The 58,699-nt window shown below is 34.3% G+C and overlaps 7 protein-coding genes across 9 annotated transcripts; 2 read left to right on the top strand and 5 right to left on the bottom strand.

The window, feature by feature from the left end:
- The first annotated feature begins 769 nt into the window (after positions 1-769).
- Positions 770-2,956, top strand: LOC11417031 (annexin D5). Its single transcript, XM_003631098.4, has 5 exons — positions 770-1,022; positions 1,169-1,530; positions 1,607-1,822; positions 1,922-2,011; positions 2,474-2,956. Exons 1-5 carry the CDS (start codon positions 947-949, stop codon positions 2,675-2,677), a joined length of 948 nt encoding a protein of 315 aa, XP_003631146.1. The 5' UTR covers positions 770-946; the 3' UTR covers positions 2,678-2,956.
- Positions 2,957-6,883: 3,927 nt separating this feature from the next.
- On the top strand, positions 6,884-8,867 carry LOC11426514 (purple acid phosphatase 3). 2 transcript variants are annotated; one of them, XM_013591955.3, is made up of 7 exons: positions 6,884-7,312; positions 7,410-7,566; positions 7,656-7,763; positions 7,860-7,987; positions 8,074-8,202; positions 8,314-8,381; positions 8,468-8,631. In XM_013591955.3, exons 1-7 carry the CDS (start codon positions 7,091-7,093, stop codon positions 8,493-8,495), a joined length of 840 nt encoding a protein of 279 aa, XP_013447409.1. In that variant the 5' UTR covers positions 6,884-7,090; the 3' UTR covers positions 8,496-8,631. The 2 variants fall into 2 exon arrangements, with proteins under 2 accessions (XP_013447409.1, XP_003631143.1); XM_003631095.4 differs by having other exon boundaries at positions 6,888-7,312; positions 8,479-8,867.
- Positions 8,868-22,950: 14,083 nt separating this feature from the next.
- Positions 22,951-25,724, bottom strand: LOC120575813 (zinc finger MYM-type protein 1-like). The gene is made up of 2 exons (XM_039828448.1): positions 25,548-25,724; positions 22,951-25,343 (listed from the first exon to the last, which is right to left on the bottom strand). The coding sequence occupies exon 2, from the start codon at positions 25,340-25,342 to the stop codon at positions 23,585-23,587; it is 1,758 nt and encodes a 585-aa protein (XP_039684382.1). The 5' UTR covers position 25,343; positions 25,548-25,724; the 3' UTR covers positions 22,951-23,584.
- Positions 22,991-23,395, bottom strand: LOC112417462 (uncharacterized). Its single transcript, XM_024773171.2, has one exon. The coding sequence runs from the start codon at positions 23,393-23,395 to the stop codon at positions 22,991-22,993; it is 405 nt and encodes a 134-aa protein (XP_024628939.2).
- Positions 25,725-30,184: 4,460 nt separating the features above from the next.
- Positions 30,185-32,249, bottom strand: LOC112417478 (UV-B-induced protein At3g17800, chloroplastic). The gene is made up of 3 exons (XM_024773278.2): positions 32,001-32,249; positions 31,398-31,741; positions 30,185-31,303 (listed from the first exon to the last, which is right to left on the bottom strand). Exons 1-3 carry the CDS (start codon positions 32,100-32,102, stop codon positions 30,484-30,486), a joined length of 1,266 nt encoding a protein of 421 aa, XP_024629046.1. The 5' UTR covers positions 32,103-32,249; the 3' UTR covers positions 30,185-30,483.
- Positions 32,250-33,380: 1,131 nt separating this feature from the next.
- LOC112417477 (zinc finger MYM-type protein 1-like) lies at positions 33,381-35,961 on the bottom strand. Of its 2 annotated transcripts, none has more exons than XM_024773277.2 (2): positions 33,738-35,961; positions 33,381-33,656 (listed from the first exon to the last, which is right to left on the bottom strand). In XM_024773277.2, exon 1 carries the CDS (start codon positions 35,927-35,929, stop codon positions 33,740-33,742), a length of 2,190 nt encoding a protein of 729 aa, XP_024629045.1. In that variant the 5' UTR covers positions 35,930-35,961; the 3' UTR covers positions 33,381-33,656; positions 33,738-33,739. The 2 variants fall into 2 exon arrangements, with proteins under 2 accessions (XP_024629045.1, XP_039684705.1); XM_039828771.1 differs by having other exon boundaries at positions 33,381-33,637.
- An 11,248-nt stretch (positions 35,962-47,209) lies between these two features.
- On the bottom strand, positions 47,210-51,736 carry LOC11406577 (potassium transporter 25). Its single transcript, XM_024771645.2, has 10 exons — positions 51,308-51,736; positions 50,958-51,183; positions 50,618-50,866; positions 50,447-50,500; positions 50,169-50,219; positions 49,564-49,824; positions 49,408-49,460; positions 49,183-49,300; positions 48,837-49,091; positions 47,210-48,493 (listed from the first exon to the last, which is right to left on the bottom strand). Exons 1-10 carry the CDS (start codon positions 51,344-51,346, stop codon positions 47,400-47,402), a joined length of 2,400 nt encoding a protein of 799 aa, XP_024627413.1. The 5' UTR covers positions 51,347-51,736; the 3' UTR covers positions 47,210-47,399.
- Between the last annotated feature and the right edge of the window lie 6,963 nt (positions 51,737-58,699).

Below are 58,699 nucleotides of genomic sequence, written 5' to 3'. Positions count from 1 at the left end.
TCATCCACTATAAGTTAGCTTTTAAGGTTTATCAAACAGACCAGTTTAAGCATACAAATGTATTACTGAACAATGATATAACAAGAAGCATTAAAGGCGGCTTCAGGCGTATTTTAGAACAACATAACTCTTTGGTTCTATTAGAGAGTTTGAAGAGAGGGTATGAATCTTGAGGGAGTGGAAGAGAGGGAGGGAGGGGGAAATATTTTCTCTTTATTTAAGATAGTATATTTTGTAAAGAATGGTAAATAAATGCCGATGATTATGTATTTTTAATTTTAAAAGTGTTGTATACAAAATTTGAAAACCAATCATCTCTCTCATATTTGTATAAAACCAATAGTTACAAACTGATTTTTGATTTTGTAAGAGATTAAATAAAGTCACTAAAAAATGAATCATCACCAAAAAAATTCCTTCTTGAATTAGTAAACAGAAGTGATATTTGTATGAAACAACTTTTGGAACAATTATATCTTTCATTTGGAACAATCATCTCTCTCATACTTATATATGTTTTTATTCTCTATATGTTGTTTTTATCTGATAAGAAGAGAGGAAAATAGGAGTGTTATTTGAACAACAATTTAGTTGATAATTTATGGGACAACCATAATTTACAAAAAAAAAAAAATGTTGGTATTTGCACGAAAACCAAAATAATAAAAAGATAAAGTAAAAAAAGTATGAGAGCGAAAATTGTTACAAAAATTGTCTAAAATTGGTTGTGCAAATGTCATTCCTCCGAATAAAAAAAACTCCCATACCCTATTGTGTACACCCACCTATGAATTGTTCGGTTTTTCGACATTAAGAAACAGTCGTCATCTCATCGAAGTGTTAGTTGGCGATTTGGTGAACCATAATATAATTTTGGGTTGCGTTTAATTCACGCACGCATTTATTTTGTTGCCTTTGATTTCCGTCTGCATTTGGATCGAAGAAGATGTCTACCCTGAATGTACCCCCTATTCCTCCTTCCCCCAGAGACGATGCTATGCAACTTCACCGTGCTTTCAAAGGTTCCTTCTTCTTTGGTTTTCATCTCTTCTTCTTCTTCTTCTTCTTCTTTTTAACATCGTCTTTGTCAATCATCATCATATTAATTAATCAATTAACGCCATGCCTTCTAATTCTAATTCAAATTCATTCTGTCATCTTTTATCAGGATTTGGGTGTGATACCAGCGCTGTGATCAATATACTTGCTCATAGAGATGCCACTCAGCGTGCCTACCTCCAACAAGAATACAGAGCTACCTATTCTGAAGATCTTCTCAAACGCTTATCTTCTGAGCTTTCTGGCAAATTCGAGAATGCTATTCTTCTTTGGATGCATGATCCTGCCACCCGCGATGCGATCATCCTTAAACAGACTCTAACCGTCTCCAAAAATCTTGAAGCTACCACTGAAGTTATATGTTCTCGAACTCCATCCCAGCTCCAATATTTAAGGCAGATTTACCATACTAGATTCGGCGTTTATCTTGACCATGATATTGAAAGAAATGCCTCTGGGGATCATAAAAAGGTACAAATTCTTCTATGTTTACTTGTAATTTGTTTCTCATATTATATATTTATTTATTTGTCAAAACATTGTCCAGATTTTACTTGCATATGTAAGCACACCACGCCATGAAGGCCCTGAGGTTAATAGAGAAATGGCTGAGAACGATGCCAAGGTTCTTTATAAAGCAGGTGAGAAGAAACTGGGAACTGATGAGAAAACTTTTGTGCAAATATTCAGCCAACGGAGTGCCGCACAGTTGGCTGCCATAAATCATTTTTACCATGCCAACTATGGTCATTCATTGAAAAAGGTATTCTATTCTATTCTAACCACTTTAAATTTATACCCTTAACCATAGTCTGTCTCTCACTCTTTATCAACCGCCACTTATCCAAGTTGAATTCATCAGGCAATAAAGAATGAAACATCAGGGAATTTTGCTCATGCACTTTTGACAATTGTCCAATGTGCCGAGAGTCCTGCAAAGTATTTCGCGAAGGTATTCATTCCCTCCTACTTTATTTTTACTTGGATGGAGACTAAAACAATTTGCATTCTCTTATGATTCCTTATCTGTTAAGAATAAGTAAACTGTTGAAGCATAAGATGCTTATGTTAGACTTATTGTTAAAATAATTTTGGGAAGAAGGAGCAACTTGGTTGCTTTGAAACTAGTATACTTAGTTTGGTTGTGCGTTTTGCTGTGTATTACTGAAATAAAAATGAAACTTTATTTCTAAGTATGCTTTAATTTTCCTAAGCTTTACTGTATTTATTTTTATCTGTACAACAACGTGCTGGATATATACGTGACATTCCCCTCATCACTGAAAGAAAGGTTGGTAATGTTAAGTGTTAACGCTAAATTATGTGGTTGTTGGTTGTTTTTAAGGATAGAGGGAGCCTCTTAAAATTTCCTATTGCCAAGATAATTAAGTAACGTTTGCCACTATGTATGCAGGTCCTACGTAAGGCAATGAAAGGTCTCGGGACCGATGACACGAAACTTATGAGGGTGATTGTAACCAGGAGTGAGATAGATCTACATTATATAAAAGCTGAATATCTAAAGAAATACAAGAAGACGCTGAATGATGCAGTTCACTCGGAAACATCTGGCCACTACAGGGCTTTTCTTCTCTCACTTTTAGGTCCCAACCAGTAGCAGTGCAAATGCATGTTTTGTGTGGAGTACTTTCACCTATGTTGTTGAATAAATGAGCACTTCCAATCTTTTCTTTATTGATATTGTAAATTAAGCAGTGCTCTGTAAGTTATGTACACAAACTCACTCGGTATTATCTGCTTGTCAGTTACAGCATATTGCACATATATGATGGTCATTTTGTATACGTATGTATCTATATATGCATGGGTTTATATTTAGTATGTAGAGTGTTGTTTCCGTTGTCAAACATGGGCAATTCGATTCGATTTCTCTGCATTCTGTTTCTTTTATATTTTTATGGCTTAGACAGAATGTGCAGGTTCACTTGACTGAGTACTGATTATCAATTTCAGTTCCACAATTAGCATGGGAATTACGAATGAAGTGCGATCTTCTTTTTGTTCTTGGAAGTGTTATTTCAAATGCCTAAGAAATGGAACACTAGTAATCTACTGTTTTTTTTATTTTTTACATTACAAATATTAGTTGTTACGGTTGTTGTTAAGAGTATAGGGAGTTGAACTTATGACCTTATTATTACTCTAACTAGTCTTTAACTAAGCTACCTTATCATTTCTACTACTCAACCCCTGATACATGATTTTCTTGAGATGATTTGGTCCATGTAAATCATGTATAGGAAGTTGAACTTATGACCTTATCTTTAACTAAGCTAAATGATAGAAGACATTGGTGAGCTAAAGGACGTTGGAAGAAGAGGGTCTCAAGTTCATATTGGTTATGGGGCATTTCCTCTTCCCTGCCATAGATTATAACCTGAGTTTCTGGCAACTCCAACAAGGCCACAATTAACAATAATTTCTTCAAGAAAAAACATCCAACAGTAATAAAATCAATTGCATCAGCATGTTGTTTTCCAAGCAAGCTACGATCACAACTTGTGGTTTCAAATAGAGGATTGCAACTACGACTAATATTCAGACCATCATCAAATGTACGGCTACAACCTTATATATAGAACCAAATCACAAGAATTAAAATTAGTATTGCTATAATATTAATTAGAGCCATGCTATATAAAGTGAAAAAATAAATCACGAGATTCCACGAAAGGTGTATTTCAGTTAAACATTAATCCATTTTACTTCCGGTTTTTGTGGCATACATGCAGGCAGTGGTTTATGTGCAGCTAAATTACACCGGTCGAGATGAATTAGTGAAAAACATTTCGCTATACATAGCATTTCGCTATTAAATTTGTTAACAGTTTTAATTAATTTATCTTCTCTTTGATAAAATAATAAAAAACTATATTCTCTATTCATATATTTATTGCGTTATTACAATAGAGATTAAATAATTTGATGTAATTTAATAAATCGTAGTTACAAGTTTGAGAGATATCTTTAACTAAGCTAGCCCCTTCATACATGCTCCGAAGGACCAAACTGGAATCTGAACAGAAGGTGAGCGATATTGCACGTCAGCGTGCGCTACAACATTTTGAACCGGTGACTCCTCCCTACCACAAGCAGAGCACACCAGCTCATTAGAAATCTCTTGCACGTCATTGTTAGCTACCGGGGATGAACGCGTAGTAGTCGTATCGAGAACTTTGGGAACATCCATCACCTCCCTCGATTCCTAACTCATTTGCTCCACTACATCTTAATGCACGTCAACATGCCCTACTTTGGAAACCAATTCAAACACAGGACCTTGTGTATTCAATAAATAAGAAATCAAAATATTTGACTCTTTTAGAGAAAAATTACTTCTTTTTTTTACAAATAGAAAAAAAAAATCTAGTGTTTAAAGAGTGCCCTCGAGACACTAATTAACAAAACTCTTAAATTAATATTAGACACCCGTGTATCGCGTAATAATTTTGCACAACTTTTCACGAGAATCATTGATATGTGGAGAAAATTGAGGTGTGTTATTTGAACAACCACCTGGTTGACAAACTTATGGTACAACCATGAATTTACAAAGAAAAAGTAAAAATATAATGTGAGTATGATAGAGAAAATTTTCATAAAAATTATCCCAAAATGGTTTTAAAAATATCATTTCTCAAAAAGATTATTGTTGCGAGAGAATTGGAAGTAGTATGGTACATACTACATACATACATCAAGTAACTAACAGTCCGTCTCTTATTTACTACTCCATTTTATTTGTACTTTTGTTAGTATTAAGACAACAAGTTACGGTCACTTATTTGTCTGTTCCTAGCCAAGACAAGAAGACATCCCCCATCCATCCCGTGTATATCCAACTCTAAAGAGAGGAACTTGGTTAGAGACTTTAGAGTGGAATTTAAAGGTGATAAGTTGTGTAGTTTATGGTGTATTTAGTATTTAAATTTAATAAAATAAGTCGTTAACAAGTGTCTTAAAGATAATATTTAAGGATTCTTATTAAAGAAAATGTTTATAGAAAAGTTAAATAGTTCAATTTCTAATGCATTGAATGTGTTATGGATCGGTCAAAGACATGGACTTAACTACTTAGGCCCAATAACCAAACCAAGCTCAAATGATGCATTTGACAAATTACTCGCAACACACCCCTTCCTCGTGTGTGTGGGGGGGGGGGGGGGGGGGGGGGTGCTCGGAGCAACTGAGACCTGTTCAAACGAACAGCAACGTCTCCTTTTCCACTTTCCTGCCAATATCTCACCGGCGGTTACACTTCTTACGATTTCGTAACCGTCAGACACACGTGTGCCTTACAACGTGTAACCGTCAGACACACGGTTACACTTCTAATCTATTCTCATAGTCTTTAAATTTGATGTCATTAATATTAAACGAAGAACCGAAATGTGAAGTTTAATATTGATATCGAATCAAACTTCAAATATCAAACGATGAACCGAGAGACTAGACAAGTCTCTTCAAATATCAAACTTCAAATATCAATCAAACCTATATTGATATTGAAACAAATGAGATTAGACAAGTCTCTCAAAAAATCTACAAATATAGGTTTGATTGCTTTTGGAACAATAAAGTTGTGCTAAAAGGGTCTCAATGATAATCAACCACGATAATCGATTTGATTATTGTTGAGTGTAAAGGAAACATGATATACCAATTGATTGTCTAGTTCTTAGAAACATTTCATTATAGAATAGGGAAATAGATAAAGAATGCAATAGATTAAACATTGAGGTGAAAACCTCAATTTCAAACATTTGAATTTTAAACCAAACAAACCTATTCCTTTTCAGCTAATAAAAAATCAGAAATTAGATTTATAATCACTTAAAACTCTATAGATCGATACTCTTTTTACTACTCGATAGAACCGTGTACTTGCATAAATCTATCAAAAGGCATAACAAATAAATAAATAAATGAAGTAAATTAGAGGGGCATAAATGTTTTCTATGTTCAAGGCTAGCTTCCCGAAATTAGTAGATTTTAAACTATTTATTCATGTAACATGAAAAGACAGTCGTTGTTCTTCAATATTTGTTCCATTTGAATCAAATTCAATTTCTCTTAAACAATTCACATTTGTTGGAACTTATTAACCATTGAGTTCAATTGTTTAGTTTAATTTTGTTATAATGTATTGTGTACTTTTGATTACAACTGGGTGAACTTGGTTTGAAAAGATAAATGAATTTTTAGGTGGAATGAATTGAAAGTAAGTAATTTAACGTTAATTATGTTGGGAATACGTAATGTGTATGTAATGTGTATATAAGTATCAGTTTCTCCTCAGTTCACACATTGCTTCAGTTCAGTGTCGTATTGTATTGTGTTGGATACTTTGATTGAATAATGTTTTATGGACACCCTTTTTTCATATATATATTGTACCACTCTATGTGAGAGTGTCTAAGAGGCAATAAATATGAGTTTTTTTTTGTGTATGGAGACCACATGGACACATGTCACAATTGTATATGAATGTACAAGTGGTACATACCACTTAAGGTGGTTTATGTATAACCACTCACTTGGATTACGTAGCTTGCTAGGCATGTTGTATTGAAACTGAACTAGGTATATATAAGCCTGGTGATTAGGAAGTTTCAAGGAAGGTTCGCATTTGCGCCATAGATGGGATGGGACCCACTGACACGCCATTGTTTGTTTGCGTCCACGTGACGTACGTACAAAGCTAGATACTCATTTTGTTGGCTAAGCTTTGCTTGTCCATTATTGACTCCGCGGTGAATGATGCATTGCATGCCAATTGCCATATATCTCATCCCATTGGTTCATATTCTTGCTTGCCTTTTCCATCCATCTTGTTATCAATCCCTATTGGCTACAAGATTTTTCTTAATTTTCTAATACAAGAGAGCAGTTGCAAACACTTATCATCTTATCCCAACACAACTTCTTATATATACCTAGTGTAGTGTCTTTCTGGTTGGGGTCTATTATTTGTATTATTATTATTTTATTAAATACAACACAACATAACATGGGTGGTTTAGGACGAACAAGTAGCCTAAGCCCCCTGTGGCTATGGATTCCAATTTACATCTGCGTTGTTGTTGTTGTTGTGTGTGTAAGTGTAAATGTATCAGCTGAGCTCCAACGCATTGAGCACCCTGCTGTCAAAGCAGATGCCACTCTTAGCTTCCTCGTCATTGGAGACTGGGGAAGGAAAGGAACCTACAACCAGTCTCAAGTTGCTTTTCAGGTCTCTCTTTTTTAGTTTTGTTGTCCAAATTCCTTTTAAGACAAGTTTTTTTACAAACCATTTTTATCATTATTTATTAAAATAAAATAAAATTCAGATGGGAAGAGTGGCTGACAAGTTAAACATTGACTTTGTGGTATCAACCGGAGACAATTTCTATGACGATGGATTGACCGGTGTACATGACCCTGCTTTTCAATATTCCTTTTCAGATATCTACACCGCCAACAGCCTTCAAAAACAATGGTATAATGGTCAGTGTGTGACTTCTCTACTTTTGATTCTGATTCTGCCTTGCCATTCACTCTTCCAATAATTAATGTGATCGATCTGCTTGTTTTAGTTTTGGGCAACCATGACTACAGAGGAGATGTTGAAGCTCAATTAAGCCCATTCCTTCAAAATATTGATCATAGATGGTTTTGCCAAAGATCTTTTTTTGTTCACACTGGTAATCCATTCATTATTTTAAATTATCAATTCAACATATGCCCCTATCTCCGCATAATCATTCACGGTTTGTTTTTCTAATCTTAAAACTTGACAGAAATTGCCGAGTTCTTCTTCGTGGATACAACTCCTTTTGTGGACAAGTACTTTCTCAAGCCAAAGGATCACAAGTATGATTGGAGAGGTGTACTTCCCAGGAAGAAATATTTATCAAACCTCTTGAAGGTAGTTAAGTCTCCTCATCACAGATATTATTAAGATAAAAGGTGATTTAATAGTTCTTTTTTGCATGTGTGTGATTCTAAACGAAGGATCTGGAAACAGCACTGAGAGATTCAACTGCCAAGTGGAAGATTGTTGTGGGACATCATCCAGTGAGAAGCATAGGGCACCACGGCGACACCAAAGAGCTCTTAACACACCTCCTGCCAATTCTTGAGGTCACTCATTATATATAACTAGCACTCATACTGTCCTACTAGTTATAAAGATAAGGTGCATCGTCCTTTATTTACTGATAAACATCTCTCATTTTAAAATGAAATTTGCAGGCCAACAATGTTGATATGTACATGAATGGGCACGACCACTGCTTGGAACACATAAGTAGCACCGACAGGTAGGTCTATATATTACCTTGATTTAAATTGGACTTGTTTGATTGTTAGTTTACTGAATCATCAATATCACCTTAATGAAATTTAGTGGCTTTGCAGCCAAATGCAGTTCTTGACTAGTGGTGGAGGCTCAAAGGCATGGAAAGGAGACGTTGATAAAAATAGGAGAGATGGGGTCAAGTTTTACTATGACGGACAAGGATTTATGTCTGTTGAGCTTAAGCAAATGAATGCCAAAGTTGTCTATTACGATATTTTTGGCAATGTTTTGCATGTTCTGAATCTGTCCAAGGCGTTACATTATGCGATATAAGTATGGTTGTCAAATCCGCATCTAAATAAATTGGGGAAAATTGTGAAATCTGGCCTTTGTAATAATGATATCAACAACCTTAATTATGAATGTATTTATGTTTTGAAAACTTCCGGTCCAAAGAACGCTTCTGCGCTTATTGTCTATATATGACTCTGTGGACTTGCATTGCCAATTCCCATGATTGATGCAGCTGAAGAGTGAAGACTCTAGGATATTGGTACACATATAAATATATATAGGTTAAAGTGAGATTTTGGCCTTCTATTATATATAAGTATAATTTTTTTAGGCAACTACACTTGTACTTTTAATTAAAATCAAAATTTTATAAAAATAATTATACGCATTACACAACACCAACAAAAATTATACGCATTAGCATAACAAGAAAAAAAACAGAAAGAGGAACATAAAGTATTACTCTAAACACTAATGTTAAACACTAATGTGTTTGTGTATTTCCGTGGTTGAAGAAAGGGAAAATAAATATTCGGTGTCATTCATTGACAGCGTGAATACAAATATTTGCGTGGTTGTGATGATCAAAAGATATTGAAATTAATATATAAGTGATAAAAAGATAATAAAATTCCTTAAAAAAATAGATAATAAACTTAAATGGAACCTCATTAAAAAATTAAATGGACCGGTTAAAAAAATAAAATAAAATAAAATGGAAGAAAAAAGCATATTGAAAAAATAAAACAAAAGGTTGCCGGCGGGAGTTGAAGAGAGGTGCTTGTGAAATAAATTGGGGGAGAAATAGTTTTTTGAAGTAGCATTCAACAACTTTTGGTTAAAGCTCATTTCATTCAATTTTATGCATTCTAAAAAAAGTACTTTTTTTCGAAGGTACTTTATTGATATTGTGTTTGGCCTAACTTCTCCTTAAAAACGTAGAAAAGCTGAAAAAAAGCCGGGCCAAACGGTGTTGATATAAAATCTAAATCCCTATTTTTAGTTTTAAAGATAACAAACTAATTAAATTAAACTTTATTAATTCTGATTTTAATTGTTATATAACTTGTGCTCTTGAGTATCTCTTTTAAGTTAAAGGTATAAAAGCATTGTACAATTATCAAGGAAAGCACCAAGTTATGATGGAGAGATTGATCTCAAGCATTGGTCTCAAATATGGATTTAAGTTCAAATAAGGCCAAGCACGTACAGAGCAATGGAATGTTACATTTAAGGAAGCAATAAATATTTCAAGCATATACTATATCATGACAAGGAAATATTATTTGAAGCTTACTACAAATGAACATATGAACAAAAAGAACATATTTAATGTCATGTGCAAAAAAGGTTGGCATGAGAATGACCACTATAATTTCGACAACACATCAAGAGTGAAAGACAAATACAAAACTATGAACCTTTGGATATTCACTTTATGGTCACCTCACAACATGACAAGAAAGCTACCTAGTACAAGAAAAGCCTTTTCTTTGGGCTCAAGACTTAATGTTACAGCAACAAATGAAAAGGAAATGAGCTGTACAAAGCTCATGTCTCACGTAGCAAGCAACAAAGTACAAATGAAAGCTTCAGCAGATTTAGAGATCGATCTCAACTTTAAAAGGAACGGTTTCATCTCAACGGCTCCCATGATTCTTGCGCTGCAAGAAAGGAAGAATTTATCAAGAGTTTTTCTCCTATAAATAGAAGACTTCAGCAAGTGAGAAAAACAACTTTTGAGCAAAAGAGAAAAGACAATATTCATCAAAGAATTTCTTTGTTTACAAATCACTCAAGATCTATATCTTTGTTTTGAGCAAGCAGCTCTTTTGTATTAAATCTTTGAAGAAGTTTAATACTCTTAAATACTAGTGTAAAAGGATCTGCAAGTGTGCAGAGAGGTGGTAAAAATTCTTGCTCGTAACGGCAAGTGACTTGACCAAGTGAAGGTTGAAAGAAAGTGTTGTAAAGATCAGAAAGATCTAAAAAGAAAGAAGGAATTGAGATTAAGTCATAACTCAATTACCTAGTGGAAAATCTCACAAGCATTGTGGGGACTGGACTAACCCACGTTGGGTGAACCAGAATAACTTTTTTGTGTGATCTTTCTTCCTTATCTATTTTATATTTGCACTAGTCACACACCTTCACTATATCTATTTAAAATTCCATTTAAATCACTAACGTATTTGTTGAGAATTTTTAATAGGTAATTTTTATTACATCACAATTCAAACCCCCCTTTCTTGTGATAATTATTTATCTTCAATTGGTATCAGAGCAAGGCTCTAAGATCTTAGCACTTAACAGTGTACGGAGAAAAAAATCCAGGAAAAGAATACAAAATGTCTAAGGTAAAATTCATGTCTGAAGGAGGTTCTTCATCTAGACCACCTTTATTTGAAGGAGCTGATTACTACTACTGGAAAGATAAAATGCAACTATTTTTACAATCACAAGACAACCACATGTGGTCTGTAGTAGAAAATGGAAACTACGTTGCATATGATGAAGATCTAAACATAAAAAAAGAAGAAGATTGGTCGGAAGAGGAAGGTAAACGTGCTCTACTTAATTTTAAAGCAAAATTATTTCTAACCATGGCTTTAAGCAGGGAAGAATTTGATAGAGTACAAGAAAGCAAAACTGCCAAAGAAATTTGGGATGCTTTGAAAATACATCATGAAGGTACCAGTCACGTGAAAGAAACAAGAATTGACATCGGTGTACGAAAATATGAACTATTCGAAATGAAGGAAACCGAAACCATAGATGAAATGTATGGAAGGTTTACCATCATTATGAATGAGTTGCGTTCTCTTGAAAAGAATTTTTCTGTTCATGAAAGAGTAAGAAAAGTTCTAAGATGTCTTCCAAAATCCTGGAGACACATCGTGACTGCTATAACAGAAGCAAAAGATCTATCTAAACTCAGATTAGAAGATCTCATTGGATCTTTAAAAGCTCATGAAGTATTCTTACAAGAAGACAAATCTTCAAACAAAAAGATGATTGCATTCAAAACATCTCAAGAAATGCAAAATCAAGAAGAAGAAATGAATTATGAAAATCAACAGCTAGAACCTGATGAAGAAGAAGTACAAGCACAAATTGTTCTTCTTACCAGAAAACTTCAAAGAATAATTCAAAACAAAAGAAACTTCCCAGCAAGAAAAGAAAATGCAAAAACAGAAATTGACAAAAGTCAGATAACTTGTTATGGATGTTACAAAACAGGACACTACAAAAGTGAATGTCCACAATTCAAAAGAAAGCCTAGCAACTATCAATCAAATCAAAAATCCTTCTTGACTACATGGGATGAACCAGAAGAATCAACAAACGAAGATGAACAAGCAAACCTATGCCTAATGGCAAATACAGAAGAGGTAAATTATGAACCCTGTTCATCTTGTGAAAAAACTGAACATCTTTTTGACAATCTTTTTCATAGCTCACAGATTCTTGAACAAACTTGTGAAAAACTGAGAAATGAAAATGATAAACTGAAAAAGGAAAAAGAAGACTTGGAAAAACTACTTAAAGCTTTTCAAAATTCCCAGCCTCAAAAAACATGTGAAGAAAAAGAGACAAAGGAAGAAAATGAGGCTTTAAAGAAAAATGTTCATAAATTAGAAAATGATATTATTAAATTTGTAAAATCTACTGAAACCTTTCAGAATATCATAGGAGTTCAAAAGAATTATTCTGATAAAACTTGCATAGGTTTTAAAACTGATCACAAACAGAAAATATATGAAGATCTTTTTATTCCTAACAAAAAGACAGAAAGATATAAATGTACATACTGTAAAAAATATGGACATTTAGAAAAATTTTGTTTTAGAAAAGAAAAAGAATTAGCCATTCAAAAGAAAAGATACAGGTTTAAAACAAATCTCACCCAGTTCCATAAAGGAAATTTCGTAAATAACACTAACCATGAAGGACCCAAAAAAATATGGGTACCCAAGACTCTACTAACTTCTACTGCAGGAATGCCTCATAACAGTCAAGAAAAAGCCTTGGTACTTGGACAGTGGATGCTCAAGACATATGACTGGAGATAAACAAAGTTTTCTATCCTTCGTCGAAAAAGAAGGAGGATTAGTAACCTTTGGTAACAATGAACAGGCTCGAATCAAAGGTAAGGGAATTATTGGTAAGATAAATTCTGCAAAAATTGAAAATGTTCAATATGTAGAAGGTTTAAAACACAACTTAATTAGCATCAGTCAATTGTGTGACAGCGGTCTTGAAGTTACCTTCAAACCTCACACATGCGAAGTAAGACAAGTATCTTCAGGAAAAATCTTATTTACCGGATCTCGAAACAAAAATGTTTATGTTTTATACTTAGATGAACTCCCTGTTGAATCATGCTTTATATCCCTTGAAAAGGATAAATGGATTTGGCATAAAAGGGTTGGACATATAAGTATGTATACTATTTCCAAAATTTCAAAACTAGATCTAGTAAGAGGACTTCCTAAGATAAACTTTGAGAAAGATAAGATATGTGAAGCATGTATCAAGGGAAAACAAGTCAAAAGCAGTTTTTCTCCAAAAGAATTTATTTCAACAAAGAGGCCCCTTGAACTTCTACACATAGACTTATTTGGACCTATCTCAATAGAAAGTCTTGGTGGAAAAAGATATGGCTTTGTAATCGTTGACGATTTCTCCAGATTCACTTGGGTTTTATTTTTAAAACACAAATATGATTCTTTTGAAACTTTTAAAAACTTTTGCAAACAAGTTCAAAATGAGAAAGAAACTCATATCATTTCTGTAAGAACTGACCATGGTGGAGAATTTGAAAACTCCTCCTTTGAGCAATTCTTCAGTGAAAATGGGATTTCTCATAATTTCTCCTGTCCTAGAACACCTCAACAGAATGGTGTTGTAGAAAGGAAAAATAGAACACTACAAGAAATGGCAAGAACTATTTTAAATGAATCAAACGTAGAAAAATATTTTTGGGCAGAAGCCATAAATACCTCTTGCTATATCTTGAACAGAGTTTCAATTAGAAAAGTTTTAAACAAAACCCCGTATGAACTCTGGAAAGGAAGAAAACCAAACATTTCATATTTTCATATATTTGGCTGTTATTGCTACATCTTAAACAATAAAGATACCTTGGGGAAATTTGACTCAAAGTCAGACAAAGCAATATTTTTGGGATATTCTTCTACATCAAAAGCATATAGAATCTACAATCTAAGAACAAGAACTCTAGAAGAAAGTATGCATATCAAATTTGATGAGCTTGAGGAACTAGAAAAACAAAACAAGATCATTGAAGAAGAAGAAGATGAAGAAATTCAAAACAATCAAAATTCTGAGAATAATATTCAAAGACCATCAAACGAGGAACCACCTCAAAGTCCTCCAAGATCATGGAGAACAATTGACTATCATCCTCAAGAACAAATTATCGGAGATACTATTGATGGTGTAAGAACAAGAAGATCTTTTCAGAACAATGACATGGCAATGATCTCACAAATAGAACCCAAAAACATAAAGGATGCAATTATTGATGAATCATGGGTTGAAGCCATGAAAGAAGAGTTACTACAATTTGACAAAAATCAAGTATGGACCTTGGTACCTCAACCTCAAAATCAATCAGTTATTGGTACCAGATGGGTATTCAGAAACAAATTGGATGAAGAAGGAAAGGTAACTCGAAACAAGGCAAGACTAGTTGCACAAGGATACAATCAACAAGAAGGAATCGACTATGATGAAACTTATGCTCCAGTAGCAAGACTGGAAGCTATAAGAATTCTTCTTGCATATGCATCTCATAAATGCATAAAACTTTTTCAAATGGACGTAAAAAGTGCCTTTTTAAATGGTTTTTTAAATGAAGAAGTCTACGTTCATCAACCTCCTGGTTTTGAAGATTTACAAAAACCAAAACATGTGTTTAAACTAACCAAAGCTCTCTATGGACTAAAACAAGCCCCAAGAGCTTGGTATGAAAGATTAAGCACATTTTTATTGCAAAATGGCTTCTCAAGAGGAAAAATTGATAACACACTTTTTCGAAAAACAAATAAAAATGATTTATTGATTGTTCAAGTATATGTTGACGATATCATTTTTGGAGCTACAAATGAAAAAATGTGCGATGAATTCTCCAAACTCATGGAAAGTGAATTTGAAATGAGTATGATGGGAGAACTTAAATTCTTTTTGGGCTTACAAATCAAACAACTTAAAGATGGTATTTTTATTTGCCAAGAAAAATACATCAAAGACCTTCTCAAAAAATACCACATGAATGAAGCCAAAATCATGTCTACTCCTATGCATCCATCATCCTGTTTAGACAAAGATGAAAATGGAAAGGCATTTCCTGAAAAAGAATACAGGGGAATGATAGGATCTTTGCTATATTTAACCGCAAGTAGACCAGACATTGTATTTGCAGTAGGACTTTGTGCTAGATTTCAAACAGCTCCTAAAGAATCACATCATATAGCTGTCAAAAGAATCTTCAGATATCTGGTCGGAACAACAGACATAGGAATTTGGTACAAAAAGGGATCTCATTTTAATCTTATGGCCTATTGTGATGCTGACTATGCTGGAGACAAAATAGAAAGAAAAAGTACAAGTGGTACATGTCAATTTCTTGGAGAAGCTCTGATCAGCTGGTGCTGTCGAAAACAAAATACCATTGCACTTTCTACAACAGAAGCTGAATACATATCCGCTGCAAATTGTTGCTCTCAGGTATTATGGATTAGAAATCAACTAGAAGATTTCTCTCTCAGGTACGCAAATATTAAAATTCTATGTGATAATACCAGTGCTATTAATTTATCAAAAAATCCTATTCAGCATTCAAGATCAAAACACATAGAAATTAAGCATCATTTTATTCGTGATCATGTAAACAAAAAGGAAATTGAACTTATGTTTGTTGACAATGAAAATCAATTAGCTGATATTTTTACGAAACCTCTTGTGGAGGAAAGATTTATTTTTATCAAAGAAAAATTAAAAATTATTAGGAAACCCCTTTAATTTTTTCATAAAAAGGTCATCTCTCCTTTTTTTGTCTCACACGAATGGCATCTCCTTCTTTTCTTGAAAACTCCAACTGATTAAGTTCAGTTTTAACTTCTGGACAATGATTGTCATGATGTTTTTATACCTTTCAAGTACACTCTAGCCATCTCTCTCCTCCTTTCCAAGAAATTTTTCGGCTGAAGATGAAGAGTCAGTCACTTCACTTCTCCCTAGTCTACTCTACATCAATCATCACTCTTCTCACTCTCCCCAACCACTCTGCTCTTTCTTCTCTTTCTCAAACTCTTCTTCTTCTCAAGAAAAACGTATCACTTCTCTTCCTCTATAAAATCAAAACCCAGTTTCACTTCTCTTCCATTCACACCTTTCAACTGAGCTTCAAACAACTCATTCGAAAATGGCTAGAACAAAAGGGAATCACACTGATTTCTCCCTTTCTCCATCACCCTCTCCTGAACGCTCTCCATCTCCACCACCTCCTCCGTCGCCGCGTAACCCAAACTCCGATCCTTTCTCTTGCTCACCTCCAAAAAGTCGAACCAACTCTGCTCCTCTCAAAACCTACTCTCGAATCGTTAGACCTAGAATGGCAAAATCATCTGAAACCCTTAAGAAACCCGTTCGTAAATCCACTAGACTTTCAGCAAAAAGGAAAAGTGGTGACGTTATGTTCGTCGATTTGGATTCAGACGAGGATCGTCCCCTCAAAAATCTCAAGAAAAGTCCTACTGATTCCGAAAAGAATGCTGAAAGGATTGAAAAGATTAAGAAAGATTTCAAAGCTGCTGTTCAGAAAAGGAAATTGCTAAAGGAATGCTCTAGCCCTCAATCCAAGAACAAGAAATCGCTAAATGAAGGCTCTGCTTCTGAAATCAAGCACATGCGCATCCCCTTGCATGATCCCTCTCTGGATCGCAATTTCAAAAAATGGGTCGCAAGACCAATTGGTGTGGGAAGAGTTTACAACTTTGAGAAGCTACTAAAAGAAGGTGTTGACCTTCTCAAGTTTGTCAAACCACTAGGTTGGACGAATTTCTTTCAGATCAAAGAAACCCATTATCCAGAAGTGGTAAGAAATTTCTACTTCATGGCTGAAACTTTTCCAAAGGAAGATTTGATTGTCTCAAAAATTCAAGACAAAGTGATTGAGTTATCTGCTGAAAGACTGGCTGTGATTCTGGACATTCCTCAGAAAGGGCTGAAATGCTATGGAAGAACAGGATATGCAAATGCTGGGGTATCACGTTTTGACATCATTCGAGAAATGTTTGTTAAGTATGAATCTGATAATGATCTGATTTCTGCAAATCTCAAAAAGGAATACAAACTTCTCCATAACATGTGTCAATTTTCTATCACCCCTCGAAAAGGAAGCAAACACAAGGTATCTGAAACTGATATTCTTGTTATGTATCACATGTTTCATAGTATTGATATCAATCTGCCTGTCATAATCATTCGTCACATGATTCATGCCACCACTCTTAAGAAAACTAAATCTTGTGTCCCCTATGGAATGGTGCTTACTCGTGTTTTCAAGGATTTCAACATCAACCTTGACAAAGAGAAATTTGATACTGTCTGTTCAGAATTCTTGCCCAAAAACATTGCTCATATGAAGAAAACACCCCCAATCGAGATTCCTCAACCGAGCAATACTCCTGATGAAGCTGAAACATCTATGAAAGGCAACAGGGTAGACAAAGGAAAAGCTCCAATGGATGAGCTTTTGGATGCCATCTTGGAAGAAACTTGTGAAGGAAATCCCATACCTAGCACTGTGATGCCTACCACTCAAGTCTCTGAGAAGTTTAATCAAGCTTCAAACTCTGTCCTTGACTTAAACTCTCCTTTTTTATCTCACATTCCAGGAAACACTTGGTTCGAACAAGCTGAGAAAGCTTTCCCTTCTGCTGCTCATGGTGAACCCACTGTCGTATCTCCTCTTTTCAGCCATCAACATGGTAGCTCTCCTTCTATTTTCGGTTCAAGTTTCTTAGAAACTCTGCTCAGAACATCAAGTGGTTCAGGATCCTTCTCTGCCCCTGTCAAATCTTACTTTGGTAACATGTTTTCTGATCAATCACTTCCTTCCCTCCCATCTCACATTGGAACCTTTGAAAGCTCTGGCCAATATGGACCACCACCAGCTCCACCCAACACTCCTGACGCTTCAGCTGGCTCTCGCAATGTGCCGCCACCACCCCATCTGACAATGGCTGACCTCACTGCTGCTCTTCGTCCCATCCTTGAGAAACTTGATCTTGTCTACAACCTGCAATCCTTCATGGTTCTTGATGTTGCCAACTTTCGTGATTGGTTCATTGCTTATTACTGCAAAAGGTTTGGTGTGACCCCGCCTCGCTCTACCTTTGGTGCATCATCTTCTGGCCCTGCTACCTCCAAGCCTTAATCACTCGTGTGTCTTTTCCAGTCCTTCACAACCCCCTCTTTTTGAATCTGCCAAAGGGGGATAAATGAATTGATTCTACTTGGTGTATCAAAAAAACTGGAATCTTGCTGTTCATGCTTTTATGTTTATTTTTAAATTCTGTTATGTCTTTCAATTTCTAAGCTAGGAACATTTTTTTGTTGAACCATGGATTATGTACTGACAATATGATCAAAATCGTGTACAACATCTTTTGGAATTGAATGATATTTTGGTTCAAACAAAATTCATGTGTATCTCCTTGTTTACAAATTCATTTTTGCATGCATAAATTAAGGGGGAGCTTATTGAAATTGAATGCTTAAATTAAGGGGGAGCTTATTTGATAAATCACAGATTCTATAAAAAGCTCTTTGTAAATACATCAGAATTTTTAAATAAAGAATTAATTCAATAAGTTTGTCATCTTCAAAAAGGGGGAGATTGTTGATATAAAATCTAAATCCCTATTTTTAGTTTTAAAGATAACAAACTAATTAAATTAAACTTTATTAATTCTGATTTTAATTGTTATATAACTTGTGCTCTTGAGTATCTCTTTTAAGTTAAAGGTATAAAAGCATTGTACAATTATCAAGGAAAGCACCAAGTTATGATGGAGAGATTGATCTCAAGCATTGGTCTCAAATATGGATTTAAGTTCAAATAAGGTCAAGCACGTACAGAGCAATGGAATGTTACATTTAAGGAAGCAATAAATATTTCAAGCATATACTATATCATGACAAGGAAATATTATTTGAAGCTTACTACAAATGAACATATGAACAAAAAGAACATATTTAATGTCATGTGCAAAAAAGGTTGGCATGAGAATGACCACTATAATTTCGACAACACATCAAGAGTGAAAGACAAATACAAAACTATGAACCTTTGGATATTCACTTTATGGTCACCTCACAACATGACAAGAAAGCTACCTAGTACAAGAAAAGCCTTTTCTTTGGGCTCAAGACTTAATGTTACAGCAACAAATGAAAAGGAAATGAGTTGTACAAAGCTCATGTCTCACGTAGCAAGCAACAAAGTACAAATGAAAGCTTCAGCAGATTTAGAGATCGATCTCAACTTTAAAAGGAACAGTTTCATCTCAACGGCTCCCATGATTCTTGCGCTGCAAGAAAGGAAGAATTTATCAAGAGTTTTTCTCCTATAAATAGAAGACTTCAGCAAGTGAGAAAAACAACTTTTGAGCAAAAGAGAAAAGACAATATTCATCAAAGAATTTCTTTGTTTACAAATCACTCAAGATCTATATCTTTGTTTTGAGCAAGCAGCTCTTTTGTATTAAATCTTTGAAGAAGTTTAATACTCTTAAATACTAGTGTAAAAGGATCTGCAAGTGTGCAGAGAGGTGGTAAAAATTCTTGCTCGTAACGGCAAGTGACTTGACCAAGTGAAAGTTGAAAGAAAGTGTTGTAAAGATCAGAAAGATCTAAAAAGAAAGAAGGAATTGAGATTAAGTCATAACTCAATTACCTAGTGGAAAATCTCACAAGCATTGTGGGGACTGGACTAACCCACGTTGGGTGAACCAGGATAACTTTTTTGTGTGATCTTTCTTCCTTATCTATTTTATATTTGCACTAGTCACACACCTTCACTATATCTATTTAAAATTCCATTTAAATCACTAACGTATTTGTTGAGAATTTTTAATAGGTAATTTTTATTACATCACAATTCAAACCCCCCTTTCTTGTGATAATTATTTATCTTCAAACGGTACCTAAATTCTTCTCCATTTTTATTTTAAAATATATCCATCCAATTTTAATCAAAATATATTAGAAAATATTTCACTCTCCCCCTTAAGAGAAGCTTGAATTACATTCTTATCCCCTCTCATGTTAAAATATACGCTTTAGTCCCTCTATATTTTTTTTTAATTCTAACTCTTTCCGCTCTTGTTATTGCGCTAATATTTGAAATTATGAACGGTGTTTATTTATGAAATTTTAATTTTGATTAAAAAGTAAAAATATAAATGTTTTTTGTTTTCAAAATATAACAAATCAAACTAACCATGATTATCTATTTCAATGAAACCAACAATATAACAACAAAAAAATATAATCTAAATTTATTTTTTTTAATGACACCAACAACAATTTTTATTATAAAAAAGTTGTTGTTTAAGGGTATAATTGGGATGATGAAAAAGTAAGTATAGATACAATCATCTGGTTTGTTACACTTTTTAAATGATAAAAGAAAAGAAAAAGAAAAAACTTGACATTTGTGTTTGTTACAGTTTTATTTTAATATATTTAAATTTATTCTTATCTATTTGTTACATGTGTTATTTGTATTAAAAATCAAGGCCATTTTTGAAAAGAAAAATCCAACCCAAAAAAACTGAAAGGGGTAGTTTTCTTTATATATAGTATAGATAATCTAGCAAAAAATATAATCTAACACACTTCAAAGAAAAATAGTATTGTATTCAAAAAAAAAAACAAAGAAAAATAGTATTGCTGGTCCATTTTAATATAATCAAATTTTGAATTCATATTTTTTTCACTATTTTTTATTCACAATTTCATTAATATATCGTTTTAAACCCTATTATAAAATATGAAACAACCTAAAATAAAACTAAAATATGTGAAAATTACTAAAGTCAATTAAGTATGATTATTTAAAATTGAATATTTTATACTCTAAATTATAAAATTAATAACAAACTAATTAAATTGTATTGTTATTGATATTTAAATTATAAAAAAGGAATTTATTTTTTTAAATGGTGATTCGAAATTAGTATATATTATAAAAATATTTATTTATCTTAAAATAGATTAAAGTGCATTGTATATTTAATTATTAAGGGAATCAGTTTAATACAAGCATCTCAAAGGGAATGGGAGTAATAAATTTTGCTTTCCAAAGGATATGAGTGTATATTTTAACACAATAAGAGACTCGAGTGTAATTCAAGTTTCTCTTAGGGGAGGGGAGTGTAATTAACTTTAGGCTTAAATATGTGATTAGTCCTTACACTTTCACCCAATTTTGGCATTGGTCCCTGCACTTTTATTTGTCTGGCATTGGTCCCTGCACTTTGTAAAGTTTTTGGTTTTGGTCCTTCTGTTAAGTCTTAGTTAAAAAAAAACCAAAACTAAAGTGTGTCACGTGGACCAATCATACCACGCCACGTGGCACACTTAAAGAGAAGAAATCCAACTTTTTAATTATTATTTTATTCATGATTTTTTTAGTTAAAAATATCATTAGTCTCTACACTTTCAACATTTTTTTATATTAATTTATGCACTTTGATATTGGTCCCTGAAATTTTTTCTTTTTCTTTTTTAAAGAAATTTTCAATCAAATTATTATGTTTTATTATTATTTTGTTCAGTATAATTATTGACAATAATTTAAAAAAAATAAAATTAAGAAAATCTTCTTGAAAAAAATTAAGCTTTAATTGTTAGCACTTCATAGATTTGGATTTGGATTTTTTGTTAGTACTTCATAGATTTGGATTTGGGTTTTTACGTTTTTTCGCTTTTTGTGATCGCTATTTGACACAAAAATGAAAATAGAGATAATATTGTGTACTTTCTTCTAAATGAAAAGAGCAATGTTATTTGGTACGACATATTTGTCGCACCATATGCACGAAACAGTTACACTCGCCTTGTTACTTCATAGTTAATGGCCTTGTGCTTCTCTCCAATGCCACTCTTAGGTCTAACGTCCTGCATGTTGTATTTTCTCTCTTTCTTGACTTTGTGATTGGCTTTTTCCATGATTACTAGAATTTTCAAGTAAAATCAATAATTTATAGTATTTTGCTGTAACCAGAAATGGAAATTAAAAACATAGCAATCAAACTCGAGTACTTAATAAACTTCCCTTAATGTCAAAGTGTTTAGTAGAATTTGATTTCTAAGTGGAACAATTATTGATTTTTACCCACTTTTTATCCGAACTCCGGATTATTGATGCTATTTTTTAGAAATCGGAGGGTTAACAAAAAAATGGTCGGTCTTGAAATTCAAATCAATTCAAATTAAAATTACAAATCCATCTAGACTACTTGACAAAAAAAAAAACTACAGACAAAAAAATCAAATATTACTTGATATGTTTAGTTGTTCTTTCGTTACATTCAGTCGGTTCAAATAAACTCCGAGCGGAACTGCGGAGACTAATTCCTCAAGTATTGTGCGACTCAAATAGGTGGCAAACTCTGCTTAGAGTTTTAACGTTGCTCCATGTCAAGGTTAGATTCGAAGAAAAATGCTAACGTGCACGACACAAGGTGTCATACAAATCACACGAATCCCACTTTTTCTTTGTTTAGTTATATCGTCTTCCTCATGGTTATTGTAATTGCAACCGTTGCCGATAAAAGAGTGGTCTGACATTCAAACATGCAATTCCAAGGTTTTCGTTGCAACGTCGCGGTGAGATATTGGGACCGCCGCTTCAATAGCAAAATCCCAAATCATTGTAGGTGTATGTTTTCTGAAACAGGGGATCGATTTGAACCGATGGTTAAGGCTGGTGTTGCAGTGATGTTAGGCAGCTATAGTTGTGCAGCAAGAGCCGCATAAGTGAAGACAACGACGAAAACAACAGTGAAGGTGACAGTAGAGACAACAACAATACAAGGGATTAAGAGACAGTGACGAGACTCCAACAATTGGAGCTAGTATATATAAGTGGTGGAAGTTTCTATTCTCTAAACAAAAAATATGGTAACCATGCAGGGGCGGATCTAGACATTGCATATTAGTGTGGCAAAATTTTTAAAGAAACTATAATAAAATTATACTAAAAATAATATATAAACATTTAACCATACATTTGTTAAATTACAATGAAAATCGTCTGCCATCCATTTGTTGAAAATGAGCTAGAATAACATCAGTGCTAATTGTGAAAAGAACATCTCTTTCAATAAAAGTTACAAGCCGATCATTTAACCATTGATCACCCATTTTGTTACGTAAATGACTCTTCACAATCTTCATAGCTGAAAAAACACGTTCAACACTTGCAGTTGCAACCGGCAAGAGCAAAGCCAACTTCAAAAGCTTAAAAACCAAAGCAAATGTCTTGCACTTATTTGTTTCCACAAGTATTGCACAAAGATCCGAAAGCCCTTTCAACTTTGCAAATTTTGGATCAGATTTAACATTTCTAACATAATTATGAAGTTGTCTGCGCAACTCCACTTCCGACACATCTACAAAATCATTTGGATAAAGCTCAGCCATCCTCAATAATTTGTTCACATCAAAAGCAGAAAATGACTTTGCAGGACTCAAACATGAAACACATTGTAAAAGTTCGGTATTCTCTTCATCAAACCTAGCATTAAGCTCTTGCAATTGCAAATCTAAAACACTAAACAAACAATCATTCTTATAATGATGCAAATTAGAAACACTAGAAACCGGAGGGACTCACCTAGGTTTCTTTCCTTCCATATATGGTGCATCCATATCAGGTACATCAATCTCATGTTTAGTGCAAATTGTCACAACCCTAGATATAAGTTCTTCCCACCCCTCATTCCTCATTTCTTGTAATTGTTTTTTGGTATCATTGACAAGTGATATAGCATTTAAAAGATCTTGATCACGTCTTTGTAGTGCTAGGCTCAAATCATTTGTAATTCCCAAAATCTCAACCATCATATATAACATGAAGATAAAATCAAATGATTGAAGCACATCAAGCAAAAGCACAGTTTCACCAAATTTATCAAACGAGGGATCATTCCCCACTTCTACAATTACCTCAACAATGGCACCATACAAAGTCATCAAACTAGTGAGAGTCCTAAAGTGGGATCCCCAACGAGTGTCCCCTGCTCGAGCAATTGATGAATCTTGATTCAGTCCACTACCGGTCTCTATCTCGCCCTCCTCAATCAATTTAGCAAATTGAGCTAGTTGTTTGTCCCGGAGCATTTCTTGTCTCTTGTTAGAAGCTCGTATGAAATTAACAAGCATGTTGACCTTACCGAAAAAACCACTAACAGGTTTGTGAGTCTTAGCACAAGCAACAAGTGCCAATTGAAGTTGATGTGCGAAACAGTGCACATAATGCGCAGATGGATTCTCATTTTGAATTAAAGTTTTCAAACCACCAAATCTACCTCGCATATTGCTAGCTCCGTCATAACCTTGTCCCCTGATGCTAGAGAAACTCAATCCATTTATAGGCAACATCGTCTCAAGTGCATCTTTAAGTGACTTAGCACTTGTTTCTTTAACACTTGTAATACCAAGAAATCTCTCTTTTACCAAACCATCACCATCAACATAACGAAGAACAACAGCCATTTGTTCTCTACCAGAAACATCACCAGATTCATCGATCAAAACACAAAACACATCATCCGCAATATCACAAACAATTTCTCGAGTTATTTCACATGCACAAGCAGAAGCAAGATCCTTTTGAATCTTAGGGCAAGTCATTAAGCTATTTCCTGGCGCAGAATCTAATATAGTAGCTACATCTGAGTTGTTTTCCTTTAAAGTGTCCAACAACTCAAGAAATGGCCCCTTGTATAAAGAGTCATCAGCCTCGTCACTTCCTCTAAATGCCAATCCACACCTCAAAAGATACTTAGTAGCTAAAAGGGATGTCTTAACACGGACACAATATTCAACATTCATTTGCTTAGTTTGATTAACAAATGCAGCCTTAATACTTTGGTTTGGGTTCATGAGAGCATAACCCATATGCACACAATCAACATGAGAATTATTAGAAGTAGCATGATTAGCCAATTTTCGGGGATTCTTCCAATCACCAAAACCATCTCCCACAAAGTGATCCCCACCATAATTAGACACATTTTTAAACAAAAAACATGGCAAACAAAATGCTAGGTTCTTAGATTCACTATATTCAAGCCAATCATACAAATTAAACCAATTCTTGTTAAATCGACGTCTTGTTCCACGAAAATCAGACCAAGGATAAACAAAGTTGCTAGGAGGTTGATGACGACGAATTTTCAAGTAAGCTTTACGTACCTCATCTTGGATGTCAGGATGATAGCTTGAAATTGGAGGCCTAATTCCTGGATCTGTTTCCAACAATTTATAATCAACAACTTTAACACCCTCATTGGTCGAGTTGGGATCAATATCCGTAGTCGAAGAACTAGCTTTGTCTCTAGACAACACAGGGAAGAATTTCTTCATCCTATAATTTATAAACACCATTGTACAATAATTAATCAATTATCATAAACAAGCAATTTTTATCATAAACACCATTGCAGAATTTTAAAACCCCAATTCAAACCCTAAAAAAAACCCCAAATCCCCAATTCACAATTCTAAAACCCTAAAAAAGCAATTGTAGAATGAATGAGAAAGTAGAGAATCAATTGACTATTTCACTTACCTTGGCTTAGACTTAGAGTGAAGAGAGAAAATTATGTTGCTGACTGATGAGAGTGGAAGGAGAGGTTTGTTTGTTTGTTGTAAGAAGATATTTGATTCATTGATTGTGAATTGTGATTTTTGAGAAGAGGAGAAGAGGAGAGTAGAATGAATGAGAAGAGGAGAAGAGGAGGAGAAGAGGAGAATAGGAAAAGAAAAGTGTTTGTTTATGTTTTTCAATTTTCAATTTCTATCTTCCCCGTGCCAGGCCTTTCCCTTATGAATTATGCATATTAAAAAAAAAAAAAAAAAAAAGATTAGAAACTGGTGTGGCATATGCCACACCATGTTTCATGCTGCCTCCGCCCATGTAACCATGACAACGATCAGAACGTGGCTATTTTCTCTTGCATATTTTTATTTTAGTTTTTATTTATAGAAGAAACCCATAATGTATATTTTAGATATTTCAAAAGTTATTTATATTTATTTATTTTATTCTAATTGATTTAATTAATTTTATTTGGAAATTAAATTTGTTGACTTCTTCAATGTCATCACGTTTCTCTTTTGCAAAATTTGTGTAAACTTCTTTTGAAATAATCTACTATGGGTGGCATTTAGGGTGCACAAGGGGAAGATTTGTGCACCAAACACAAGTGAAAGATTTTTGAACAGGTGGCAGTTTTAGGAGGTGTGGTGACCTGCTGAAAATAAATAAATAATAAAAGGAAACATATTATAATGAAAAATATTGGTTTTATTGTTTTTTCTGGATACACCCCCAAAACTTAAACATTGAGAGTAGTAATTCACACCACCCTTAGAAACACGTGTGTTATCAGCTTGGTTCTCAGTCTCACCTTAATTTTCTTTCCCCCATCCTTCATGTTTTCATTCCGAGATTCAAAGTTTACCAGTTAGCAATTGAAGAAACATAAACGAGTGAGTAAGGGAGAGATTTACCAGTTCAGATTGTGAGTGAGATTGAACGAGAGTGACGGATTGAAGCCAAATCCTATTTCATGAAATCAAAATCATATTACTATGATTTCGATTGTGAGTGAGGGTCACAGATTTCATGGAACGATAGTTCTCGAAATTACTGTGTGAAAGGATCCACATTTTTTTTTGTTTCAAGAACCTTACAAAGATTAACTAAAAATATTTTAATTTCACTGTGTATTGAGATCCGGTCGGGTCAGATCATGGGTCGAAACGACCCGTTTTAAACTCGCGGGCGAAGAAGATGAGTAATAATAAAAAATTGGCAAAAAAACAAAATTGGACCACCCAAAGACCTGTAAGTATTACATAATTTAATATCACCAACTGTATGCACTTGTAAATTTTAAGGGTTTTAATTTTATTTAATTGTTGTTACCAATTTTGAATAGTGGACAATTAATCAATGATTTAGTTCATTCTATTATGGGTTGACACAAGCCTACCATTTTATTATTTAATCGACATAAACCTAAATAAAATTTATATTGACACATAATTAATTTGACCGTTGAATAAAATTTAAAACGGGTTAAGGATGAAATACAAACTCGATTTTCGGCGATCCAAAGTTTAGTTATAAACCAATCGCACAAACTATTCCTTCGTCAAAATTCAAAGTTTCTAGTTCATTCTATCTTCCATTAAGTCATATCCAACAATTAAAATGATTTTGTTTGATACCGTTTATCATTTGGGTAACCGTTTATCTTTAAGATTCTGATCACCGAAAGTTCGTGTTCCTAGTTAACTCTTATTTCAATTAGGTCATATTTCACGTTCGAAATGATTTTATTTGACAACGTTTGTCATTTGGATAAATTTCAATCGACTGACGATGTGAATTTTCTTTTTATAAGAACGGTTGAAAAAGTTGATGCTCGTTATATGCGCTCAACATATATACTTTTAATTAATTAAAAAGAACAATTAAGTATAACAAGCCCTATCACATTCCCTAAAATAAATAAATAAACGAGCCTTATCAGCTATCACATGGAGCAAAGCCAAAGCCAAAAGAATGAAACTAGGAGTGTTGTAGGTGCCTTATCAATTATCACATGCATTTTTTTTTTCCCATTATTTTTCTAAATACTGAAGATCAGTTCAAATTCAAATAACATAGCATATTCAAAATTTTCATAGAATTGCATAATATTCAATTTACATATTTTTATTTAATGCACAAAAAAAAAAAAGTAGTTTCAAAATATTCGATCTCATTGCTTCATTCTTTCTTGTTCATATCCTTTTCATCTCTATCCACTCATCTTGTTAATATCCTTCTTTTTTTCTTTTCTGAAACAACAAATATTATTAAAACCGGAACTCTAGCAAGGCGCAAAGCCACGGTGAAAAAGATACAACGATGCCGCAAACAGGCGTAAAATCCAAAAAACACCGCAAATAGTATAAAATCACCGCAAAACCATAGAAGGCAATGGCTGTGAAATCCCCAAAAACAAACACCAACCACGAGACAACAGTTATGACTCTGAAATTAAATTCACTTCATCAAATTTCTATTCCATAGCCCTGCTGAAGCTGCCTAAACACCAAACCGAAAGGGGACACGCCTACAGACAAAAAAGCAGCCACAACAGGGAAGAGAGAAACACAGCAGCAGCTGCTGCAAACTGCAAAAATCAGATAACATCACAAAAATTCAGTTCAAATTCATTTGAATATGCATTGTGATATAAATCTACATGGAAAAGTCATTTTATCCTATCATCAACGCCTGTTTTCCAAACAATAGATTATGAATAAAATTCATAAAACTCACCATTCTGCAATCAAATATACAACACCCATCAGCACATAGTAAGGTTGGAAATGTATCAAACACACACAAATATATTATTCACAACCAAAATCACTCATTTTCAGTCCATGGTTTAAATTAGATTGAGATACACACTCATCAAAAGCACTCATCGATACCAACTACAAAGAATCTAATAATATCAAATCGACCAAAACCAGGAGCTACTTGAAAACTCTTATTCACATCCTTACTTAACCCAAAATCATGTCTACATACACACACAATCAATAATGCTTAATTTCACCACACATGACAGACCCTTTCATCGCTTATTTGAGAAAATATATTGTCAATGTGAATCATATACCCCAACTAATAACTTCGAATTCACAGCCAATAATTCAAACATTACCCTTACCCCTTTATGCTCCTTATCACTTCTTCTTTGGTTTGTTTTTGCTTCCTATTTTTCCAATGGTTCTAGATTCACTATCGCTGCTTGTTTTTCAGTCCTGCATGATAATAATACAATGTTCTTTTAAAACGAGATTGATTAAAGTCACACGTTGCAGTACCAATTTGACTAGAATCATAACTTATTACTTTAATATTGGCTTAACTGTACTTTTGGACCCCTATCTTTCCAAAAGTTGCGGTTATGGACCCCTAACTAATTTAAATACAAAACAGCCCACTATGTTTTGTTTCTTTGGCAGTTTGGAAAGTGTCTGAGTTATCTGAGCATGTGTATTTTTTGTGTCCTGATAGCCTCGGTACGCTTACCGCCGAGAAGTCATAACAGTCAAAGGAAACAGGTTGGCTTGTCGTGCGATTCGCCACTTTAACATATTGTGCTATATAGCCGTCCTCTTTCTAAAAATAAAGGACCTGAATAGGATAAAAAAAAAAAAAAAAAAGATCTAAGTGTTACAACTTAAATAATTTTGCAAGTTTCTAAACAATACACATTTATATTTATAGATCATGCTCCAAACTCTATCAAAAAATTTCCAATGTGTGAGACTCATCCGTGAAGGGATAGGGAGGGAAAGAGCAGCAAGCAAATTGTGCTCACGTTTCCTTGAACCGAAAAAGCAAGAGGGAATTGCAAGCTGGGCCGCCTCAGTCACTTTCTACAATCTACCATGGACACCGTAGCTACTACCATTTGAAGTGCTTGGGATTTACATTTGTGTACTGCAATAATATTGATAGAGGGCGGAAAGAGTTGCTTCATTTTAATTAATTTATTTTTCTGATTTGGGTGCATGAACCTGTACTTGGTACTGGGTGCATGAATCTGTTTTCTTATTTTAATGTTCATTTTAATTGTTAACGGTCTAACCACGGCTTGACCTCAGTCGGACCTTTGACCTTTGAGCCAACCTACACCGGTTTGATGTTTAGTTCTGTTCTGAATAGCTTGGTTCAACCACAAATGTAGAGGTACATTTAATTTAACAATGCCCTTTCAAAAAATATAATTGAAATGTATAATTCATTGCCATGAAGCAACACTTAAAAATTAATAGATAAACCATTTGGATGGTATTAAACTGCTGGGAGAAGCTGCTCCGTTGAGCTCGCTGATAGTCTAAAGTTAATATATTTGTTGGTACATCTAACAGCCCTTTCAAAAAGTAAAATTGACGCGTATGCTTTTGATTGATACGACAAAACAATTGCACTGTAAGAAACTAAAAAATTTACCACGCTTTCCTTTCGAGCCATAACTTCGGTTTGAAATCATTTTTGGTGGCATATTTGGACTATTTTTTATCTCTAATTCTCTCTAATCTCATAAAAATATATAAATAATTGTGTGGTACTTAAATAGCAAAAATAAGCCATCAGATCCGGGTAAAAAAGGTGAGAGCGGTAGTAAATAGTAGTAACCACAGTAATAAGAAACTTTTACATACTAGGATCATCATAAAAGCTACAACCATGACTATAATGAGTTTTTGCTGGGAAAAAAAGAAAGGAGCAAAGAACTACACAACAATAAATTTTCTTTGATTAGTAAAATCTAGAGTCAAAATCACTAAATAGTAATAGTATATACACATAAATTAATTAACAATAATTGGACTATCTTTAACAGCAAACTACATTAACTTGTATTCTATTCAGCAGTACCAATGTACGAAAACAATGCCTTCGAACATGTGGGAGGATGCACAACTCAATTTAAGACGAAACGGTACCTCGAGTCCACGTAGCTCTCAACATCCCAGAGAAAACAACCAAAAGTCACAGCCTCTAAAACAAGTCTCCTTAAACCACCAAAGCTAATTTTGATGGTTTCATCCTCTGAATAATCAATTCCCCCCTCATGTGTGATAACCATTCCGGGTCTTCCAAACAATGCCTCTGTGTGCTTCTCAATAATGCTCACGGCCTCCTTAGATCTTATTGTTGCGTATCTCTGGAGGGTATCACCGTCAAAGGACATCACATAGTTACGCAACCTGGTCGGCTTTATACCATAGCCAAATCCACCAGGACTGACATCGCCGCCAGGCCAAGTAGATACTTCAGGATGAGATGTCACTTGGGAAGTGTCCACTTCACTACCAGGTCTTGCATCATCCACAATAGTTTGATGAATACTACTATCGTCTGATGCACTTGTAAGAACTTTCATCGACTTCTCCAGCTGGAACCTTTGGTCAACTCGCTTAAGAAAGTAACCATACATCACTGATGCTGCATAGACCTGCCCTACCCTCAGTTTGCTAATTTGAGCAACGGAGGATAGATCTCCTGCTCTGTTACCAAGAATGAGAGCCAAGTGGTTTTGGATCATCTCATATGCTTCGTTCGAGTGAAGCTGCTCAAGTTTCCCATCTTCATTTGACCATGAATCGACCCTACCAGATGCATCTGGTGTTATAGAGGGTATCAAAGAGATATTAGCATCCATGAACTTTTGCACAACCAATGTGTACAAGATCTCTTCCAGAGCTGTCCTCCTTTCATTTGCCTTGACCTCAGCGATTCTCCTGAAAAAGTTGAGAAGATAGTAAAATGGTTAACATGAACAAGTAAGAAATAGGACAATAGATTGATGAATTGAGGTGAAAGAATGGAAGAAACCTGTACAAAACAAGATCGGTGGATGTGGTAGGAGAAGGATCTTGGTTTTGTTGGTGATGAGCAACATCACGATCAGATTGGAGCTGGAGAAGTTGCTGGTCCACCGCAGCAGGCACAAGATGGGGGTGATTGATCAAAATCTGAGAAAGAAACTGACCGATTGGAGATTGAAACTGAAGAGGTGCAATCTTATGAGATGAGTCTGGGTCTGGCGAGGAGGAAGAGGATGTTGCTGCTCTAACTACAAAGCTTCTTCTTCTTCTTCTTCTTGTTATCGTATTTGCAGCAATTCCAACGGAGAGTCTCTCATGCTTATGCCTAGGGATGGGGACGGAAGCGCACACCTAGCAACCAAGGAATGGATCAATAATCAATAATAATAATAATAAGAAATTAATATAAGTATTTTGTTTGTGAATGCAAAATTAAACTGCAAGATTACTACATAGGGACTTTTGAATGATACTATTAACTTGAGAAGACAGCATAAACAAAGCATTAGTTTGGTTGTAATTCCAACAACTAGTGGTAATTATTATTATCCAGCAGCAGCAGCAACAATCAATGAATTAATCAATCAAATAAACAAAACAGAGATAGTACCTTATTATTAGAAGGAGGAAAGTGAAGAAGGCGGCAGGATCCGGTTGTAATTGAAGAAGGCGGCGGTGATAGGAGGAGGACGGCGGTGGCTGCCACGTCCATACGGCTAGGTTGGATTAGACGAACAGATGAACGGATCCTTGTTTGGGTTGGTTTGCTTCTTTTCTTTTCTTTTTTACAAGCGAAACGGGATATGTGCCTTCTATTTATCACTTCCCCTCCAATATTTATTTTAATATATAAATAAATAAATTCTCGCGCCTACTATTCATATATATTTACATTACATGTTTCATCCTCCATTTTATTGTACGACTAGGAAGAAAATAAATGTTCGCGAACGTGTTTCCGTGGGTCTGAATTCCTATTTTCTGAGGTAGAGATGCTTTTGTCCTGATTATGTGGTACCCGATTGGCCACCATTTTGGGGTCCACTGATGCCGCAATTTGTGACTTCATGTTTTTATGTGCCTAAGCTTCGTCCACATTTTCTACTTTCATGCCATTCATATTCAATGTTTGCAACAAGAGAGGAAGACGCCAGAGAGAGATATCGACAAGAGAAGTTGCCAAGAAATGCTTAATAATCATAAAATAAATAATTATTTTAGTCTCTTATTCTTCATCTCGCTGTTAGAAAAGTCACTGACTCATAATTAAAATAAGTCGCTGACTCTGCACTTCTCTTATCACTTTAGTCTCTGTCGTTAAAAAAATATGTTAAGTGATGATGTGGCGCATGTCTTATGCTGACAAGAAGTATGATGTGTCATATGGACCAAAGTAAAAGTAGAAAATGGTCACTTTAGTCCCTGAACCAAAAATCAATATTCCCAAATTAAATCTCAAATCTCTAAATCCCAAATTTAGGAATATTGATTTTTGGTTCAGGGACCAAAGTGACAATTTTCTACTTTCACTTTGGTCTCTGTGACACCTCTTAATCCTCGTCAGCATAACACATGCGCCACATCATCACTTAACAGATTTTTTTAACGGGAGAGACTAAAGTGATAACAGAAGTGCAGAGTCAGAGACTTATTTGTATTTAATTCTGAATCATGGACCTTTCTAACAGCGAGATGAAGAATCAGGCATCATGTGAGTACTTGGTTGTGATACAGGATCATAATGATAAATCCAATTATCACAACCAATCACTCACAACCACAAGTATATCAATTATTTTCACAATTAGGACTCATGCCACAATATGATATGCCCCTAGACACGACACATAAATGCATGCGGTACCGTCGTCACCAACGTCTAGGCAGGGCCATCCCTGAGAATTCGGAGGCTCGGCTCGGGGAATGAAAAGAGGCCAGTGATAAAATCAAAACGTATTTTTTTTAAAAGAGCAATGTTCTATTTATATTTTTTAAAAGATAAATACAAGGTGCCGTATATATGCGGTACACCCATAGGTGAAAATGACTACCGTATACATGAGGAACCCCCACCTAACACCAAAAGCAAGAGGAACTAATTCTAATAGGCCTAAAAGGCTAAAACAAGAGGACAGAAAATGAAACCTGCACAAAACCACCAAAAGCCATGCGCGCACAAAGCCGGCAGCACAACAACAACAAAAAACCCAAAAAGCTGGCAGCACAGAAGCCAAGCAATTACAGCAACTACAAAAAAATCGCAGCCCTATTTAAATTAAAAATGAAGTCTGTAAACAAAAGAAATAAATAATATAATAAATAATATAAAACGAGTTTAGGTGAATACCTTCAAAACGAGTCTTCATTCACACCAAAACGAGACTTCCTACGCGCATTTACTGAAGCAAATTCATCAATCAACTCTTCGTATTGTATATTTCGCAACATAGGATTCTCAATTGCTATCATTGCTAAGCCATTAAGTCTTTCTTGTAGCATGGTAGACCGCATGTAAGACTTCAACAACTTCAACTTTGAAAAACTTCTTTCTGCGGAGGCAACTGTCACGGGAATAGTCAATAAAATTCTATATGCAACAATTGTATTAGAAAAATAACTCATGCCTTTCAAAAATCTTAAAATCTCAATAGGTCCCATTTTTTCTTCAGGCAAGATATCTTTTAGTGACCTTAACTCCACATATAGTTCTCTCCCATCAATATCAGATTTCTCATTATGCTTCAATGCTTGTTCAAATTTACCACAACAAGACTCCAAAATCGCATTATCCAATGATTTTAACTTGTCAGAAGTAAACAAAAAACCAAAAACAGCTTCATATTGTTGGAATTGTTCAAATCTCTTATTAAGAGATACAATAGCTTGATCAACAAGGCAAAGAAAGTAATTAACTCTAAAAGATTCTTCTTCAGATTGCTCAACTGACGGGGTATTCAAATCCTCATCAAACTGCCTTTTTCTTCGAATTATGCGCCTTTGAGGAAATACCGGGTCAATATTCAATTCAATGGCAACTTCTGTAGCATCATCCAAGGCCTTCTTAAAACCAGTTTTTCTATATTCCTTAAAAAAAGAAATTAACTCTTTTATTTTTGACATAGCAACATCAATAAGCATATCATCTGACTGTAAGAGCTTGCTAACCAAATTAATTGCAGATAATATGTCAAACCATATAATTATAGATACTATAAACTCAAAATCACCAAGTTCATGTGTTGCTAAAGATTTAGCTTCACTTCTTATTTTAGAATCGTCATCCTTATCTGACACTTCAAGTAAAGCTTCAATAAAATCTGACATTCCTGCTCTTATAGCTTTGACACTTTCTACATGACTCTCCCAACGAGTGGATGACAATGATTTTGGAGTCAACCCTTTTAAATTATCTTTCAAAATTGTCCATCTCTTAGTAGAGTTGGAAAAAATAGTATAAATGCGTTGAACAACTCCAAAAAAATCTTTAGCTTTACCACATGAGTTAGCCATATCACACAATGTCAAGTTAAGACTATGGCAACTACAAGGAGTATAAAAGGCTCTTGGATTTATATTTAAAAACCTCTTTTGTACACCTCGATGTTTTCCTTTCATATTTGACCCATTATCATAACCTTGTCCTCGCACATCAAAGATGTCAAGATCAAGATTTTTCAATTCATCTTGTAAAACATCAAAAAGCCCTTGCCCAGTTGTATCATTCACATTCAAAAATCCTAAAAAAGACTCCTCAATGCTAACAGAATTTGAAGAAACATCTACATATCGTATTATCAAAGACATTTGTTCTTGGTGACTAATATCAGGAGTACAATCAAGTATCACTGAGAAATACTTTGCTTGCTTGATTTTTTTAATGATTTGATTTTTAATTTTAGAAGCAAGCAAAAGTATTAACTCATTTTGGATTTTAGGCCCAAGATAGTGAACATGAAGATTATCAACAGTAACACGTCTAACATGTTCTCGGACACATGGATCAAATTCATTTAACATTTCAATTAAGCCCAAAAAGTTTCCATTGCCATCTTCATCCAATTTGTCTACAGAACCACGGAAGGCCAAATTATGTTTAGCAAGGAATTTCACTATTGCAATGATTCTTTTTAAAACACTTTTCCAATGTTCCTTTTCTTTCTCAATCAATTTTTGAGTTGTTTTATCAATAGTTTGAAAACTATTCATCCTTTGACGCAACTCATACCAATTAGTCATGCTCTTAATGTGTTCCAAGCTTGCCTCGTGCTCTTTAAGTCTAACAAAAACATGTGACCAATCACTAAAACCCTCATTTACTAATTGACCTCTACCAATCCCTCTTTTAAAAACTTTACAACAAAAACAAAATAATCTATCAAGCTCTTTTGAATAAACAAGCCAATCTCTATCACACTTCTCTCCATTTGATAAAGTTCTAGTATACAAATTAGCCGTAAAGCGTCTAGAAGATTTATCTTTAGGACCCTTCACAATACTTAAATATCTTACAGGGCCTTTTGTAGCTAACAACTCAATCATTTTAGACTCAAGAGAATCCCAATTTCTTGGATCAAATACATCTACACTAATGTGAATGTCATTAACATTATCAACATTTTAATTATCATCTTCATTATCATTAAGATTTTCAACATCAACATCCACAGTAACATTATCATCGATAGGAATAGCATCAACAGGAATGTCATCAATAGGAATAGGCATAGCATCAACATTATCAACGGGAATAGCATCAACATGAATAGCATCAATAGGAATAGTATCAACAGGACTATCATCAATATGAATTTGTGTTTCTTTTACAATAAATTTATCCAGAGCTCCTGTTTGGGATTCAATTAACTCAGCAATTTTTTTCTTTTTCCTACGCTTCTCAGCGCCAGACTCAAACTTTCTAATCTTAGGCAGCAATCTAGGAGGAGCCAATTTAGGAGGCATAGAGGAAGATTAAATAAATAAAGAACCTGAAATTCTTCACTGTTCTTGAGCAAAATCCGCAATGTCGAAGTTGAACCACATCATTAGACATACAATGTTGAGATTGAACCATAACATAAAATTAAAACATAATTAGTAATTAACAACATATATTATATATAAATTCAATTAAACACAGAAATTTGAATAATTTTAACAAAAACTCCCAAAACAGTAAATATGCAGAAATCAGTGTTGTTCTCAAATCTCAACATTCAACAAATCTCTATCAATCTCTATTTTAGAGATTTCAACATTCAAATTAATGAAAGAGAGTTTCTTTACTTACCAAATAGTGTTGTTTTGGAAAGGGGAAAACCAATTGAAATACTTTGCTTGTTGAGAGACTGTCTACAAGTGAGTTTCTGATGAATGATGATGTGAATCAGTGTCAGTGATGAACTGATGATGGTTGTGATTCACTGATTTGTGAATCGGTGGTGATGGAATGGATGGAAGAAAATCGGTGACCGTGAGTGATGATGGTTGTGATTTGTTGTGAATCGGTGGTGATGGAAATTGGAATGGATGGAAGAAAAATGGGTGAGCCGTGAGCAACGAGCGTGAAAGAGGAATGAAATGAATTTTTTTTTTATTGGAGATAGTATACTAATGGGTATAAAAAAAAAATTGAGGCCCATCCTTGGGGGTGGCCCAGCTCGGTTGAGCTGTTTGCACCCCCTCAGGACCGGCCCTGCGTCTAGGTCGTCACCCTGTAATACCCCGTTTTTCCAACTTGAAATTTTTTGCATAAAATCAGAGTAATCAACTAAGCATGATGTCACACTTCCTTAAAAGATAAATAGGGTAGAATTACTATTTATTCAAAACATCACATGTCATCAATTCAAATCTCATTGCAGCGGAAAACATTAATTAAACAACGTAATGGCACAACGGTCTCAACATAAACAACTTATTAAACTCCATTCTGGGTGGTTTATCAACATAAAATATAGAAATACGTAACACATGGAAAACAAGCAAGATCTTCATCCCGTTACGTATCAGAGCGATCCTAAGATGACGCGTGAGAGAGTCAACTCACTTCAACAACTATTCCTGGTTATCTGCACGTTACCCACGTAGAGGCAACATTCAAACAGAAGGGTGAGATTTCACATTCAATAATAGTAAACATATAATTCATCAACAGAATTTAACAACATAACAACACATTAAATAATATTGATACTACACATAACTTCTCATTAACGACTCATTAGCAATCGACAACTTGACAACGACGACAACTTGACAACTTGACAACAACGACTTAATCATGCATGTGGTACCAATCAGGGCATCAAGCCCCCAACGTATAGAGCGAATAGGCTCAGAGGGCATCAAGCCCCCAACTTATAGAGCGAATAGGCTCACAGGGCATCAAGCCCTCAACTTATAGAGCAAATAGGCTCACAGGGCATCAAGCCCTCAACTTAAATGAGTATGCATGGACTCAGCAACCAACAACTTAAACAACTTAGACAGCTTCGACAACTTAGATGACTTCAACAACTTAATACAACAACTTACAACTTGGCGACTTTGACAACAACTTGCAACTTAACGATTATTCAACAACCAACAACAGTAATGACAGCAACAATAACAACTCGCAATATAGCAACATTAATCACAATAACTTGAATGATATGAACAACAATATTTCTATATCATACAATATTCACATAATATATGTATCTCAAATTATCCAACATCAATATTTATATTAATTCAGACTCACTACACAACAATATAATTATGAACAACTTTCATTCCTATCCCAAGGACCAACTCGGAACGTCACGTCCGAAAAAGATCGCAAGAAAACTAAACAAGGTTGACTGCCACTGAGTAACTCGCGAGGCGAGCCACTCTACTCGCTATGGCGAGTTCAGGAAAAAGGGTACTCGCTAAGGCGAACAAACTACTCGTCATGGCGAGCTAAAAATGATGGCTCTGGGGAGTTTTGACATTTTTCGCTCAAAATCCCATTTTTAACTTCCCTATGCCCAAATTTGATCCAAAAACTTGCCTAATCATTTCTAAACATGTTAAGGCACTCAAAACCATCTAAAACTTGACCCCAAACATTAATTTATAAAATCATATTTTTCTCACTGGGTAACTCACTATGGTGAGCGATTTACTCGCAATGGCGAGCGACAATTGGGTTTACTCACGAGGCGAAAGAGGTTACTCGCAATGGCGAGCGATGAAGATGATCACTCGCGAGTTGAGAACAGTTACTCGCTATGGCGAGCGATGAATGTCAGTTCTACGGGCAGAATGCATGTCGCGTCATTTTTCGGAGATCAAGGCTATTTGTTTAGCTTTTGACTCACTTTATTATTTCACGACTGAACATTTAATTTTTAAAAAAAACTAGTATACTTAGTTTGGTTGTGCGTTTTGCTGTGTATTACTGAAATAAAAATGAAACTTTATTTCTAAGTATGCTTTAATTTTCCTAAGCTTTACTGTATTTATTTTTATCTGTACAACAACGTGCTGGATATATACGTGACATTCCCCTCATCACTGAAAGAAAGGTTGGTAATGTTAAGTGTTAACGCTAAATTATGTGGTTGTTGGTTGTTTTTACACTACAAGAAATTTGCTTATTACTAGCGGAAATAAGCTCTCAATAATGCACAAAATCTGTCAGTAATGGATATTACTGAGGGATTGATGTCCCTCGGTAATACTGGCGTCAGTAATGTTACTGGCGGAATATTCCCTCAGTAGTGTTGGGGATGATTTGAGGAAACAATACTGAGGGATTTTTCCCTCAGTAATTATTGGCGGAATAATCGGCCAGTAATTACTGACGATTAAATCCGCCAATAATGTAATATAGGAAAAGTAACTAAATGATACTGGCCGATTAATTCCGCCAGTAATGCTACAACCAATAATACTATCCAACAAAATCCGTCAGTAATTTTGCTTCCAATTATTATTAAATTTAAAATCCGCCAGTAATACTCTTTTATTTTTTTTTAAAACGATTTAATTAATTAATTAAAAAGATAAATTAAATTTCCACTAATTTTGCTTCCAATTATTATTAAATTTAAAATCCGCAAGTAATACTCTTTTTTTTTTTAAAAAAAAAAGATTTAATTAATTAATTAAAAAGATAAATTAAATTTCCACTGTTTTTTTTAGAGCACTTCCTAATGAAATAAAATTAATTAGACAAATAAATTAAAGAATTAATTTTTTTGTTGGATCAACAAAAATCTTCATTAGGAAGGTATAAGAACTACCAACTCTAGCAAAGTAAGGAAATACATACAAACTTCTAACAGCAGCAGCAAGTTACATCGCCAAAAAAACTAAAGCAAAATAACAAGGGAAGCACACACAAAGTCAGTGAGGCCTTAGGTCAAAAATTGGGGTATGACAATGCAGTTTTCAACAAGACTCACCTAATTCCATAACTCTAACCTTAAAACTGATTCTAATCATTGTTCTATGAATAACCTAAGGTCTAGACACTATTTCTACATCAATTCATCAAATTTCTACTCTTAAATCAACCAATTACAACTTCTAAACATAATTCCCAAATTTACAAAACTATAACCTACAACTTGTTAAATTCGATTTTCAGAATTATACCACTTAGAATTAGAGAAAGTTAGTCTCACCCTTACCTTAGATTGATCGATTGAAAGGTTCTCTTCTCTGGTTCTCCTCTTCTCTTGATTTTTTCCCTTTTTCTCCAAAAACAGGTTTCACGTGAAAAACTATCTGACCCTAGTTTTTCCTATTTATTTCCTCAACCTACTTTATCTTATTTCCACTTAATCCACTAAACTCTTCTAAATTCCAAAATAGCCCCTCAACTTAATATTATTTTATTTTCAAATCTTATTATATTAAATAATAAAATAAAGCCACTTAATAAAACAACAACACGCTACATAACCATTTAAATCACATAAATCATATAAATAGACTCTAAACCCAATAAAATAATTAAATAATTAAATAGGACGTTACACACCCCATGATGCCAACAGAACACCATAATCACCTCAATTGGATATAAAATCCGTCACCATCAGTCATGAATGCATGAACATATGACTCGACAACAATGCATATGTTTACACACCATTCACCACATTGGATATAAAATCCGTCACCATCAGTCATGTATGTATAAACATATATTTCAGCAACAATACATATGTTCACACAAACAATTCACCACAATCTCACCAAACATTTAGCATATATGCATTCACCATCACATGTCATATATGCACTCACCAAAAATTCACCACAATCATTCAATATCCATACATGAATTTCCACATTCCAAGTAAAGATGAAATACAATAATCTTATGATGAACATCATTTCCAACACTTAACAAGTCACTCACATAACTTCATTCAACCATACAAAGCTATTCACCAAAGATTTACAAGTTAAACGGCTTTAAAGAATCATTGTCGACAAAGTCCGTATCAAGTGGCAAAACGGCCAACATTGATAATTTTTAAAGCTAGGTAACTTATTCAAGTTTTAAAACCTACAACTCCATCTTAATCAATCATGTAGTCATGAACTTAAGCCACTTACGAACTATTAAACATTAATTCAAAGATTAGCTTAAGTTCGTGTGAGAAAACCCAAAGTTCACATTTCCACATTCCCACCCGAAAAATGAATTTTGACATGATTAAGACATTAAACCACTATACAAGCCTTGCCTAAGTCCACATGGACTGTAGACTCAACTTGTAATCCATTTTAATTCAAAAAAGTCCATTTCCGGCAAAATCCGAAAATTACCAAAAGATCAAGTTTCAACCAAAATATAAAATCTCAAATTTGAATGATTAAATCATATTCCAGTAGGTTTAGGAGTACAAACAGAGATTAAACAAGTTGAAAGAAGCATTTTACAAAGTTTGGATTGGCCTCCTAAAGCCCGGAATGAAAATCAAAGGTTGCTGAAACTGGGAGTATCATTCCGACAGGGAGTTATTTAATTCAAGGCTTAATTACTCTTTTGGTCCCTTAACTTATTTTTTGGTTTTGTTTTGGTCCCTTAACTATTAAAAGTTTCGTTTTGGTCCCTTAACTTATTTTTTGGTTTTGTTTTGGTCCCTTAACTATTAAAAGTTTCGCTTTGGTCTCTTAACTTATTTTTTGATTTCGTTTTGGTCACTTAACTTATTTTTCGATTTCGTTTTGGTCCTTAACTCTAATACATTCATCCTAACATAAAGGACCAAAGTGGTTGACGAAGGAAGAGTTAAGGGACCAAAACGAAACCAAAAAATAAGTTAAGGGACCAAAACGAAACTTTTAATAGTTAAACGAAACCAAAAAAATAAGTTAAGGGACCAAAACGAAACTTTTAATAGTTAAGGGACCAAAACGAAACCAAAAAATAAGTTAAGGGACCAAAAGAGTAATTAAGCCTTAATTCAATTAACTTTTGTTGGTGATTAGAACAGAATCAAGATGTAAAGTTGGGGTCTTCAAACGGTTGAAAAGATAATATAATAAAGGGAGCCTTGGGATTATTGGTTCATCTTACTAACAAGTCATTCGCAAATCAAGTTATTAAACTTATAACCTTATGTTAGACCTAACTTCTAAAGACATTTTCTCTTTTGTTCCTCTAGCAACCAAGCCTATTTCGCTGACTTGATTACTATTAGATTTTGGTTCTAGGTTGCAACCAAGCCTATTTCGCTGACTTGATCACAATTAGAATCCTTGAAGTTCGAAACTATATGTCTCAAAGATTGTAAAGACTATTTCGCTGCCTTTACAATCTTTGTCTAAATTCACTTGTTCGAATATCAAAGCTCCACTTTCGTTTTATGAATTGATATTTGAGATGATGGATTAACAATTATCAAACCCTCCACTTTCGTTTCCACTGTTTGATAATGGTTAATTCATGTTAAAACGGTGAATTTAGATTAGAGATTAGGGTTACATAAGATTAAGGTTTAAAGCTTGGTTTGATTAGGATTATGTCATTTAGACTTATCCAACAATCCCAAGACAAGAAGAAGTCTACTCACTCATGTTCATCGTAGACATGGAGAAGAAGAGGGAAAGCATAATAGTAAATAACAAGAAAGTAAAGGAAAAGAAAAGAACTTTTATTAGAAAGACAATTGTCACTTATTGAATTCCAAAGAAAAGATGATTATTTGTGATGGCTAGCTACTCTATTTATAGTTTACACTCGACTTAGAATCTAAGCAATTACATCACTAGAATGTTCCACAAGCAAAGGGCTTTATGGTAAAACTAAATAGAGTAGCTTAAAATCTAAGCAAAAGCAGTTCTGGGAGGTGGCACGGCCGTGCCGAGCTTCTGACTTGAGGGAGATGTATTTTTGTCTCTGAATCTTCGTATTTTTGCACCGAATCAGCTCCAAAACCCCTTTCTTTTGCTCCAAGACTCAATCCATCAAATATTCATTCCTGAAATATAATAATATGCAATTGAAGTAAAATAGCTCAAAAAGGAAATAATATTAAAATAAAGGCTTAAATGCTCTTTTGGTCCCTTAACTATTTAATTGGTATCGCTTTGGTCACTTAACTAAAAAAAAGATTGTTTGAGGATTTTAAGTTTTTTTTTAGTCTCGTTTTGGTCCCTTCTGTTAGGGTTTTAAAAAAAAAAAGTTAACTCCTGGACACGTGTCATCTTGTCATTGGCTCTGAGTTTTTTTTTTTACAAAAAAAAAATGTATTTTTTTTTAAAATATATATATTTTAAAAAAAAAACCCAAAGTCAATGACAAAGTGACACGTGTCCCAGAGTTAACACGTGTCACCTTGTCATTGGTTCTAGGAATTTTTTACAAAAAAAAATAAAATATATATATATTAAAAAATAATTATTTATCTTTTTTTATAAAAAAAATAATAATTTTTTTTTTGTAAAAAAAAAACTCAGCCAATGACAAGGTGACACGTGTCCACACTTAACGTTTTTTATTAAAACTAACGGAAACCTAACAGAAGGGACCAAAACGAGACTAAAAAAAAACTTAAAATCCTCAAACAATCTTTTTTTTTTTAGTTAAGGGACCAAAGCGATACCAATTATAAAGTTAAGGGACCAAAAGAACATTTAGGCCTAAAATAAAATAAACTTAAATCTAATTAAAACGAAACTAAATATTAAGCTAAAACAGATAATTATTGACTCATCAGCGACCATTTGGTTCGCTTAAGCGATCGAGTTCCAGAACCTACTGTAATTGTTCGCTTACGCGTTCACTTAGCATTCGCTTAAGCGAACAGTCATCAGTTCTGCAGAAAAATTACGGGTTTCAACCCTTTTTCACCCAAAAATCACAATTTTGATGTCCCAAGGTTCAAATATGTTTCCAAAGTTTGTTTAGAGGTCATATTATTTAAAATGGCTCTCAAGAACACATCAAACATTACAACAAATGTCATTTAAACCCAATTCACCAAATCAACCCATTTCAACAACAACAACTCATTTCCCATCATCAATTCATGATTTATGAACACCCAAACTATGAATCATCAACAACAATATCTCTTAACAACAACAACATCAATTAAACATGATTCTCATCACAATTCAACAATAACATAGCTCAATTCAACATCTAGAGCATAATTCACAATATAACATTTTCACATACTATGAACATGCAATTTCACCAACAACAATTCAATTATCACCAATTTCATGTACTCAAACATAACATCATAACAGGAGCACGAATTTCAACAACTAAGCAAAATAATCACTTACTCAATTAAGCATTTAAGCATGCAATTAATGAAAAATTACAACTAATTGATTATGGTTGAACTCTAACCCCCTTACCTCAATTAGCAAATAATCCTAGCCAAAACTTCAATTTAGCTCCTAGAATCTCTATCACCTCTTGAGTCTTCAAGCTTTTCTCCCTTCTAACCCTTTTCTCTTCTCTTGAACTTTCTCTCTCTACCTCTCTCAAAATTCTTGTGAAATGAAATGAAGTCCTATTTTCTCTAAAGTCTAGAACTTATATAGGCTCTTCTCAAATGGGCTTAACCCTAATGCCTTAGTGGGCTCAACTCACTCATCCACAATTCTAAAATGTTTTTACTCACTTAACGTAAAATACTAACAACGATCACTCATCGACTCACAACTAATTACCACACTAGTAACTTAGTAAAATAATGGTTCTTGCTAAAACACTAAAAATAATCATCATGTGAATTTACTAAATTACCCTTACTCACAAAATGACCAAACTACCATTCTAACACGAAAACCCATAAAATGCACCCAGTGATAAATATTCACACACAAGTACATATAAACACATATTAAAACAATTAAAAATAAATCTAGCGAAAATTGGGCTGTTACAGAGATCATTGACAATTCTCTCAAGTTCGGATGTGGGATTTGTGTTCAAAGGGGCTGGCAACAAAACACCAACAAAAATGTTAGTATTACGATAACATGATTTATATTACAACAAGTATACAAAAATGCCAAACCTTAAACCTGTCAAAGCATGATAAGACAACAAAGCTTGTATGTCATTGTTGGTCATGCTTCTGTGAATGCGATGGGATTTAAAAGGATGTGATCCAAGCAAAGTGAATCAAGCATATATACACACACTCAGATACCTATCTCATAATAATCATTTAGCATCGGTAAAGTAACAGGCACATGGTAATGTATAACAGACTTGAATGTAATCAAGAAAGGTGAAAATCCAATCAAGAGTGCATTAAGTTTCATAAACGCGTGGGTGAAAAATTCGAATTTGCATTAAGCGTCATAAACGCATGAGAGGAAATGGGTATTTGAATTCCTTGATGTTATGTGTGCAAGTAAGATTAAAGATTAGATCAAGGGCTGATAATACATTCGCGCCAAAGATTAAAGATCCAACGGTTATCATAGTTTGGCGCCTAGCAATTAGCTTTAGGGTTTGATTAGGTCATTACAATCTTACTTATTTTTAATAGTGCGACGCACGGGTCCAATGAAAATGTGGATTGGTCTAATTGCAAAGCGGAATCCAAATTATATAGAGTTTAAAAAATCACTATTATTTGTCAAGCAATGATTGACTAATATAACTTTGATGTGATGATTGCAAATTCACTTTGAAATTATATATGACCCAAATGGACTAATTTACAATGAATTAATCCTACATTCAAAGTATATAGACGATATAATTTACTTATGTATAACAAACAATAGAGCTGGTTATGGAGGGGTTTTCCGAAATAGTGTTGGCTATTATTTATCAGGATTTTCTGGTTACATACATATAAGGATCATCTGATATCCTTCATGAAGAGCTATATGCTATTTATCAGGGTCTCTTATTGGCAAAAAATTTGGGGATTTTAGAGCTTGTTTGTTACTCTGATTCTTTACTTTGTGTTAACCTCCTCAAAGACCCAACTCTTAGGTTTCATGTTTACGCCGTTTTGATTCAAGACGTGAAGGACTTGATAGAACAAAGTAATATTATTGTTTGTCACACTCTCAGAGAGAAAAATCAATGTGCAGATTTCTTGGCCAACCTTGGAGCCTCCTCAGATCATGATTTGGTTCACCATACCTCCCCTCGAGATGGTTTCTTATTTTCCCTGAAGATGGCTGCAGCTGGAACTTTCTTTCTTAGAGAGTAGTTTGTAGTTGTTTTTCTTTTTTTTTTTCTTCCGTTCTTTTCTTTACTCTTTTGCATTGTAACCAAAAAAAAAAGTCTATTGGTAGAAATTTAAGAGCAACTATTGCTAAGGTAAGGGAAAGGGCGCTCCATTATTTATTTTATATATATATCTATTTATTGTTAACATGATAATGCTTTGAACATGTTTATTTGTTGTACTATGTGTATATATCATATGACCTTTAATTTTGTACTGCGTATAATTTTACATGCATGAATTGATGTCTTGCATATTTTTTATGATTTAAAATTACTATTGGTGTATGGTGTAATCTGTGTTTCTAACTGGTGGTTACGATAAGATTAGTTTAGTTGGACATTCATTGGGAGCGATCTATTTTGTGGAGTTAGTTAGCTTGGTGTCACACACATAAATTCATAGTTGTGTGGTGCCCATAATTGATTGAGACCCAAAGATTGTCGATAATTAGTTGGGACTTGTCGTTTTCTTTTTAGTGCTCATAATTGATTGAGAGACATTGTTTTCTTTTAGTGTCCATCATTGGTTGGACCTACGGTTGAATGTTCATGATTGGTTGAAGCCCATAACATGGAACTATGCATTTCTTGAGTCGACTTTGTGTTTTGGGTGTTGGTATTTTGTGTATTCCCTTCCTGATATATCTGGTAGACTTGAAATACATGTTATATACATGTGTAAGTTGTGTAATTTTTTTTTGTTTGGGAGTTGATCCTTTTCCATTTTTTGGAATCAGATATTGATCACGATTTACGGTTGGAGGCTTCGCGATATGTGGACCTTTGGTGCGCCTTGGTGAGATTGCAATGTTTTGGTTCGTGAGATATAGCACAACTCTTTCAATCAATTTTGGAAGTGAATTTTGGTGAGGCTTTGGGTTTATTACCATACCAGCCATAGAGTTGACGCGGGATATGGATTTTAAGCAAATCTTTTTCTCGTTCGATTCAAAAGGTGCCATGTATTCCATCAATCCATCTGGAGTTTTCTAAGAGAGTCTAACATGGCTGCTCATATATAATGTCAGTTCTCATCTTTATTTACATTTCGGCTTGCATCGATCCTTTGATTTTTAATGAAATAGACTAATTTTTTATCGTGAAAAAAAAAATTAAGCACAAATAAGAAGCACTTTGATTCATAGACAAGAAGTTATTTCTTTGGTTTGTATACAACTCTCACTTCTCCTTTGATTCTATCTATATCAATGTATGTATGCATCTGATTTTATCAACTTTAACCTCCTCCTAGAATTAATTAATGAGAGACAGACAGACAGCAAAGTGAAGAAATAGTTATAGTTATATAGTACATATCATACCAACTTCTACAAGAGCAGCATGAGGGATTTTGAGAGCAACCGGAGGTTCACGACCATTCTTTTCAAAGAAACGAAAAACCATGATTAAGAATCTCTTGAGATAGTTTGAGCCATCACGAACCACTAAATGTGACTGTCCCAAGAAATAGGCACTACCACTCTCCCTTGCATCAATTAGTTCCAACAGCTCCTTCCTCACAGATTCTCCCATTTTAGGACTACTACTAGCAGGAGGCAACATGAACCGTACTTTTTTTCTTTTGTTGCAAGAGCTACTACTCGCCAACAATGCATGATCATTTTCCTCAATTACTGCTGGGCTAATCTGAGCTTCATTAGTAATGCTAACTTCATTGCATGTTTCATCATTCATCAAAGGGACTAATGCATTTCCATCTGATGAATTTCCCACTATCATCATTTTTTCTTCTGCCGAAACCATTGATTCAATGTCACTCATCTGTTCAATGGAAATGAATTCTCCTATAGCACCGATGATTTTCTCCTCAAAATCACTCGTGTCCCTTATATTATTATCACAATATCCATATCTCACAATGCAACGATATATTTTATAATATTTTGGCCCAATCCTTCCTATGAGATACCTTTCACTTTCGGGAACATGAGGCACCGGCATTGACTTGAATGACACCATGATCAACACTTGATGAAATGCAGGAAGATTAGTGATAAAATGTGAAAAGAAAGCTGGGATTCCTGCTACTATGTCTGTGTAAATGAACCCAATTCCAGCTACCCTTGAAATCCCAAGGCCTGGACTGACATCTATTAGCCATTCAGTTGACACCTTGTTTTGCAAATCAAACTCATACTTCTTCACTGTTCCATAATGCCATGAAAGCATGACTGTCATCGACACAACCAAAAGGACAACTAGATACCAAGCTCCCTTGTGAAATTGCAGCATACACGCCGAAAAATATGCAACCTCAACGAGGCCAAAACATAACAGAAAGCATGCAGATATCATCAAATTCTTCTCCCAATACAAAGCAATGATTAGTGACATGAGACTAGTTGTCACAAGCATTCCACATATTATAGCCAAACCTACCACAAATTGTGAACTTAATTAATTACACTATTATGATTTTAATGTCATTAACAAACGATCATGCTAACTGAATGGTAAACAAGTTCCATATAACCATCCTTAATTTAATCAAATCAAAAGTACTGTGGTTCGGACATAACTGCACTGTGCCTGTGCTGGTAGTATATATTAAACATCAATTCTTTTATCTGCATTCCCTGTTTAGTTTACCAACTTTTCATTTTTTTAAGACTTCCCTTCATTTTCTAGTTTAATGCAAAAATGGGAGCTACTCTCTTGATTAATAACTCAAGAAAAAAACATTAATTAACACCAAGAGAAATGAAAAAAATGGCATACTTGTTGCGTTGCCAATCTTCACCATGTCTCTGAAACCAACCGTCACAGCTAGACTGAAAATCATCAATAACCAGTTGACATCGGAGATGTAAATCTGGCCATGTATTGTTTTTGATGTGTGAATGACTTTTACTCTGGGAAAACAATTTAGTGCTAGACATTGGTTAATGATGGAGAAGCTGGCTGTTATAGTTGCTTGGCTTCCGACAGCCGAAGAAAGTAGGGACAATACTATGAATACATGTTTGGATGGACCTGCAGTATGTCATCACCAGCAATCACTTTAGCAAAGCGACTAAAAAAGGCATCTTAGAAATAAAGGGTGGCAGGCACTGGACCAACTTACGCGGTACGGATTGACTAAGATGATTAAAATCTCGAGTGTTCAAGTTTTTAGAGATATATGCAGCCTGACCCGCATAGCATATCACCAGAAGCGGATAGATCAAGCAAATAAATGTAATCTACAAACAACAGACACATGCACATGCACGATGCACAAGTTGTTACTAATAGTTTTTAATTACAATTAATTTACTAGAACTACAGAACAAGGTATGCATTATAATACCTTGATTGATTTCTTGGAAAAATGGCCTAGGCCTGCAAACATTGCCTCTGACCCTGCAAAATTTGTAGAGCAAGATATTAGTCCTCCAAAACAATTCTAATTAACAATCACTTGGTGATTATTTTTTGTTCATAAAAAATAATAGACAAATCCCACCTGCTGCGCATAAAATGGCGCTTCCTAATAATCTCCATCTTTTGACATCAATATTCCTCACGAATTTGAACAGGTATAGTGGGGATATTTTATAGATAATTTTGACGTCCCAGATGAAAATATTACAGGCTCCCACCACACCAACAAACAAAAGCCAAACAGCAATAATTGGAGCAAACATGAACCCAATTTTATGCGTGCCGCAGGGCTGCAGCACGAACAGGCCAATCAATATAACACACGCAGAGGGAACAGGTACATCTGGAAATCAATTGAGCAAAAGGTCAAGAGGATTCCATACAGCATGGTTACAGCAGATTCATAAATATTTATCTACTTTTCATTTACTTTATTAAAAAATAAAAATAATCGAATGTTCCATCGGATTTCTAAAACTAAAATGCACCAAACTAGAAGCAAACTACATGTATTTAATTTAACCCGCCATGGATACACAATTATCCTCGATAACTTGGATGCATAGTGCTAATTGGCAAGTGAGAAGCTATAGTTTCTTTTATCCAAACACACAAATCGACCAATCGACTCAACATAAAGGGACATTTGAAAGAACTTTAACAATCAAACGAACATAAAGTACTTACATTTTTGTAGAACATTTGAGACGGAATCCCGAGTATGTTGTGACGATGAAACTGGTTATAAACAACAAAGCAATCAGACACTTGAAGTAGCAAATAAGTATTGATATGTCCTTCAGAAAAGAAAATGTCATGGAAGCAAACGAACATCGAAAGAATTTAATAACAAGAAAAGCAGTAAACATATTGGTTATTTTAAATCAATTGTTCCTTAACCAGTATCCTTGGTATAGCTAAAATAATAAATATAGGTTTTATTTGTAGTCTCAATACACACTTACATAATTGTGCCAAGTCTGACAAGGATCTCTGAACACCATATGAAGCTGATAACACTGGTAAACAGGCAGAAAGTATATATATTTACTCAAGGGAACAATAAAATTAATAAATCTTAGGTATGAAGTTAGTTGTAAGAAAATGAAAATATAAATGGGAGTTGTGTATACCACCTGAGAGTGCTGGAGTGAGGACTGCGGCCCCAATTGTCATACAGGAACCAAAGAGGGCCAAGAACAATATCAAATAGTGACAGGACTTGTGTTTCTCAATGGCCCTTCGTGCTTTGGAATCAGTATTAATCTTAGAAGAAGGAGTTGTTGTCTCCTCAAAAAGCACGACCTCATCAGTGGTTCTATCACAAGGGAGTAGGCCAACTTTTGCATTTCTACACAACAGTGAGTATAAAGCAAAAATACCACCTGGAAAATATTTTCAATGAAGTGAATATAAATGGAGTAAATAAATATTTACTGAAACTGAAGTGAATAAAATTGATTTATTATTATGTACCCTCTCCTTTATCATCAGCTTTGAGCACTATGATGGCATACTTGATCAAAGAAATAGTTGTTAGAGTCCAAAAAATGAAGGAGAAGAGTTCATAAACAACTTCCTCGGATTCAAGATCTTGCGCTCGCATTGTCCCGAACACATATAAGGGAGCAGTGCTAAGTTGACCATAAACTATTCCAATAATTTGAATTGACAAGAGAATTGTTTGATTCCATCTTTTATTCTGAAAAAATAATATGGAGACAGAAATTATGAAAAGGAGCTAGGGAACTAGAAAGATCATTTGTTTGTATATTAAAAAAAAAAAAAAAAAAAAGAGTGAGACTGAATATGATGGATGGATGTACCTTAGAGTCATGAGCAGCAGGATGCAGTTGAGAAGCCATGTGATATGATTAGCAGAACAGAACAGAACAGAACAGGAAGGGTAGAGAGAGAGAGAGAGAGAGAGAGAGAGAGAGAGAGTAGGATGAATGAATGAATACAAACAAGTATTTGGAAGAATAAGCGATTAAGACAATGCTTGTGCTTGTTCAAATTCTATGGACGGACGGAGCATACTAAGTACTGTAATTAATAAGAAGAGAAGAAAAGATGATCTGATCACACACTTGTATTAATTCTTTCTTTTTCTCTATAGAGTCAGAGATAGAGTATGGTGAACTAGATCAGTAGCATATACCCCTACACTACACTACATTATATTACACGTATGAATATGATGATATCAATATCAACACATATGTTATGATATTGACTCACAGTCAATCACAAACAACATGTGCATTCATTCAGACATACATAGTGATCTTCACGTTAATGTGAATCAATTATATTGTATCACCTTGATCTGTCACTGTGGACGGACAGCTTATTATTATTATTATTATAATTCATCCCCTCATTTCATTTCATTCCAAATAATAATATTTGATTATAGAAAGTACGTGGCGGTAACGCCAGAGTGACATTACACCCATATTTTGTCTTATAAAAGAAAAAACATTACATTGTTAACTAATGTAAATTATTTAATGGCTTAATAGCAGTTTTAACCCCCTAAGAAGAAGAAAAAATTACAAAATCGTCCCCTAAATTTTGCATCTGTGGCAGTTTTGACTCCCAAGGCCCAATTTTGACTTGATCTACGCTGACGTAACACTATAGTATAAGGTGCCATAGTAAGGTGCCACGTGTTATTTTTTATTTTATTTTTTTACCAAAAATTGGTTTTGGGGGGGCCAAAACTGCTACAATTGTAAAACTTAAAGGGTGGTTTTGTAGTTTTTTTTTTAGGGATCAAAATCACAACTTCGTAAAAGTTAGGGGGCGAAAACTGTTATTAAACCTTATTTAATAGTACAAAACTAAACTATTAGATGTATATAGTAATAGTATATTCAAAATTAAAAAGATTACTAAATATTATGCTTATAACAATAATAATAATAATAAAAACATTTACCATTACTCAAAAAAGTAAAAACATTTACCAAAATATCTTAAAGCTTCTTTGACTGACATCTGAGTACGCATCCCTTAAAACAAAAACATTTGAGTTAAAAATTCTTCTATATTTCATTGTTAATAACTTAATATAAAATAAATAATAATAATCTTGAAACAATTTGTTTAATAAAAAAGTTTGTTTGTGAGAAGAAAATAGCAGAAAAAGTGCACAAGTAAACTTAAGAGCTCTCGACTGATCTCATTATTCTCTATGTAAGCAGGTGCAACCCACGCCACGGATAGTAAGAACCAAATCCTTCCTAAATAACTTAAATACAGCTAGTTAAATGTCGTATTATGTTGTTATGTCATGCCATTTCATTTTATTTTTGGTACATCATGCCATTTCATTCTAATTACCTCTAATCTAATCTAATATTGTTAATTAATTCTCTTTCTTCATTGATCCGTCAATTTGGCTGGCTGGCTCTTCATGAGTCTTTTCTTTTATAGGAATCTTCCTTTTAAATTTTTCCTCCCTTTCCTTTTCTCCAAAAGAGTTTCTGGGAAAATATTAATAATTCCCAAGCAACTCGAGAATATGATGTGTTTGGTAGCCCGTACTGGTATGCAATTGCAACGCTACGACGATGATGGTTGTCGCCAAGTCGTGGGGTACGTACGTGCATGCATGCACCGCATCCCTTATCTTGTGTATTTTTTATCGTTACGTTCTGGGGATATATTTTTTTTTTCATTATATTCTCAGCTTTAACCTTTGCAATTCAAGATGTATGATAAACTCTTTTAAAATGTATGAGTTTTATTTTATTTGGTTAGTCAGGAAGATTAAAACAAAGAAAGAATATTAATCTTTTACATTTTGTTTACAATTATAAATTTAGTTTGTTTTTGTGATTGAATTTAATGTTATTCTGATGTGTTGTGTGTAATTTTGCAAATGAATATATAGATGTATTCCTCTTTCTCATGTGTCACAAATTCAAACCCAACCAAATATGTCAAATCGATCGAAGTGATCCCAACTACCTCAAACATTGGCATCCTGTACATGTTGGTTTTGTTGGTGGAGTCCATAACCAAAACCGTTGGAAAAATTTTAAACAACTTAACGGATGTTGGATGAGCCCAAAAAATATATTTGATTGTGGTACTTTCACTTTGTGCTCTTGAGTAATAAGAATAGTTGTGCTCCTCCAACTTCGAGATTAGATATTGCAACGGCTTTTTGTCACCTCTATTTGCCTTTCATATTTGTTGACGTTGATTGTACACTTGCTTCACATTTGTCATGCAATATGGTATTTTGTTCTTCAAATGTATCAAAATATTTCTTGGAAGCATTTTGCTCTTGGTCAAGTCACGTACAATCTTCTTGTCGTCCTCCTTTAATCTACCGGCAAGAATGTGTCCTTCTAAAGTCGGCTCCATCGCATGGTTGTTAACTCCATTAAGAATGTCCAATCCCCATTCCTTTGTTTGCTTACTTTGATATCCACTAATCATGAACAAGCACCCACATTTTCTTGAGCCCGTTCTCGCATGCTTCGATTTTTTTTTCGGCACTTTGTGAGCTCCATTCCTTTCACACACTAGGCGGAACATTGGATTGATCAAGCTTGATCTTTGTGTAACAATTGTAAATCCCACCTTATTTGCTTGACAACGCGCCCACTCAAGCCATTCATCTCTATCTTTCGACTTAACGTCGTCTGAAAAAAAACCTAGTTGTGTCGACCTCGTGGGCTTGAAGTGGGAGGACACCGGAGCCGCCAACATACTTTGAAGCTTCAACATGGACGGAAGCTCCATCAATGTTTGGTTTCGCTTCAACCTTAGGCGGTTTGACATCTCCAGAAATTTCGACAAAATTTTGTTTTGTCTCTCTCGAAACATCTTCCGCGATCTCTACCATTACTATAATTAAACAACACATAAATATGAATTAACAACTAACTAATTCATAAACATCAAGTCCTAATGAATTAAAACAAAACAAAACAAAAAAAAATTAGAAAAAAATGGCAGTAGCTGCCATTTTTTCGTTGTGAAAATTTTTCACAAGAGTTCCTCGGCACCTTACTACCGAAGTTTTCTTAACTACCGAGGATTCCCATGACAGGGTTCTACGTAACTGACGTAGAAACCCATAACATAACCAAAAAATCAATCGAATAAAATGCACAATACCTATTTTTTTACATCAAAAGTTTGATACCTCCTATGCTTGATGTTTGAATGATTTTGGATCAAGAATTGATAAAAAAAAATATATATATATATATATATATATATTGGATTTGGGGATTGAATGGAGGTGGAAATGAAGTTGATGATGAAAATAGTATGTAGGGGGAGCAGGTGGTTGTTTCATCTGATGAAACATATTCCTCGGCAGTTAACTGCATCCGGATTTCAAATTCCTCGGCAGTTAACTGCCGAGGAGGCAAAATCGTATTTTACTAGTGTGCCACAGTCTTATCAAATGTGGGAACAACAATTCTCTTTAATTTATTTGTACAAATATTAACATTTTTTTAATTACCAAAAAGTTCTACTTTTAAACATCCATACATAATCTATTCAAATTTCATAAATCATACCATAATCCATACAAAATTTATGATTCTTACATAGTCCATACATGTTTTTGAAATAAAATAAAAGCATGGAAACATCCAAATTTCACATGCGTTCCAAGCTTCAATAACTTCACTTTGAAGAGAAAAGCTTTTTTGAGAGAACTTAGAAGAGAAGAGGTGTCATGCAGTAAACAATAAATTAGGGTATTTTGAGACCTCAAACTCTTATATATATATATATATATATACACACACACACACACACACACACACACACACAATGATATTTTAGTAATTTATCATTGGATTCAGCTACCCGTAGACATAGGTATCATCAAATCCATGTTAGTATCCCTTTATTATCCATATATTCATACAACCTTCATGGTGAATAGAGACTATCCCCTTACCTCCAGTTTAAAAAATTGATGAATTCCTACTGTTGAATCTTTCCCAAGCTCTTCTCTCTTTGCCTCATTTCTCCGCAACCCTAATTTTTTTTATCTCTGATCTTTTTTCTTTCTTCGTAATCCTAATTCTCTAATATTCTTCTCTATTTACAATGGCTATTTAGGTTTTAGTTGTTTTGAAACTATATCCCTTATCTTTTAACAAAATTCAGATTTTATTTATTTTTATTTTCTCACATAAACTTTAGACGGGTTTACTATCTCCACCCCACTTTTCTATTCTCACTAAAAATGCTATTTTCTTCTTGAAAAATATTTTCTCTCATTCTCTTTTTAATTAAACTACTAGTACTACCATCAAAATGTTTGTTGTTAACTCTAGGATAAATAACTCCCTTAACCTTTGGTGTATATGTCATAACTCCCTTAACCCTACCATATTAGAGTCCTCTGACCAACATGTTTCTTTCACTTTCTCAACAAACTCCTGCATTTTTGGTGCTTCTGTTGTGTATGCTTCAACAAACATTTTTCTCTCTCATCGAACCTCTCTCTCTCTCTCTAACCATCGTGCCGCCCCCTCCGCCTCATCACCGTGGGCTTCACCCTCTCTTGCGCGAATCTCATCCTTGCCGTCTCTCTCACACTCTCATTTTTTCTCCTCCTTGGTGTGGATTAGGCCGTCACTAGCATAAAATTGACCTTAACTCCTTCACCTTTAACGGCACCATCGTGACGCCGTCTCACATCGCCTCTTTCCGCCACAACCCCTCCTTCACTCCTCAATTTTCAATCTCACCGTCAATATTGTTGCATCTCGCTGCGATCTCAAGTCATGCTACGAAGGAGAGATATTGGTGAATTGGTGACTCAGTGGAGATGGAAGTGACCTGATGGTTCGAAGCTTTTTATGGGTATGAAATAGTTTTTTTTTTGTATGCAGGAAAGAGGCGCCACAATTGCTAGAGGGGACAACAGGGTGAAGGTAGATGGGAGAGAGAACATTTTTCATGAGATAGAGATTGTGTGCGGGCTAATGGAGAAAGAGCTCACTAGGTTAAAGAGATAAATATAGGCAAATTCCATGTTGGATGTAGCGGTACACCCACTCTTTAAATTAGTAGTTAAATAAGTTATTTTTTGAAGAAAAATATTATTTTTTATCATTTATAATTATAATAACTAAATCTTATTCATCAAAAATGTCAACAAAATAAAATTATTATTTTTTGAATTTTTATCACTCATAATTGAGAACATTCATTATTTTTTTATGATAATATGTAAAAAAAATTACTATAATTCTTATAAACAATGAAATGATGTTTTTTCTTATGAGATGATGTTCTATAAAATATAAATTTTGACAAATAGCTACTTATTACATAAAAAATGATCGATAATTATAAAATTAAGAAGCAGGAGTACCGGTACACTTTTACATTTAATCATGCCACATGAAAGGGTGTATCATGGACATATGCAACCACGAACAAGTCTTCTATACGCACAACCTCAAATAAAAGTTATTTGGACACACACGTTAGATTCATAAAATTGAAAAGAGAAATGATATTAAATGATTTGACTAAAATATTTCTTTTAAATTTTCCCATTCATGTAAACATGTTTAATTAATTTTAAGTTTGGGTTGAGCCCAACCAAATATTCATATACCACCTAAGGATGTTAAAATACACGATAAGATTAGATTTCCTCAAAGATATTGTAATAGAAATTCCATGTTTGATTATACCATCAGTGACATGGTAGAATCTTATATGCTAGTAATATTTGAATGACATATAATTGGTGACATTGACCAACTAAAATGTTATAAGCAGTGATGGATCTTGCGTTATTTTCTTGGAGGTGCCAAAAGTTTTTGTAATATATATTAAGCTGTTTCAAAACATTATCAGAAATATTAGCTGGTGAAATGGTTACGTATGCTTAAATTATGCTGTCAAAATGGGCCGGGCCGTACGGGCCGGCCCGAATAAAATGTAGGGCTTGAGCCGAATAATTGCAGCTCGAATTTTGAAGAGGACTTTTTAGCCCGGCTCGTAAAAACCCGTAACCCGTTAGGGCTAGCCCGTCCGGGCTTCGGGCCGCCCGGAAGCCCGCAAAAAAATACAACTTTTTTTTTTTTGTGGTCTGTGTATGTGACTGGAGTACTAGACACAGCAAAAAAATACAACTGGTTTTATTATTTTTTCTATCATTTTTACAATTATTTTATAGTTTATATTTTATAGTCTGCTATGCTGTTGCTTTGTTTATTTATAGCCTATTTTTTCTTTATATAAGTACTTAAGGTAGAGCCAAAACAGTAGAGAAATTGAACTTTCATCTCTTGAAATTACTACTGAATTGCATATGAGAAATTTTCTTGAAATTTTTGCTATTGAATTGCCACTAAACAAGTAGTGCCATAAAACAGCAATAACAATACAAAAGGGATCACCAACATTGAGATCAAGTTCCACCACTACCTATTGATGCAACAGAAAAGTTAAACCATTCCAAATACAATTAAATAAGGGGGCAGTCACTCTAATGATATACCACAAAATTTGCAAATACCACATCAGACCCAATTTGCCAATCTACAATGTTACTTGTTATTCTGCTTGTTGATTTGTGTTTTCTGTTGTACTGTTCTTGTTCCTCCTTCTTAGGTAGTGATTCATTGTTTGCAATTTAGTGGCTTTTGGGTTGGGAGGTACTCTTTTATTTCTTTCTGCCAATGTTTTTCTTTGTTGTTGTAGGCTTGTAGTTACTTGGCTTTTGCAAATCTTCTTAATTTAATGAATATGCCGTTAAAAAAAATGTTTAAAGAATGGACAAAAAAAAAGGTACATCCGGGCTGGCCCGGAAGCCCGTATAGGGCCAGGCTCGGGCTCCATTATTCCAGCCCATATTCAAACAGGGCTTTTTAGCCCGGCCCTAAAAAGTTCGTTGCCCGACCGGGCCTGGCCGCCCGTTTTGACAGCTCTAGGTAGAATATTAAAAATATAATAGAAATATAAAAAAAAAAGGGTGAATTAGGATTCGAACACGAGATAATTAGAGGAAACACGGACTCAATTATCCACTGTGACAAAGGAAAACATGTGTAACTAATATGTCAGATATGATATATATAGAAACACTGGGGGTGCCATCACTGCAATGGCTCCCATGGGTCTATGAAAAGATTTGCCACTGGTTATAAGTGGTTCTCTCTCTCTCTCTCTCTCTCTCTCACACACACACACACACAAGAATTGTGTGA

Source organism: Medicago truncatula, chromosome 8 (assembly GCF_003473485.1).
Source record: "Medicago truncatula cultivar Jemalong A17 chromosome 8, MtrunA17r5.0-ANR, whole genome shotgun sequence".
NCBI lineage: Eukaryota > Viridiplantae > Streptophyta > Magnoliopsida > Fabales > Fabaceae > Medicago > Medicago truncatula.
Note: the sequence above shows the minus strand (reverse complement) of the source record. Positions and strands in the feature narration are given on the sequence as shown.

What these genes read in the sequence shown, in the direction of transcription:
- LOC11406577 (XM_024771645.2), bottom strand. Translation starts at nt 51,346, where the DNA reads ATGGCTTCTCAACTGCATCCTGCTGCTCATGACTCTAAG. An exon ending in CTGCTGCTCATGACTCTAAG is followed by an intron (nt 51,184 to 51,307) that starts GTACATCCATCC and finishes TTATTTTTTCAG; the next exon opens with AATAAAAGATGGAATCAAAC. An exon ending in GAAGATTGGCAACGCAACAA is followed by an intron (nt 48,494 to 48,836) that starts GTATGCCATTTT and finishes AATTTGTGGTAG; the next exon opens with GTTTGGCTATAATATGTGGA.
- LOC112417478 (XM_024773278.2), bottom strand. Translation starts at nt 32,102, where the DNA reads ATGGACGTGGCAGCCACCGCCGTCCTCCTCCTATCACCGCCGCCTTCT. An exon ending in TTCCTCCTTCTAATAATAAG is followed by an intron (nt 31,742 to 32,000) that starts GTACTATCTCTG and finishes CTTGGTTGCTAG; the next exon opens with GTGTGCGCTTCCGTCCCCAT. An exon ending in ACCGATCTTGTTTTGTACAG is followed by an intron (nt 31,304 to 31,397) that starts GTTTCTTCCATT and finishes CAACTTTTTCAG; the next exon opens with GAGAATCGCTGAGGTCAAGG.
- LOC11426514 (XM_003631095.4), top strand. Translation starts at nt 7,091, where the DNA reads ATGGGTGGTTTAGGACGAACAAGTAGCCTAAGCCCCCTGTGGCTATGG. An exon ending in TCAAAAACAATGGTATAATG is followed by an intron (nt 7,567 to 7,655) that starts GTCAGTGTGTGA and finishes TGCTTGTTTTAG; the next exon opens with TTTTGGGCAACCATGACTAC. An exon ending in ACCTCCTGCCAATTCTTGAG is followed by an intron (nt 8,203 to 8,313) that starts GTCACTCATTAT and finishes TGAAATTTGCAG; the next exon opens with GCCAACAATGTTGATATGTA.
- LOC112417462 (XM_024773171.2), bottom strand. Translation starts at nt 23,395, where the DNA reads ATGGCTGAGCTTTATCCAAATGATTTTGTAGATGTGTCGGAAGTGGAG.
- LOC11417031 (XM_003631098.4), top strand. Translation starts at nt 947, where the DNA reads ATGTCTACCCTGAATGTACCCCCTATTCCTCCTTCCCCCAGAGACGAT. An exon ending in ATGGTCATTCATTGAAAAAG is followed by an intron (nt 1,823 to 1,921) that starts GTATTCTATTCT and finishes TGAATTCATCAG; the next exon opens with GCAATAAAGAATGAAACATC. An exon ending in CTGCAAAGTATTTCGCGAAG is followed by an intron (nt 2,012 to 2,473) that starts GTATTCATTCCC and finishes CTATGTATGCAG; the next exon opens with GTCCTACGTAAGGCAATGAA.
- LOC120575813 (XM_039828448.1), bottom strand. Translation starts at nt 25,342, where the DNA reads ATGAAGAAATTCTTCCCTGTGTTGTCTAGAGACAAAGCTAGTTCTTCG.
- LOC112417477 (XM_024773277.2), bottom strand. Translation starts at nt 35,929, where the DNA reads ATGATTGAGTTGTTAGCTACAAAAGGCCCTGTAAGATATTTAAGTATT.